Below are 72,089 nucleotides of genomic sequence, written 5' to 3' on the forward strand. Positions count from 1 at the left end.
TAACATGGGTTGGCTCTGGCACCGCCGACTAGCCCATGTTGGGATGAAGAATCTTCACAAGCTTCTAAAGGGAGAACACATTTTAGGATTAACAAATGTTCATTTTGAGAAAGACAGGATTTGTAGCGCATGCCAGGCAGGGAAGCAAGTTGGAGTCCATCATCCACACAAGAACATCATGACGACCGACAGGCCGCTTGAGCTACTCCACATGGATCTATTCGGCCCGATTGCCTACATAAGCATCGGCGGGAGTAAGTATTGTCTTGTAATAGTGGATGATTATTCTCGCTTCACTTGGGTATTCTTTTTGCAGGAAAAATCTCAAACCCAAGAGACCTTAAAGGGATTCTTGAGACGGGCTCAAAATGAGTTCGCCTTAAGGATCAAGAAAATAAGAAGCGACAACGGGACGGAGTTCAAGAATTCTCAAATTGAAGGCTTCCTTGAGAAGGAGGGCATCAAGCATGAGTTTTCTTCTCCCTACACACCTCAACAAAATGGTGTAGTGGAGAGGAAGAATCGAACTCTATTGGACATGGCAAGAACCATGCTTGATGAGTACAAGACACCGGACCGGTTTTGGGCCGAAGCGGTCAACACCGCCTGCTACGCCATCAACCGGTTATATCTTCACCGAATCCTCAAGAAGACATCCTATGAACTCCTAACCGGTAAAAAGCCCAACATTTCATATTTTAGAGTTTTTGGTAGCAAATGCTTTATTCTTGTTAAAAGAGGTAGAAAATCTAAATTTGCTCCTAAAACTGTAGAAGGCTTTTTACTTGGTTATGACTCAAACACAAGGGCATATAGGGTCTTTAACAAGTCCACTGGACTAGTTGAAGTCTCATGTGACGTTGTGTTTGATGAAACTAACGGCTCTCAAATAGAGCAAGTTGATCTTGATGAGATAGGAAATGAAGAGGCTCCATGCATTGCGCTAAGGAACATGTCCATTGGGGATGTGTGCCCTAAGGAATCCGAAGAGCCTCCAAATGCACGAGATCAACCATCCTCCTCCATGCAAGCATCTCCACCAACTCAAAATGAGGATGAGGCTCAAAATGATGAAGAGCAAAATCAAGAAGATGAGCCACCTCAAGATGATAGCAATGATCAAGGGGGAGATGCAAATGATCAAGAAAAGGAGGATGAGGAACAACCAAGACCGCCACACCCAAGAGTCCACCAAGCAATCCAACGAGATCACCCCGTCGACACCATCCTCGGCGACATTCATAAGGGGGTAACTACTCGATCTTGGGTTGCTCATTTTTGTGAACATTACTCTTTTGTTTCCTCTATTGAGCCACACAGGGTAGAGGAAGCTCTCCAAGATTCGGATTGGGTGGTGGCGATGCAAGAGGAGCTCAACAATTTCACAAGGAACGAGGTATGGTACTTAGTTCCACGTCCTAACCAAAATGTTGTAGGAACCAAATGGGTCTTCCGCAACAAGCAAGACGAGCATGGTGTGGTGACAAGGAACAAAGCTCGACTTGTGGCCAAAGGATACTCCCAAGTCGAAGGTTTGGATTTTGGTGAAACCTATGCACCCGTAGCTAGGCTTGAGTCAATTCGCATATTATTGGCCTATGCTACTTACCATGGCTTTAAGCTTTATCAAATGGACGTGAAAAGTGCCTTCCTCAATGGACCGATCAAGGAAGAGGTCTATGTTGAGCAACCTCCCGGCTTTGAAGACAGTGAGTACCCTAACCATGTCTATAGGCTCTCTAAGGCGCTTTATGGGCTCAAGCAAGCCCCAAGAGCATGGTATGAATGCCTAAGAGATTTCCTTATTGCTAATGGCTTCAAAGTCGGCAAGGCCGATCCTACACTCTTTACTAAAACTCTTGAAAATGACTTGTTTGTATGCCAAATTTATGTTGATGATATTATATTTGGGTCTACTAACGAGTCTACATGTGAAGAGTTTAGTAGGATCATGACACAGAAATTCGAGATGTCAATGATGGGGGAGTTGAAGTATTTTCTAGGATTCCAAGTCAAGCAACTCCAAGAGGGCACCTTCATCAGCCAAACGAAGTACACTCAAGACATTCTAACCAAGTTTGGGATGAAGGATGCCAAACCCATCAAGACACCCATGGGAACTAATGGGCATCTCGACCTCGACACGGGAGGTAAGTCCGTGGATCAAAAGGTATACCGGTCGATGATTGGTTCATTGCTTTATTTATGTGCATCTCGACCGGACATTATGCTTTCCGTTTGCATGTGTGCAAGATTCCAATCCGACCCTAAGGAATCCCACCTTACGGCCGTAAAACGAATCTTGAGATATTTGGCTTACACACCTAAGTTTGGGCTTTGGTACCCTCGGGGATCCACATTTGATTTGATTGGTTATTCGGATGCCGATTGGGCGGGGTGCAAAATTAATAGGAAGAGCACATCGGGGACTTGCCAGTTCTTGGGAAGATCCTTGGTGTCTTGGGCTTCAAAGAAGCAAAATTTGGTCGCTCTTTCCACCGCCGAAGCCGAGTATATTGCCGCAGGACATTGTTGCGCGCAATTGCTTTGGATGAGGCAAACCCTGCGGGACTACGGTTACAAATTAACCAAAGTCCCTTTGCTATGTGATAATGAGAGTGCAATTAAAATGGCCGACAATCCCGTCGAGCATAGCCGCACTAAGCACATAGCCATTCGGTATCATTTTCTTAGGGATCACCAACAAAAGGGGGATATCGAGATTTCTTACATTAATACTAAAGATCAATTAGCCGATATCTTTACCAAGCCTCTTGATGAACAATCTTTTACCAGACTTAGGCATGAGCTCAATATTCTTGATTCTAGAAATTTCTTTTGCTAGCTTGCACACATAGCTCATTTGAATACCTTTGATCATATCTCTTTTATATGCTATGACTAATGTGTTTTCAAGTCTATTTCAAACCAAGTCGTAGGTATATTGAAAGGGAATTGGAGTCTTCGGCAAAGACAAAGGCTTCCACTCCGTAACTCATGCTTCGCCATCACTCCGAGCAACTCTCTATTCCTTGGGGAGAAATGAGCATCAAAGAAAAGGACTTCATCCTTGGGGGAGAGAGTAAAAGCTCAAAAGCAAAAGGACCGGATTTCATCTTTGGTATAATCTTAACTCGTTACTTCTGACCAAAGGGGAAGAAATTACTTCGAGGGCTCTAATGATTCCGTTTTTGGCGATTCATGCCAAAAAGGGGGAGGAATGAGCCCAAAGCAAAAGGACCGCACCACCACCACCAAATTCAAAAACTTAGTGCTTTCCAAAAGTATTTATCATTTGGTATCCTATTTTGTTCAAAAGGGGGAGAAAATAGTATTTCAAAAATGATATATCAAAACCCTCTTGAACACTAAGAGGTGGATCTCTTTTAGGGGGAGTTTTTTGTTAAGTCAAAAGAAAAGCATTTGAAACAGGGGGAGAAAATTTCAAATCTTGAAAATGCTTTACAAACTCTTATTCACTTACCTTTGACTATTTGCAAAAGAGCTTTGAAATGGATTTACAAAAAGAATTTGCAAAAACAAAACTTGTGGTGCAAATGTGGTCCAAAATGTTACATAAGAAAGAAACATTCCATGCATATCTTATAAAGTAGTTATATTGGCTCAATTCCAAGCAACCTTTACACTTACATTATGCAAACTAGTTCAATTATGCACTTCTCTATTTGCTTTGGCTTGTGTTGGCATCAATCACCAAAAAGGGGGAGATTGAAAGGGAATTAGGGTTACACCTAGTTCCTAAATAATTTTGGTGGTTGAATTGCCCAACACAAATCTTTGGACTAACTAGTTTGCCCAAGTGTATAGATTATACAGGTGTAAAAGGTTCACACTCAGCCAATAAAAAGACCAAGTTTTGGATTCAATAAAGGAGCAAAGGGGCAACCGAGGGCACCCCTGGTCTGGCGCACCGGACTGTCCGGTGTGCCACCGGACAGTAAACAGTACCTGTCCGGTGCACCAGGGGACTCAGACTCAAACTCTTCGCCTTCGGGAATTCTCGGAAGCCGGCGCGCTATAATTCACCGGACTGTCCGGTGTGCACCGGACATGTCCGGTGCTCCAAGGAAGCGCGGTCTCCAGAACTCGCCAGCCTCGGGTTCGCGTGGCAGCCGCTCCGCTAAAATTCACCGGACTGTCCGGTGTACACCGGACTGTCCGGTGTACCAGCGGAGCAACGGCTCCCTGCGGCGCCAACGGCTCCCTGCGCTGCATTTAATGCGCGCGCAGCGCGCGCAGACGTCAGGAACGCCCATACCGGTGCACCGGACATCAAACAGTACATGTCCGGTGTGCACCGGACACCCAGGCGGGCCCACAAGTCAGAAGCTCCAACGGTCAGAATCCAACGGCAATGATGACGTGGCAGGGGCACCGGACTGTCCGGTGTGCACCGGACTGTCCGGTGCGCCATCGAGCAGAAGCCTCCAGCCAACGGTCAAGTTTGGTGGTTGGGGCTATAAATACCCCAACCACCCCACCATTCATTGCATCCAAGTTTTCCACTTCTCAACTACTACAAGAGCTCTAGCATTCAATTCTAGACACACTAAAGAGATCAAATCCTCTCCAATTCCACACAAAGCCCTAGTGACTAGTGAGAGTGATTTGCCGTGTTCATTTGAGCTCTTGCGCTTGGATTGCTTCTTTTATTTCTCACTTGTTCTTGAGATCACAACTCCATTGTAATCAAGGCAAGAGGCACCAATTGTGTGGTGGCCCTTGCGGGGAAGTTTTGTTCCCGGCTTTGATTAGAGAAGAGAAGCTCACTCGGTCCGAGGGACCGTTTGAGAGAGGGAAGGGTTGAAAGAGACCCGGCCTTTGTGGCCTCCTCAACGGGGAGTAGGTTTGCAAGAACCGAACCTCGGTAAAACAAATCTCCATGTCTCACTTGCTTATTCGCTAAGGATTTGTTTTGCGCCCTCTCTCTCGGACTCGTTTATATTTCTAACGCTAACCCGGCTTGTAGTTGTGTTTATATTTGTAAATTTCAGTTTCGCCCTATTCACCCCCCCTCTAGGCGACTATCAGTACGGAAGTCCGCCAACGGAAAGGCCCCCAGAGCATGCCTGATAGAAGGCTTCAGACCCTGACGAAACTGGCTCGCCTTCTCCATCTCATTATAAGCCACATGAGGGACAAAGCGGACCATCTTGTTGAAGCCCACCTCATACTCTGTGACAGAGACTGCAAGTCAATCTTCATTTTCTCCAGGAAGGTGACTGGGTAGAATCTCCTTTCAAACTGCCTGATGAAAACATCCCAAGACAGGACTCCTGGTGAGGAGGAGTGCGCTGCATGCACGCCTCTCCACCAAATTTGAGCCTCTCCCTTCAGCAGTTGTGTGCCAAAGCGAACCCGATCTCCATATGCAATCTCGAAGACATTCATCTTATCCTCCACATATGTCAACCAAACTGCCGCCTCGACCGGAGTACCACTGCCATCAAAAGAATCCAACTTCATGCCCATCCACTGCATCAGAGAAAGACCACTGACTGGAAGAGGCACCTCGACCCCGCCACCTGGAACAGCACCCGCAGGGACAGTGCCCCGGGCACTTCTCCACCACCAGCACCCTGAGCAGCACCCGCAGGGGCAACAGGAATGGCTTGCCTTAGAAGGGCCAACTCCTGCTGCATGGCCTGCATCTCTGCTAACATTGCCGCCGGACTCATCGAGTCCCCACTAGGAGCTTGCGGACTACCCCGAGCCCTATGAGGCGGCATAGCTACATCCATAGGGATGAGAATAATAAGTAAATAAGATTGGCATAACATCTCTTCAAATAATGTCAAACTAGCACAGACAATAACATAACATATCAATAGCAAGCCAGAAATCACATCCTACATGTGTAGTGTGTCAATTTATTATTACTCCACTTGCTAGGACCTACAGCCTATACCTCTGATACCAACTGTAACACCCCACTGGTCACACACAATGGATATTACCAAAACTCCTCCCACCAAACTTACTCGACACAAGAGATGTAATAAAGAGAGAAAATATTGCAAAATCCGGCAGCACCTCCTTTGAAACTAGTATAACAAGGAGGGGAAACATGTAGTTCATACAGGATATAAAGACAGATAATTCACGTAGTAGAATCTAAATGCAAAAGTGGTAAAACACATTCATGACCCAACAGAAGCAAAATAAATGAGATAAGGAACTCAGCCCACCCCAAAACAAACGCTCAACCAAGAACAAAGTAATTCACTAGAATTGACCCTCTCTAATTAACAACATTATTAAGTGGGGGTTCCTTTATTAAAGGTGTAGTGGTCGTGCTGCTACATCCCTCTTTTCCCAAAGCAGAAATTAGGTGCCTGCATCAAATAATGCAAGATGTGAGATGACACATCTCAGCAAGTAAACATAACAACAACAAATTGGACATTGTAAATCAACTGTGCTTAAACAACCACGTGGTTCAAAACTTCCTTTTTGAACATTAAATTGCAGCAAGTAAACAAGTAACTAAATACTTAACGCCAAAAAGAATCACCATGCACAAGTCCAGATTATCCACATCCACATAATAGATTCCACACCTCTCCCATGAATGCACATGGCTACAGATGCAATAATGACTTCTGCCTTCATATCTCTAAGGATATGAAGCTGCATCATACCCCTTCTCGGGCAACATATGATGCTCAATGTACCGGTATGGTCGGACCATAAGATCGCGACGAAACTTCAATGCAATGGATGATGAGTGCATTATGCATGACAACATCATGAGTTCTTCCCAAATAAAATGTGCTAGACATATACTTCCACCCATTCCACATAATAACCACTTGAGTAACATGATCAAACCTCAAACTCAACATATGAAATCCATGAAACATGAACATTTTCAAATGATGGTACTCAATAAAAAACATATGAATATGAACACAATAGCACAACATAATCAAGTATAAGACTCCTCGTTTGACAGACGGAATAACCATCACAGTTTTACTTGCCTTCACCGGAAGTTTGGGCAAATCCATAAGAACGATCCGGAAGTCCACCACATGTTTTTGACACCCAACTTAGTGCACCAAATTCACATAAAAAGCCTAAAAAACAACGCCGCACCTACGCGCAGTCTCAAACCCCGCCGCGGGTAATAATTTCCCCCCCCCCCACACCAACCAAACTGCAGCGGTGCTGCTTAACAATTCCATAACTTTAAAATTAAGACAGCAGTGGTGATAACCAAAAACTCCAGAGACAACTACATACATTTCCCCACAAGTTTGGTATACAATTTAGGATTAAATTCTAACATCTAATTACCCCTAAACGGTCCACAAGACAACCCCTGCAATCTGTTTTTTTCCTGATTTGGGCAGCGACATATTCGGATTCAAACAGCGATAACTTTTAAAATATAATTCCGAATCGAGCGCATAAGTACTTGTTGGAAAGATAACATAAAGCCCTACATGATTCTCATACTGATTAACACTAATTACTCCCGAAAAATCCCCAGAAACTGCTAATACTGCTGCTGTTCATCCTCCTGAAAATCTGTTTTTTTTTGACAGCCACATACCCGGATTCAAACGGTGATAACTTTTAATTTATAACTCCAAATTGAGCGCATAAATACTCGTTTGGAAAGGTATGCCAAAGTTCTACATGATTCCCAAACTGATTCCCCTTAATTCTCCACGAAAAATGCCCAGAAATCACTAATTCTGCTGCTGTTCGTCCACCCCCTTAAAATTCTGGACAGCCCTTCTACCAAATCGCACACGCAACATCTAAACAATTGGATTGCCGCACAAAATGAACAAGAGATGAACACAAAAATCACCTTGGGTTCTCCCCCTTTTCTTCCTCCCTTCCTCCCTCCACCGGAAACCGTTGAAGATTTGCACCACGCGACGGAGATCCGAGCGGCAACGAATGGCACCTTGGGAGGAGGAGATGGGGGGCGGCTAGGGTTTGATGTGTGGCTGCAAGTGCTTGAGAAAGGAGGAGATGGGAGGGGGGCGGCCAAGAGGGTAGGGGAATGGGGGGCGGCTGCACAAAGAAGGGGGGGTTAGGGGGAGGGCGGCTAGGGTTATGGGGGTTAGTGGGCAGAAACAAGATTCGCGGCCCAACACGCCCACGCGACGGCTCCCGACCACGATGCAAGCGCCTAACCAAAGAAATTCTACTGCCCTACTGGTGAATGTTTTTCCTCAAATTCCAAATTCCCAAAACGCAACCACCGAAAGAGAGAAAAAAACAAAAAGAATACCCTCCAACTTCTCTTCTTTGCAAACCGGGTATTACAATGATGCAACATGTCATGACTTATAAGGTTTTGGCAAAAAGAAATAATTAACCTCCACTAGTTTAGGCTATCTCTAATCAAAAAGGAAAAAGGGAGAATGTATCTAGAGAGAGAGAAAACCTAGAGTGAGAAAAAGAAGAGTAACACATGATTTTGGGTGATAATTAGAAAGAAATTTTATACCCCAAAATCAGGGTGTTACAGACCTATCCCCCTTAAAAGAATCTCGCCCTCGAGATTCAGGGCTGGCTAGAAAAGAGCTCATGGTACTTGACTTTTAAATCATCTTCTCTTTCCCAGATTGTTTCTTCTTCTGAGTGATGGCCCCATTTGACTTTGCACATTCTGATGGTGTTCCTCCGGGTGACCTGATCTGCTGTCTCCAGAATTTGAGTTGACTTCTCAATATAAGTCAAATCTTCTTGAACTTCAAGATCCTCTGCTAGCAACTGCTCTTCTGGAACTCTTAAGCATTTCTTCAATTGAGACACATGGAACACATCGTGCACCGATGACATATTCTCTGGTAAGCTGAGTTGATAAGCCACTTCTCCACGTCTTGCCTGAATCTAATACGGGCCGATATAGCGAGGGGCTAGCTTGCCCTTGACTCTGAACCTCTTGGTTCCTCTGATAGGTGACACCTTCAAATAGACATAATCTCCCACTTCAAAACTGAGTTCTCTTCTTCTAGTGTCAGCATAGCTTCGTTGTCTGGACTGTGCTACCTTCAAATTCTCCCGGACCATTCTGATGTTCTCTTCGGCTTCAAGCAGAATATCTGGTCCGAACACCTGTCTTTCACCAGGTTGGTCCCAATGCAGTGGAGTTCTACAATTCCTTCCATAAAGCGCTTCAAACGGTGACATCTTTAGGCTGGCTTGGTAGCTGTTGTTGTAAGAGAATTCTGCATATGGTAATCTCTTGTCCCAACCTATCTTGTCTTGTAAGGCACAAGCCCTCAACATATCCTCCAAAATCTGATTAGTTCTCTGTTTGACCATCTGTCTGCGGGTGATAAGCTGAGCTGAACTTCAAATGCGTGCCCAAAGCTTCATGTAACTACTGCCAAAAATGAGAGGTGAACTGGGTGCCTCTATCTGATACTATCTTCTTCGGAACGCCATGCAAGCACACAATCTGAGCCATGTATAGTTCGGCCAACACGCACTGTTGTAGGTGGTCTTGACTGGTATGAAATGGGCCATCTTTGTCAAACGGTCCACTACTACCCAGATAGAGTCATAACCAGTACGAGTGCGGGGCAAACCAACTATAAAGTCCATTCCGATCTCATCCCATTTCCACTAAGGAATCTGCAACGGTTGCAACAAACCTGCAGGTCTCTGATGTTCTGCTTTAATCCTCTGACAATTGTCACATACAGCCACATACTCGGCTATCTCCCTTTTCATACCGTACCACCAAAATCTTTTCTTCAGGTCTTGGTACATCTTCTCACTACCAGGGTGTATAGAGTATGCTGTCTCATGAGCTTCCTTGAGAATCAGTTCCCGGATTGGTTTGATATCGGGAACACACAGTCTGTCCTTGAACCATACCACTCCTTTTGCATCTTCACGGAAATCCTTGCCTTTTCCATCTATGATCAGCTGCCGGATCTCGTTAATTTTCTCATCATCCTTCTGACCCTTCCTGATGTCTTGCTCTAGAGTGGGTTCCAACTCAATTGTCACTCCTTGAGTGTTGTTCAGAAATCCGAGACTCAACCTATCGAATTCCTTCGCTAGCTCATATGGCATCGGGTGAGCGGCCAACATATTGACTTGACTCTTCCTGCTAAGAGCATCTGCAACTACATTTGTTTTGCCTAGGTGATAATGAATCTCCAGCTCATAATCTTTGATCAACTCTAGCCATCTTTGTTGCCTCATGTTTAACTCAGACTGAGTGAATATGTACTTGAGGCTCTTGTGGTCCGTGTAGATATCACACTTCTGCCCATAAAGATAATGCCTCCAGGTCTTCAATGCATGAACCACGGCTGCTAACTCTAGATCATGAGTAGGATAGTTCTTCTCATGAATCTTCAACTGTCGGGACGAGTATGCCACTACTCTCCCTTCATCAACACACATCCTAGTCCGGTGTACGAAGCATCGCAATACACTGACAATGGCTTGTGAACATATGGCAGAATCAGTACTGGTGCCGTTGTCAACTTCTCCTTCAATGTCTCAAAGGACTTCTGGCATGCTGGGGTCCACTTGAACTCAACCTTCTTTGCCAGCAAGGTTGTCATTGGCCTGGCGATCTTGGAGAAACCTTCAATGAAACGCCGATAATAACCGGCCATTCCGATGAAACTCTTGATTCCTCGGACATCTTTTGGTGCTTTCCAGTCCAAGATAGTTGTTACCTTCTTTGGATCTACAGCCAATCCCTCTCGGTTTATAATGTGACCCAAGAACAGGACTTCACTGATCCAGAACTCGCACTTGCTAAGCTTGGCATACAACTGACAATCTCGTAGCCTCTGAAGTACTTTCCTCAAATGCTCCTCATGCTCTTGCTCATTCTGGGAATATACAAGAATATCATCAATGAACACCACTACGAACTTGTCAAGGTAGTCCATGAACACAATGTTCATCAGATACATGAAGTAAGCTGGCGCATTCGTTAATCCGAATGACATAACCATGAACTCATATAGTCCATACTTAGTGAGGAATGTTGTCTTCGATATATCTGTAGGTCGGATCCTGAGCTGATGGTAACCCGACCTCAGATCTATCTTTGAGAACACACTGGCTCCTCACAACTGATCAAATAGGTCTTCCATTCGAGGCAGAGGGTACTTGTTCTTGACAGTGACTTCATTCAAAGCTCTGTAATCGATGCACATCCTCTTCGTGCCATCCTTCTTCTCCACAAATAACACTAGGGCTGTCCAAGGTGAGGTACTTGGTCTGATGTAGCCTTTCTCTAACATTTCATCAATCTGCTTCTTGAGTTCCACCAACTCTGGTCTAGACACTCGATAAGCTCTCTTGGAAATAGGGGCGGTGCCTCGGATAAGCTCTATGGCAAATTCAACTTTCCTTTCAGGTGGCATGCCTGGTAACTCTTCAGGGAATACATCAGGGAATTCTGACACAATCCTAATTGCCTCAATTGGATTGGACTCCTTGTCATCTACTGATAAATGGTGATAGGCTCCTTCTAGTTCAGGTAAGTACAGCTTGGTTACTTCTTCCTTTCCGGATGGGGACACCAACTTAACTGTTCTCTTGTCACAACTGACAGTGGCTTGATTTCTGTGTAGCCAATTCATCCCTAGGATGACATCTAACCCTTGAGTTTCCATTACTACTAGGCTAGCGGGGAAGGCTATCCCCCTTATTTCAATCCTTAGATTCGGACAAATCCTATCGGACTGAACTTTTCCCCCAACTGAATTAACTCTCAAAGGTGGAATCATTGGTTCTATGGGGATGTTATGGGATTCTACCCAAGATATAGAAACAAAAGAATGTGTGGCTCCAGTATCAAATAGTACTTTTGCTGGGTAGGATTCGACTGGAAACATACCTACTGCCACGTCCTGAGCATCCTGGATTGCTTTGGCCTCTAGGTGATTCACCTTTCCACGGTTGTAGGCCTGATCACGGACTCCTGGTGCTTGCTGTGGTGCTCCTTGTCGTGCTGGGGCATTGACTGCTGGCGGTTGCTGGGCTGCTTTCTTTGGACAATTCTTCGCTCAGTGATTTTGTTCTCCATAGTAGAAGCATGCATGACCTCCTACTTGTGGCGGGGGCAGGAAGACGAGCTGCCTGGTTGTTCTGACGTTGGTACTGATTTCCTCTTGGCTGAGTGTTCTGACGGTACTGCTGCTGCTGTTGCTGAGGAAACTACCTCTGGTACTGGTGCTGACGCTGATGCTGGTGCTGGTGCTGGTGTTGGGGGCCTTCGTCTTCCAAAGGTCCTAAAAAACATGATTAACAATGTTTCCCAAGTGTAATATATGTACAGGAACCTTCGGACTCGGGATGAAGCTGTTCACAATATGAAAAGCATGGTCGGGACGAAGGTCGAACCAGCTCCGAAGCTACGCACAAGGAAGCTTCGGCTCAGTAGCAGAAAAGGAACTGAGTTAAAGAGGAAAAGGCTATCTAGTCCTCGATAGATTGTCCTAATGTCAATAGTAAACATGAAGGGCATGAATGTAATTTTACACAGGCTGCACCCTGTGCCTACAAATAGATGAACAGTGCCGCCGTACTGTTCACGCTGATTTGTACTCGCTTGTGTGTCACGCTTGTTCTCATACCTTCTGTCAAGCTGAAGGTATAAATGTAACCTTGTGTTATTCTTATTCATTCGTGATTATATAATAAGAAATATGTTACAGTGCCATGTGATTATCCATGTTATTTCTCATGCTTCATATGCTTCATCTTTCATTGATATATGATGTGATGATGAAGGTACGTCCTTCACAACCTTCGTCTGAAGATCGTTATATCCTTAGGGAAATAATGCTTCAAAGGACGAATGGCATTAACCATTAACCTACTTTTGTGTTGTCTTGTTATTAATTCATAGCATTTGAGAACAAGTCCCCAACATTGGCGCCCACCTCTGGTGAACTCATTCGACCACCTTCGGCAAGCACTGACCTTCGTCATGCCGCCGAAGAAGATAGCTGCGCCAGGGGCTGCTGCACTGCAGCCACTGGACACAAACCAGGAGACTCTCTCTCTTCGGGAGGCTCGAAGCCAGAAGAGAAAGGCCACTAGTCCAACACTCCAGAAGGAGGAGTTGGACCAAGAGATCAGGGACATGGAAATCATCCATCAACAAGTGCAAAGGAAGAAGGAGAAGATGGCTCGGCTGGCCGATCTTCAAAGGAAGATCGACGAAGCTACTGAAGAAGTGCATCATCTTGCTCAAGATGAACAAGACCGAAGGCCCCAACACAGGGAGCTTCGTTAGGAAGGCTTATTCAACAAGGATGGATGGTATGATGATTTTAATCATGATACCTTTACTTTTGATGATGCTTCTCCCTTGGCAGCAGAGTTGCAGGCTATCCCATGGCCACAATCCTACAAGCCACCCTAGCTACCCATGTACGATGGGCACTCAGACCCAAAACAATTTTTGATGAGCTATGAGGCAACAATATCCTCATACAGGGGCAATGCAGCTGTCATGGCTAAGTCCTTCGTCATGGCAGTCCGGAACGTGGCCCAGACATGGTATTCTTCCGTTCGGCCAGGGACAATCACGTCATGGCAGAAGCTCAAGGACATGCTGGTGACCAGTTTCTAAGGCTTTCAAACGAAACCAGTCACAATCTTCGGGGCAATAGCAAAGCTCTTTCAGGCCGCCAGCTCCAAGGGGCAGAGGCGCCAGGGGCTTTGGAGGAAGATATGGAGATCTACCTAAGAAGATTTATTGCTTATTCTGTGGTGAGGACAAGAGCCATATTACAAGAATGTGTCAAATCACCATTCTGAAGCAAAAGGAGATCGCAGAAGCCGAAACTCGACAGAATCAGCCGAAGCAGGTCTTGCACACTGCTTCGTGCCATTCTCCCTACATACCAGAATATGTGGGCAATCATCCTGCAGCTTCTGTTGCTTTGACCAGCCATTCACAGGCTTCTTGGCCACAGCTCCCCCCACCACTTCAACCTACTTATTCCCGAAGCCAGCAGCAAGAAGGGCGCCAGAACTCCCAACAGCAACGGGAACTCAGGGAGGACTCCGAAGCTCGCACAGTCAACAGTACTGTGCCAGAATCAAAGCACATCTATTGAGCGATATCCTATCTCTGAAATACTTTTATGTTCTATGTCATTTTGTTTTTCAATAAGGAACAAGTAATGTAAATCTAGTTTTAATTCCTTGTAATAATTTCGCTTCTATTAGAATGAAATATATTTCTTCACAGACTTACGAAGCTCAAAAATTGTCGAAGCTCAAAAGTCGTTCCTAAGGGAATGCAGAGCTAAAAATGGTCGAAGCTACAAAAAAAGTCGTTCCTAAAGGAGCGCAGCGTAAGTTTTGCCGAAGCTACAAAAAAGTCGTTCCTAAGGGAGCGCAGTGTAAGTTTTCTGCTCAAAAGTCGTTCCAAAAAGAATGCAGAGCCAAATACCACCGAAATATAAGGCGAAGAAGTTCAAAAGACGTTCCTAAGGGGATGCAGAAGTTATACCGCCGAAATAGAAGGCGAAGAAGTTCAAAAGACGTTCCTAAGGGGATGTAGAACTTACACCGAAAAATAAACGGTGAAGCCAAAAAATAAACGGCAAAGTGATTTCAATCGTTCCTAAGGGAATACAGAGATTGTGTTCTAGTGTGGAAGTGTGAGTATGTGCCTTCGGCATCAGCATCATTTTGCATCATATCATCACAGCATTCCGCATAGCATCACATCATACATCATATCGCATCAATGACACGAATCGGATACAAAGTTGATCTTCAGAGAATGCTTCGTAAAAATGAAAATGTGCTAAGGCACAAAATAAGATTTGAGAAATACAGCTTCATCAGCCCTATTACAAAAGAAGATATCCCTTGTGTACGAAGCCTGGATATTTTTTACGAAGCATGGATCTTTTTCTTCACGACGCCTAAAAAGAAGGGAAGGTGTTTTTTCGCCGAAGGCTCAAAAACGGTATGTAATAAGTTTCATGCATCATAAAGAAATAGAATATAATAATTTACATATTCGATCTAAAGTTACACACATCAAATGTTACAGCTTCGTTGCAATAAAAGCACAATGTTTATTCTATTGTCTCTTACACCGACCATTTAAAAATGTTTTTACAATAAGTGCTAGTCTTCTTTCAAGATTTTCTCCGCAACTTCATTGAGCAATTTATTGACGACTTCGTCAACGATAGATTCGGCCATATTAATGATCTCCAGTGCTTCCTTCGTTTCTGGATCGGCCAGGGGATCGAACGGTTCCGGCAGCGGAGATAATTCAGCTGAAGAAGGAAAAAGTTAATTAGTCCGAAGCCATAAAAACAAATGCTGAAGCTAAAGGCCACGAAACAATACCTATACGTTTTTCACGCTCTGTAGCTTCCTCATCTTGTTTTGCTTCCACTCGAGTGTCATGAATGTCTTTTTCACTTTTCTTCATAATTTCGTGAGCCATCTCTCGGCCACCATTTACCCAGATGTCATAGTAAAATTTCCCGCCCATTAAACTTGCTTCAGCTGAGGGATCCTTTGTGTCATCCACGGAGAAGGCAGCTTCGGCCTGGGCCAGGGTCTTGACATGGTCGCATCCCGCCTTCTCCAGGATGGCTGAAATTCCCCTTGCACCAGAGAACGCACAGACATCCCCGTGATCACTTAAAATTTCTTTGAAAGCTTCGGCCTCTCCACTTATCCATTTGATAACACCTTCAGGGTCGCCTCGTATGAAGTTATCTTTGTTAGAATAGGCGCCCACGTTGGCGAAGCTAGCCTTTATTTTCTCCACGTAGCCCAAGGATTTTTCAAAGCATCTTTCCTTGGATGCGCGAAGTTTTTCAACTGTTTTCTCTAAATGGTTTTTCCAATATTTACTGATCTCCCGGTTAGATTCTGCGAGAGCGCATTTTTCTTTGGCTTCTGCCAACTGTTTCCGAAGGTCTTCGATTTCATTCTTTTGGATTTCGGCTTGAGCCTTGAAACTAGCTTCATCTTCTTTCACTTTGTTTACCAATGAAATCAAGATTTTGTCTTTTTCAAGACCTTCGTTCCTTAATTCGATTACCTCTGAACGAAGATTGTTCAAAGCCATCGTATATCCTTCATCTTTAATATTTTTCTGTGCCCTGAGGGCATTACTAAGAATCAGGCCCTGCAAGTGGAGGAAAGAATAAGTATGACAAATAAAATACCCCATTTTTAAATTCAAATGTAACTCTTATACCTTTATGCTATTATACGCTAAGCTGTTAGCAAGCTCATCCTTCGATAAGATTGAAAGGCCATCTTCTAGCTTCGGGAATCCGATACTTCTACCTATCTCCCGGCAAACGGATATTTCTTTATTATCCAGGAGACAGTACAAAAAATCTTCTTCCCCACTGCCATTAAACACTAGTGCCCCCTTCGGATATTTCAATCTTTGGGCATAATGTTGCGCTTCTAATATTTCTTCTAGAGATAATACCTTTCTCGAAGCATGACGAATAATGTAATCAATACTTTTCTCCGACGCTTCGGGGCCAGGAGCTTCGATTTTTCCAGTTGCAATCTGTTCTGTTGATTTTTCTTTAGGATCAGCAAGCTCCATTTCGGTGGGCACCGAAGGCCCAACTTCTGTTTCAGCTTGAATTGTTGCAGCTTCGACTCCTGCTTGTTTCGTTTCAGCTTCGGGTTGTGCCTTGGAAGCTTCAGCAATTTTTCTTGTAGGAGCAGGACTCAAGGTTTTTGCTGTTTCTAGCACAACATCTAGCACATTTGCCATCCTTCTCCTCTTGTGCCTTGGAACCTTTTTGTGCCTTCGGCACTGTTGCCTCTGCTGAAGGGCTCAAAATCTCTGACATTTTTGTCATTTCTTTAATTTTTGGCCCTTCAGCCTTTGTTTCAACTAGCTTAACTGTAAGCACCTTCGGCATTACAACTGACATTTCAGTACTCTTGTTTCAGCAGCTGAAGAGGCCCCCTCACCAAACTCAGGTACCACGGTCGGTTCAATGTAACGCGGTCGGTGGGTAAGAACCGTCATCTTTTTGCTCTTCGGTATAGGCTCAACTGGGGCAACCGAAGCAGCAGTTTTCCTCTTTTTCCCCTATTCTCGCAGCGGGTAGCGGTAATCGGGGTAGACGAAGCCAATGGCGTCAAAAACTCTGTTCAGTCTCTTTTTTCCTCGACCGCCGAAGGCTGCAGACAACGCATTATCTTCCGCCTTGGAATATGCTCCAAGCAGTTCATCACTTGTAGCTTCGATACACTTCAGTCAGTCGTCGTTCGGCTCATCAAACTTCTCCCTGAATCAGAAGGTATACTTCAGCCGGAGCAGACCACCTTCGCTAGAGTCGGTGGTGGTCTCCTTCGGCATTTCCCAGCTGTCTATAAGCGGCCATACTCTGAAGGCTATATGTTCTTGAATTAAATCCCTTGTCCCATTAAAGGAGCAAACAGTGATGAAGGCCCTCTGACACGCTTCAACTATCTCATCAATTTCTATCTTCGGCCTTCAAAGGCCGAAGCGGGACCAAATGGGACGCATAATGACTTCCTTAATGTCTTCCCACACTATCAAATCATTCTTTACATAAAACCATTCTTCCATCCAAGCCCCGGGCCACCTTTTCTGAAATGTCGGCACCGGGTGGCTTGCATTGGGGCGAGCGATAAATCCATAACAACCGAAGTTGTTATGGTACTGTTCTTTACCCATGGCCTTCGTCTCATATAGAAGCCTGTGCATACTGCAGAAGCACTTCGCGCTTAGCTCTAGCCCTTGGCTCCTTACTGCCCAGACAAAAATCCCCATCCTTATTATGGCTTCGGGGGTGATCTGATGAAAGAAGATTTGGTAGGTCTTCAGGACTTCAACTACAAACTTACTCAAAGGGAACCGAAGCCCAGCCTTGAAGAAGCTTCGAAAAATCACAACTTCGTTCTCCTCAAGGGCAGGGACATTGTTGTTTTCGTCAGCTCTCACGATAGACATATCCCGAAAGTACCTTCCTCTCATGTTTTCAAGATGACTCTGTTTGATGGTCGATTTTCCGAAGATTGAATGACTCGGCCTCCAGGGCCGATCCTCAGAATCTTTGTCCCCACTTTCCACATCATAGCTATCACTGTCACCAGTATCTTCAGATAAGCCTTCCAGTATCTCTTTAGTAATCTTCTCTGTATTTGTTTTTGCCATCGACTCGACAAATCCAGCAATATAAGGATCCACAGTCGTCTTCTTCTCAAACAGTTTCTCCTCTTCAGTTAGCTTCGTCTCAGCAGCAACCTTCTTGCCTTGAGACATTTTTTCTTCAGAAATGGTGAAAACGCGTCTTTTAAACCGAAGCTCAGAGAGCTTGAAAAACTAGCAAGCGCTAGTGAACAAGAGCTATAAAATTGAGAAAATAATGCAAATGGCACAAACAGCATATCAAATGCAGCTGGTGTGAGTTCTTATTTATACGCTCAGCGCGCTACAAAGTGGAGGGCCCCATCTGTCATTGTTTATTGCTATTCTAGCAAAGGGAAGGTGTTTTTTTGGACCTTCGGCTTAAGGCCTTCGTCCACATCGCAGTTCGAATTCGTTATCTTAACAAATTAATACTGCGAGGGGCTACTGTTAGGGGCCTTCATCTTCCGAAGGTCCTCAAAACCATGATTAACAATGTTTGCCAAGTGTAATATATGTACAGGAACCTTCGTACTCGGGATGAAGTTGTTCACAATATGAAAAGCATGGTCGGGACGAAGGTCGAACCAGCTCCGAAGCTACGCACAAGGAAGCTTCGGCTCAGTAGCAGAAAAGGAACTGAGTTAAAGAGGAAAAGGCTATCTAGTCCTCGATAGATTGTCCCAATGTCAATAGTAAACATGAAGGGCATGAATGTAATTTTACACAGGCTGCGCCCTGTGCCTATAAATAGATGAACAGTGCCCCCGTACTGTTCACGCTGATTTGTACTCGCTTGTGTGTCACGCTTGTTCTCATACCTTCTGTCAAGCCGAAGGTATAAATGTAACCTTGTGTTATTCTTATTCATTCGTGATTATATAATAAGAAATATGTTATAATGCCATGTGATTATCCATGTTATTTCTCATGCTTCATATGCTTCATCTTTCATTGATATATGATGTGATGATGAAGGTACGTCCTTCACAACCTTCGTCTGAAGATCGTTATATCCTTAGGGAAATAATGCTTCGAAGGACGAAGGGCATTAACCATTAACCTACTTTTGTGTTGCCTTGTTCTTAATTCATAGCATTTAAGAACAAGTCCCCAACAGCTGGTGCTAGTGGCCTTGCTTGAATTGTTGTGGCGAGTTGCCTGAGTAGCGGGGACGACTGCTACTCCCGGCCTGAGGTCCACCGATCTTGTGCTTCCTATCCTCCATCTCCCAACGCTTCCTTTCGGTCATGATTGCTCTGTCGATCAAATGCTGGAAGGTGGGGAAACTGTGGTTCATCAACTGATAATGGAGGGGATCAACCAATCCTCTCAGAAAGCGGTACTGCCTCTTGGCATCTTGTTGACGTCTTCTAGGGCGTAACGTGACAGCTGTAAAAACTTATCCATGTACTCACTGACGGACAAGGGACCTTGCTTCAGGACGAGAAACTCCTCCTTCCTCACTATCATCAGTCCCTGGGCACATGGTAGCGACGGAAGTTGTCCCTGAACTCCTCCCAAGTGATGGCTTCAGGGTTGACATGGGTGGCGAGGTAAGACTCCCACCAAGACTGTGTTGCTCCCCTCAGCTGTCGGGGACCATACAACACCTTATCACGATCGTTGCACTGGGCAGTGTGCGACTCACGCTCCACGGTATGCAGCCAATCTTCCGCGTCCATGGGTTCAGCAGAGTGGGCAAAGACAGGGGGGATGGCCCCTCATGAATTCTGCCCGCTTGTCTCTGGGCACTTGTGGCATCTGGACTTGCACTGGAGGCTGAGGTGGTGGTGGCTGCTGCTGAACTTGCTACATCGCTGCTAATGTCTGACTAATTGCCTGAACTGCCTGGGTCTGCATCAAGAACATCTGCTCAATGGTCATCGGGGGTGGCGGTGGCAAATGCTGCTGTGGAGCTGCCTCCTCTTGGGGTGCCTACTGCTCTGGCTGTGCACGCCTCGCACCTCTGCGCCTATTCTCAGACATCTGTAGAAATCACACACATATCAGATCTGACTCTGCAGTCTTTCAGCATAAGAAAAGATATACGGAAATCTTCACAGCACTGAACAATTGATCATCTTCACTGACAACTTCTCAAATAAAGAGGAAAGTGGAAATAAATGGATTACCCAACTAAATAACTTACTTTATTAATAACTACACCAAGTGGCAGGAGATACCCACCCCTTGGTGACAATCATTACAAAGATCCAACTTCATTACATGTTCATCATGACAAACATTCCAACATACGATAAGCAAACTAACTCGAACTAAGACTAACTAGACTAAGGCACTGAATTCATTATTACAGACTCCGACTCCACTGATCTATGGATCTAAATCTATGCGGGTCCTGCAGTCTGGGGTACCATAGTCGAAGCGACCACGGGGCGGTGAACGGTAAGAGTGTTGAATCCCTACAGGGGCGGGAGAACCACCATCAATATAGTGGCGTGTCGCGCATTCAGCACCCAATTCCGCAACCTCCGCCCGAACCTTGCCCAACTCGTCAAGGGCGTGGTCCAACTCTGTGTTGAGCACGACGATCAAGTTGACCATGCTGCTCAGCCTGGGATTGCCCTCACCGACTGGCGAGACAATCACACCTCCAGCACTGCCAGTCGAACGGCGAGGGTAGTACTTTAGGTCAAGGCCATTAGCTACCCCGCTGAACAACGAGCAATACTGAGAAAGTGCATGTCGTGCTGCATCTTGCATGGCTGTCTCGGCAGTATCCCTCTCAGTGATAGAATAGTGCTCTGAGAAGGCCTCTGCACCCCAGAGATCATCGTCCGGACGACGCACCAAGCAAGTAGCCTCCCACTGGTCTGGGTATAGCCTGCGACGATGCTGGTAGACTACACAACGGTACTCGATAGACCAAGTGTGCCGGTCAAAAGCCCGACGCAACAAGGTATCGAGAGCGTCGTGGAAGTGACACCCGCGAGCAGCGTCATGAGTGATGGGTCTCACGATCCATCCCTCTGGCTCCGGCTCCTCTGAACGCTCCGTGTCGTGGCTCGAACTGCCACCGGCGTCGTCGTCGTCCCCGTCTCCGTCGGGGTCTCCTCCAGCAGCCGGGATGCCCTGTGGACTTGAGCTTGTTGAATAGCTCTTCCACGGTGATAGTCTCACAGTTGGCCGACTCAATGATCAGTGAGACTTTCACATCCCAAACCCTCTGATCTAGAGCATGTAACAGCTTCAACACTCTCTCATGATCATCATAGGGAAGTTGCACCTTGTTGGCGCACGTCTTGTTGTCAATCGACTGGAACCGAGAAAACATAGTGTCTATGGTCTCTCCAGCCAACTGTACAAAGTTCTCATACTCTCGCCGGTATGTCTCAAACAGTCTAGTTTTTACATGATCATTGCCCTCATGAAATATCTCAAGGGTGGACCAAATCTGGTGAGTCCTTAGCCAAATGTCCAACTCGCTTAAATTCATCAAGCAAGAGACACATGAACAAAGTGTTTTGTGCCTTGTTGTTCGAATCATGGAACTCCATCTGAATAGGAGTGATCTAAGCACTCTGGGCATCGAACGCAGACAAATCTCCTAGATGTGATACCCAATACTCTGAAGATATGCCGACATGTAGATCTTCCAGTATAGGTAGTTCGTCCCATCGAAGAATGGAGGTTTGCCAACACCTCGTTCCATGTCGCCTTTGTGGATTTTAGACTCACTAGGGTAAGGAAATCCTTAACCAGCTCTGATACTAATTGAAAGACCAGTGAGGCGACCAGAGGGGGGTGAAATGGATCAACTCTTGGAAATTTGATCTGACGGCCACACGCTCCACACAAAGTTGCTTCGCCTCGATGCACCCTACGTGATGATGCCACATGCCGCCTTTGATTCCCTACGGAACCGCCGCCGCCGAGTTTGAGGCTAAACTCGGTCGAAACCCCACCTTCTGTAGCACTATGTGGTTTTTCGAGGATCAACCACCAAACCACTGCTAGTAGCACAAGCACATGTGTGTCCCCCATGTCCTGGACATGTGTCCTGTCAGTCCTCGGCCACGCCAGCAACACGATCCGCTCTGCCACGTCCATGCGTGAGTGTGTGCCCCAGGTGTCATCCACCACAGCTAGTCACCTAGTAACTCTGGTCCCTCGGTCAAGTCACAGCTCGTCCTTCACTGCTCCCGGTCCATCAGCACGAACCCGCATGACCTATACCTTCACTGTCGACCACCATCCTTGTGCTCCACACCAGCACACCACGAGCTGACATACATGGTTTCATACACATAACTCACGCCTTGGTTAGTCCACGACTCAACCCGAGACGCTACCCATGGACAATCACTCATCATCAACTCGAACCACAAGGGATAAATCAACATTGTGTTCGCACCTTGAAACACCACACCATGGGGAACTTGACGAGCACTGTGGTGTCTAAACCTGCCAGCTTGTGCGGCGTGTGTGTGTGTCCAGCATGGCCCCTTGTCTTCCCTTACCATTGTGCAAAATTGAGCACCAAAACCCTAACTTACTATTTGTGCTCGGATCTGATCTAATTGTTCATATGCATGTATTATGCCTACTAACTTCAATTCTTTTGCAAAATCATCGGTTGTACATGCTTACACCCATATCGTTTACTGGATCCGCCCTGGTTTTGTAACAGCTGAAAGATGGCGAGGATATTGTCTTTAAAGAGCCTCAATGCATTTCCACATGCTGATGAACACTTGTTGAAGAAGACTTACTCTAGCACTATTGGTATGATACATGGGGACCCTATTGTTCTGTAATTTTGCAAATAATCACTTAAATATATGGTTTTGAGGTTTGTCTTTATTTAGCAAATCATTGATATCTTGGCAGTGACAATTCTTGGGCTACTTATAATGATTACAATGTTCATGCATGAGCTACAGTTTTATCTCACCACATACACAGGTATGATTGGCTGCAGTTTATATTTTCATGTTTGACTATTATATGCAACTTCTCAATACAATATTCAAAGACTTATGTTCTCCCTTTAAATATCATAGTATTTTTCCCACACACTATGAATATGCCTGTAGAAAATAGGGCCTATCTAGAGTAAATGCTTCCATTTCTTTTTTGAGATAATTCTGGTTGGCATGTGGGAGATGAGTTCAAGCATCATCCAGCAACCTGATCAACAAATTATTTTGATGGTATGCCATTTTTTATATGAAACATGATTATAAATAAATTTTATTTTTCGAGAACCCATGTGTTTTCCGATGTTGTAGTTTCTATTAATTATCATTAATGAGATTATGGTAAAACCATTTTAGTTTCATTGATCTTATTCTTCCCAACTCAGCTAATTCATGTCAACATGTCATTTCCTTCTTTTCCATGTGAAGGTCAATTGTTGATAAGTTCAATAGTTCACCCATAAGTATTTTGTGGCAAGTATTACATTATTTTTGACATATGTCTCTATGTCTTAATTGTTTAGTATTGAATGTGGATGCAATTGACATGTCTGAGAAACATGAAGTTGATTTGCATACAAATATTTCGAAGGTAACATCTTTTTGAAAAAAAGCATCCCTTCCACCATGGATACTATTGTTTTAAATTATCACGGTAGCTAGACTAACAAAGAAACACTGCATCTATAAGTATTTAATATTGTATTGTTGAGTGCATATGCTCACCAGGTAGAAGCTGGCAACCAATAGATTATGATGGCAACCAATAGATTATGATGGCAAGTTGATTTTTATATGTTATTATGTTAATGTTCAAATGCAGAGGATATGTACTTTTACAGACCTTGATTTGTGTCTCGGTGCGGTGTAAATAATGGTATTCATATGTATTTCCACATTTAACTCGAGCACTGATATAGTATAGTTAGTAAGGGTCAGTAGCCTCAATGTTGGTCTGATTGACAGTTTCTCCTGAATATGGTATTTACTATTAAGCATATAAGTAATGCATTACTTGAAATGCTTCTCAAACATTGTCTGTGAACAAAAGAACGTATAATTTATGTGTCGTAGCGACGTACGGACACTTAACTAGTTTTTATTATACAACTGGTTATACATTGTATCTAAATACACTATATACTAAAAACAGTACATCTAAAAAAGGCAAAATAAGTTACAAGAAGGCAGTACAATACATGGCAGAAACCAAGGATCAAGTTATCGACAACTGGGGAACCAAAAATACAACTTTCACATGCTATGCAGGTCGCAGCCCATGTGTCGGTGAACAAATTCCAACCTTAAAGAATGTTAGTATCGTATCATGTGGTAAACATACAAGGGTAGATAATCTATAACATACCACAAATCTACAATGCCCACCCAAAATGAATCGAATTACAAAATTTCTTATCTAGACCAAATGCTAATTACCATCCAAGACTGTTTCTGTAACCGCAATACTAGACCACGCACAACGCCTTGTACAAATGGGGAGGAACTTCTTTTACATGACTATCGAGTCTGAACATGTGGCGACCTACAACTGTGAGAAGAAAGTTTAAACCACAAAATATACTAGGAAAATTGACGGTCTACCATGGCATGCGGGCAGATAATTTGTTTTAGGACTAGTTTGGGAACTCCATTTTTCCAAAGGATTACTATATTCCTAAGGTTAAATGAACTAATTTTCTTTGAAAAAATGAAAACCCTTTGAAAAATAGGGTTCTCAAACTCGCCCTTACACGCCAAACATGAAGAATATTACATACTACTTAGGCCTAGAAAACATTACATACAACATAGATTTATTCAAGGGTATGGGAGCACGGTTCTTTGTCAATTTAATTTTTTCTTGACTTGTGCGTATACATAATGGTACTTACTTTTTTACAATAGGCAACTAATCTGCTGGTGCAGAATGTTGTCGTGATATCTCTACTGCTGGTCAGGAGTAAGCACTGAAAAAGAAAAAGCAAAAAACAAAAAGTAAGAAAGACTGTAATTGGGTTATCCATCCATGTCATAAGAGGTTAATTATTGGGTGTCAAAATAGTTGAGATGAACCACACAATTTAGATCAACAATTCAAATTGCTGAGTCCCAACATAAAAACATCAAAACAATGACATGATTCATTGTTTAAATATTAAGCTTTCTAATGGGGTAATTTTTTGTGCATACAGTCTATGGTTGAACAGTTCCCTTCTACCAGAACTAAGATTTCAATTAAGACAATTGTACAGATAATTGTACAACCTTTTCCTAAGATCCATTATAGAAAGGACCTATATGGGTTAGTTAGATGGTCTGAATAACACTTATCAGGTCTTAAGTTCAACTCTCCATTTAGGTGGGACAGTCTCTTAATACGATGCCCGTGGCTGTCTTAGCCCCACAATGCGAGTTTTTTGTTTTTGTTTTAAGATCCACTAGATAACTAATGCTTGACAGCAAGCCCTGCAGACAAATTAAGTCACGGTCGTAGCCAGTTCTTAACGATGATGTTTATGAAGGTTCATGCATGTAGTATGTCACGTTCGTCTTGTTCCAGAGGATTTCTAACACGTACATGCTGGCATTGTAGTGATACAGGTGAGATCGAGGGATACAAGATACTACTCTGTATAATAGAGACACTTGCGCCCATTCACTGGATAGTTAACCTAAATACTCCCTCCGTTCCAAAAATAAAATTCGTTTTAGACTTTTATTAGATTCATACAATAATTAATGTACTACCTCCGATTTTTTTTATTTGACGCTCCTTAGTTTAGATTTGAACTGTACAGCGTCAGATATTAACGAACGGAGGGAGTATATGTTTTGGATGTGTCTAGATTCATCATCACCTATTTAGATATAGATATGAAAATCAAGTGCTAAAGCGAATGCTAATTTAGGACGGAGGGAGTATATTTTTTGTTGAGCTTGGGATCAAAAGAGATGACTAATGATTGTTGGATTGTACAGTGTACACTTCCACTACTGCATTTATGGTAACGAAAAGTTCCTTTTTTGTTCATACCCCAGTGTTCCTCACCATCATTCCCATTCACAAGGACACCGCCATCTGTTGAATCATCGGGTTCAACTTCAACAACATCATCCATACTTCCCTCGACTCCGTCATCCTCAGTGACCTGTAGAAATTCATTTGGTGTCAGTGTTGAAGTGAATAAATAGATTGTGTACATTCTCCTAAAAGCTTAAACTTTCGGGTTGAATTAGTTAGCACGTCTATATCAGAGCCAGATGTCTCGAATTCAAATCCTATCAGAGGATTTATTTATGCCTCCATACCCTTATTTCCATGTGTGCACTTGTGCACCTTTCTCTCTGGCTACATGTGAGTGGAGGTGTTGAAGTGTATAATTAGATTGTCTACCTTCTCCTAAAAACTTAATCTTTTGGGTTGAATTGGTTAACACGTCCACTCAAACAGTCAGCATCATGCAGTAACTTAAGAAATTAAAGTAGAAGAGCAATAGAAGCGACCGTGGTAAAAATAATATCAATGCACCAGCAAATATAGCATATGTTTCTGAGCTGATCCCAGCTGTTCCTATGAGTTCAAAGGGATGATCAAAAGACGGAAACCAATCCAACACACAAATTGTGCTAGTAACCAACCCAAATTGTAATACCTCATGAACAGGATCTCCATTATCACTTGGTACTTCTTCCACATTCATACTTTTGAAAACTTCCACAAGGCTGTCATTAGACCTCTCCGCATAAGTCATGTACTCCTCAGCAGGTGGGTAGACACCCCTTTTCAGAAGTCAAAACAAGAAATCGTCAGGATGCAAATTAAAATGAAAGGTACGGAGCATGTATTTAAAACTACACGTCCCGCAACGCATTTATCCAAATGGTCCCATAATCTTTGTTATATCAGAGAAATTTGCAGCACAGGTAAATTTGCTAGGTGGGTGTATGCATGCCATAAATATATGCACCTCACACTGGCTGATGATGGCCCTAACTGAGATGCCACATGGATGCGCTCACTGTCTCAGTTTATCACTCTGAAAAATATTCTCTCATTGCTCCTACTGTCTATCTCTCCAGACTCGAGCACTCCAGCGGTAGCCATAGCTTGGTTTGCTGCTGCTGCTGTTAGTGCATCACTTTCGTGAATGCTGCCTAGGCTTGCGAGCGGTGCCCTCGTGCTCACGGATAATGTACTGGAGCTCGACGGTGAAAGTGTCCGGGAGCCACGAGAGGATCACGTTGTCCATCTGAAGCCAAGATGGGGACAGCGGGGCGACGGCGTCGGCGAGGACGAACCGCCAGAGCGTGAGAAGCACCTGAACACGCCAGCGGTAGTGAGGGGACGCCAGGTCCAACACGACGAACACGAGGGACCGGGTGTTGTAAACACCGACGACCTGAACGTGGAGAGCGGTGATGGTGTCGGTGTCAAGTCCGAAGGCGTGGGGAGCCTCAGGGGCCACCAGAGGTGGCGTAGCACCACGACCGAGGAGGAGACGTTGAGCGATGGCCAGCTGAGTGGTCAAGGCGGCGCCTATAGCATGCTCTTGCTCCCAGGCGAGGGACGCAGCTCGCTCGTGATCTTGAGAGGCGGCCACGACAGCCTGGATGGTGGCGAGAGCCGCAACAAACGTGGAGCATGCGAGCGGAGAAGCCGACGAGGACGCGATGAGGTCAGCCCATGCTGGTTCAGCGAGGGGGGTACGGTGGGCGGGGAAGACGGGAGGGGAGCGTCAGGCGGGCTATGCAGCAGCGAGGGCAGCGGGCGGAGCTCTGGGAAGGGGCCTGAGGTCGACGATGAAGGGGGGCCCATCCCCGATGAGCTTGCTGCAAACAAGGGAGAGGAGGCCGGGGAGGAGGACACCGGCAAAGGCGAGAAGACCCGCGGTGGTGCGCGGGCCGGCGGGGAAGGCGTCTCCCGTGGCTGAGGTGCCCACGGCAGTGGCGTACGGGCCTGCGCCCGCGCCCGTGGCGGCAACGGCGTGGGGCACGCTCGCGCCCGCGGTGGTGACGGTTGGGTGCATGGCCGCGCCAGTGACAACGTGCAGGCCCGTGACCGCTGCTGCGTAGGCGAGGTGGATGCTAGGAAGAGAATTGCGTCTGACGATGCCGAGGACCGCGGTGGCGAGAGTGTCCGTGGCCGGGAAGAGGGTGCGACGAGCGGCGACGTCCATGGCATTGATGGCGCTCGTGCCTGCCGTGTCGTGGTCGAGGGTGCCCACGCCTAGGGAAGAGGAGTCCGCCATGGAGGTCTGGGTGGCGGCCAGAGCAGGGCGACGGTCAGTGAAGGGAAGGGGGCGGCGGCTGGAAGCCGGCCTGGCGGTTGGAGGGGGTGGGGATAGAGATGGCAATGGTACCCGCTACCCGAAACCCGATGGGTTTTTGCTCTATTAGGGTATGGGTTTGGGTCAATTTCTCTACCCACGGGTTTGTTAATGGGTTTAAATGGAAACCCAACGGGTACGTGAGCATGGGTTTGTTCTTCCACTACCCATATCCGCAAACCCATGGGTTTTTAAAACCCGCCTTAAAATCAACATTCCTTATAAATATGTCTCATAATATTATTAATTGAATATGTTCTGATTGAAATAAACTTCATGTAACAAATTTTGAGCTAAAATTAGTTATCACTTTTTCCTTTTATCCTAACTTATTAATATATTGGTTGTCATTTACATGATGAATTATTTTTTATGTTGATGTTAGTGGGTATGTGAAACCCGTTGGGTACCCGAAACCCGCATGGGTATGGGTTTTGGTAAAATTTTATACCCGTCATGGGTATGGGTTTTTTAGCAGGCGTATTTTTTTGTTCGCGGGTATGAGTTTGGGCAAGTAATACCCAGCTGGTTTTTACCCATTGCCATCTCTAGGTGGAGAGGTGGGAGAAGAGAGAAAATTGGAAACCTAGCTTTATACCATGTGAGAAATCCTAAACAAGGTTCTAATAGTGAGAACAACCGCGACCGAGACCGGACCTTAGATCTGTGCTTTGGCGTGGGACAGACGAGGAGATTTTTCTTAACCATATTCTGAAATTCGCTCCCACATGGAGTCGAACCCAGAACCTGAGGAGTGCTACTCAGACCACCTAACCAATTCAGCTAGAGGCCCTTTCACCTCTTAAGTTTCTATTGAAAATGCACAAAATTGATGCATTACTTGTTTAAATCATAGAAGGATACTAAAAGCTTGACAAATTTATTTGAGCTATATAATCCATAAGGACTAACACATACCTCTTGGGAGCAACAGTAGCTTCTACATTCAGAGCAATCTGCCAGTCCTCGAACAGGTTTGGGTACTCAGCAGGATCTGCCAGAGATTCTGCAGCTTTGGAATTCACCTTAAAAGTCACAAAAAGGGGTGATGAACCAGCAATTGCCAATAGCTTGAATAACAGAGCACAGTGTACACATCGGCACAATAAATAAACTACGAAAAACATCAATGCTTTGTATGATTGAAGTTGGTACATACAATTCATCAGCCTAAAGAATTCAGTGTTACATGGTGAATCTCAACTTGATACTGATCTATTTGAAGTAGACAAATTAGAATCCTGAATTTTAACTTTCTAAGCATTCCAAAACAATGCAATCCAGCTTCTCCATAATTCCAAATTTGAACCAAAAGCTGATTTTCCTTTGATATCTAAAATACCGGTAATCGGTGAGCGGTGCTACCATGACATCATGATACATATATGAGTATATAAAGACATTGTTTTAAAACCTTAAGCTCAATGCAATAAGTTACCACCATAAATAAGATAAACATTAGTAAGAAATCATCCATTAACAGTTAAAATATTCCACCCATTAGCTTAATTTTCCAATACTCATATTACTGATAGTTCTGCAGTGGATAGACAGAATAAAGGAAGTGACTATAACACCAGTCAGAAGCCCGCAGAACAATACCAAGCTAATGCATAACGATACCATGGATCTAGCACTGAACGTCTTTTTTATAAGCCTAGGAGTGAGTTTGGTGGGTGTTGTAAGGGTTTCTCCAAACCCCTCTTCTTATCTAAGTTATTAAAACCTGACCTTTTTTAGACGCCTGTCCGCGTTCGGCGGTCTACGTGCCAGTTCTCACGTGACGCGTGTGCGTTGGCCACGTGCGCGTGTCTATGCGTCGGACGCGAAACCTCGATTTCAACGGACGTAAAACCTCCAGGCCACAGCCACACCATCCACACTCCTCTCCCCTCGAACTTCTCGCTCGGACTATCCCACATCGTCCCTCTCGGCCTCCCGAGCGCCGCCGCCTCGAGTTGCTCGCCCCTATATCTCCCTCCCCCGTCCAGCCTGATCGTGCCCATCGCAACCCAGGACCCTGACCTCGGTGACGGCGGACCGGCGATGGTGCGCGAGGCGGTGGCCGCGGCGGCAGCGGCTCCCCCTCCTCCGACGTCGCCTCTCCACTCTCCCCATCCTTCGCCGTCGCGGCCGCGTCTGATAGCCGCAGCGAGCTGCTCCCTCTGTCAACCTCTTCCCCTCCAGCCCTGCCTCATCGCGTCCATTGCGACCCAGGAGGCCAGGACCCTAACCTCGGCGGCGGCGAATCGGGGGCCGACGACGGTGCGCGAGGCAGCGGCAACAGCGGCAGCAGCTCCCCTCCTCCGACATCGCCTCTCCACTCTCCCCATCCTTCGCCGTCGCGGTCGCGTCTCAGTCTGATGGCCAACCACTGGCTCCGACCCAAGGCGAGTTTCTCTCTCTCACTCACTCACTAACTCATCTGTGTGATGGTGGTTTGATTGGTGCTGCGCAGGGGTGCTGCAACCAGCCACCTAACCATGAAGCTATCAGTTTATTTGCGCCAATCTCGTGCTACTTGGGGATTTGTTTGTTGGCTCGATATCGGAGCTTTGGTTGTATGAACAGAACATTTTCTTTTAGTTTTATAATCTATGCAGCTGTAGCCTTGTAGCTTTCTTGGGCAATAATGAGGTGAGTATCATTTCCTCAGGTCCTGTTCTGACTGACAAATCTATTGCAATTATGTTCTGTTTTCACGAGATCACATTCTAGGGAACTAGCTAAGTTGTTAGCTATGTTTTTTTAACATTAGCCGAGTCTTTTATTGTCTTAGTAGATTTTGAAAATCATTGAAATTCTTTGTTAGTATTAATTAGTCATGATGTAATGCAGTCAACAGTGATCTGTGTTAGGGGCTTAGGCCTGGTTGCACTTTTATATTTTTTAACCGAGCTTATTGTACTTACCTTTTTTCCAAAAATTATTAATTTCTCTCTGCTATCTTCCAACTTTGCACTTTTCTTGACAAATATGTTTTCCATCTGAGGATATTATAGTCTCCTAAACTAATATTTCTCCTCTGTTGTTTAGAAACTTCCCAGTATAAGTATTTTTCAGTTTATATAAAAAAACACATTAGGTATTAAGAATGTTATTTTAATTGAGAAAAAAGTTCTTATTATTTAAAGTTAAGAGGGTCGGGCATGAGCATGATGTCATTAAGCCTTCAAGTTGATTATCTCTATAACAGATCAGATATATTTTGATATTTTCCAATTGCTACTGCTTTAAAAGCCTCCATGCTATATTAAACTGCCATGCTGATCTTGTTTGTGTTGGAGTTTCAAGAGACCTACTGAACCTTACTACTTTGTACAAACTATTTTAATATCCTGCTCTAACTATGATTTCACCTTTTCCATATTTTACAGTGACTCAAGTGACTCAGATGATGAATATTTGGATACATGCATATGCTCAATCATGTAAATACATCTTGCACAGGTGGATTCTATCATGTGTATAAAGAGCTGTATCTCAGTATTCCTGTCTTCGGCTTGGCCCTAACAGTACAGTGCAATCATGCATGCATGCATAGTTCGTTCCAACAGACTCCGAACTGGTGATAATCAGCGGGTGGATATTTAGCTGGCCTTAACTGGGAGTTACATCAAAGACCTAGAAAATGATCACCGGATTCAGTAGGTACACATGATTAAAGAAGCCGAGAAAGAATGCCTTTCTTTGGTTAAATTTTGGATACCAACAGCATCCTGAGTTTCTGTTCGTGACGATGGGCGTTGTCGTTAGCATCTGTATATTTCAGCTCTTCCGGAACATCACCGGCAACCTTGAAGTCAGGTCCGGATGTATACTCTTAACTCCTTTTGCATGTTCGATTCTTGGAAGAGATGTGCTGCTCAAGCCGGAGCAACGTAGATTTGCTCGGTTTGGGTGCTTTCCTACCATTTCCTCGCACCAGGAGGCTCCGCCGAGGACCCGAAACACTCATCAAATTCAGCTCCGAGCCCCGGCTGCCTCACCCGGTCGCCCCCGACCTGGCGACCAAAGCCGTGCGGTGCCTACTGCCTACCGAGCCCCTCTCCTCGGCGACCGTCTCTCTGTTCCTCGCTCTCGCCGACGGCAGCCCCGTCCTCGCCCTCAACGCGCGCGCCGCTGTAGGCGTCCCACGGTGAGTGGTCGCTCCCTAGCGCGTTTATGTTCTCTTGACTTTGGATTCTTTGCGAGTTTATGTTCTCTTGATGTAAATTCTTATGCTATGTCAGTACACTGATAATTCCTATTTGAAACTATTATGCTACGTCAGTACACTGATAATTCCCAGTCTCAGGTTGTGCACATGTGCTTGTACGAAGATCCAAAATTTCTAACATGAGGCTGGGCTTTCTAGCTTAAGAGAAACGTCGACCAGTTTACATCATGTTCTTTTGCTACTCTGTTCCCGTTTATTATAGAAGGTTTGGATGCATTTGTTTACTTTATTTGAATTGATGGATAGAGAAGTATAGAATGTTTTTTGCATCGTTTATTAAGTGAGCGGGCTATGTGTTAAATGGATGTGCTTAATAGTCTGCAGGATATGGTGGAGACCATTGGCTATAGGACCCACACCTAAAACGACACTTACATTCGAAGGACAAGTTTTGAATGCTAAACAACACTTTCATTTATATTGCCCATGGGTAGAGAAAAATGTCAGCATCTGATGTATATCCTCTGCTATGTCACTATCTGTAGCCAAGTCTTGTTGTTGCAACGTAATGACTTGCATTTATATTGACCATGGTATTGAATCGTGTACTGTTTATCACGACATTTTTGGAAATAATACATCTTTAGTTTGGTATGGCTATTGCTACAGAATATTTGAGTCCAAACCTGATTATGATGTTTAGAATTCAGAGCAATTAAAGGACCACAACCATGCTAATATATCCCTGTGTTCTAAATACATTGCTTTTTTGGTGATAGAAAGAATGTTTTTTTGTTCTTTTGACCTCATCTGCAGCTTGAAAGGCTACTCAATTTAAAGAATTTGATCTTGCATACTATATTAATTTAGTTAGAATTTTTAGTTTTGTGATAAATTTTGAGTAGACGATTGAGAATGAACGGATTATGTATCATGTGTTTCCTCTATACCTCACTATGGCTGTTACTTACATGTTTGCCTTTTGGGGCAATGGGTGTAACTTCCCTGTTAGTTTAGAATATTTAACTTTTGGATCTAAAGCCTTGGTATGAGTCAGTGTTGTACATCTCTTTCTTTTCGTATGAAAGGCTGTCGATCTTTTTTGGTTCAGCAAAATTCTTATTTTGCTTGGTTTAGTACAACCACTGCATAGTATATATAACTTCTTGCTAACAAAATAAAATCTCTCCATGTGAATTCTTTTATAATGCACTAGCTAATGCTATTTTCCTATGCATGATTACATTGGCATTGCTTCTGTTGGTGCCACATCTAAACCTAGGTAGTTCAGTCTATTCAAAGTGCTCACATGCTTCTAGATGGCATGATGCATGTTAGCTGTTAATTGTTCCTAATAGCCTTTGATTGTAGATTGGAAAAGGATGGTGCGTAGCTGCAAAAGAGAGGACATCTTGCTTTTGTGCTCGCAAGAAGGATGCAAAGGATCTGTGATGATCAGCTGCTGTTTTGGGTTCTTGTCATGTAACATCTGCTATTTTTAAAGAGCAAAACTGAAAATGCAGTTCCGGTCTTGTTGGTGAACCGCTAGAGACTTAATGATTTTATATGGTGTTGTCGGTTGTCTGTTGTCTTATATCTTACTGTATATGGTAATCATCTTTGTTTTTTCTAGATCTTCATGTAATTGTTGCTATTCAATCGTTTTTTAAATGGTTGATAGGGCGCGCAACATTAGGTGTGGTATGTGTCTAGGTGTGGTACGCGTTTAGATGTGGTGCTGCAACTTCAATGTGGGTTATATTCAGTCTATCTAGAACTAAAAGGTTTTGTTGGAGATTCAATCATCCTCTACTTAATTTGAATATAGCATGTATACTGGATAGGGCGCCCGAAGGGGCGCCCCATGATCTAGTTAACATAATAATACTTGCGTTTTAAAAAAACGTAACATAATAATACATAGCTCTCCTACATGTTAGAGAAAAAACGAGTAACATGCAGAAATATGTTCTTACAAATTGAGGTGACTATTTATGCTTAAGAGAATTAGAAACAGATTCTTCATTGCATGGGAAAATGTGAAGTGTGATTGGAAGGAAGAACAAGGGCAGAGAAAAAATTCGTTAGGAAGATACCTTTTGGAGGTCCTTTTTCCATATTGAGACAATATCAGAAACTTTGCTTGGAAGGTAAGATCGTGCCATCAGTGCTGCTTCTGGAATACGATTACTGTACAGCAAAGGACCAATTGTCAACATACAATGTCCGATACAAGATGTTACTGAGTAGGGCAAGATGCATTCAATTGCAGAAGCCTACCTATCAACCAACAATTGAAGACATTCTTCCAATTTGCCTAACATAAACAAGCAAAGGAAAGCAACATTGTTCTTTCCTAGTTCTTTAGACATGGATGCCAGTTTTGTTATCCCTTCAGCATCTCCAAGTGATGAATATAGAAGCAATAACCCACTAAAGTCTGTAGCTTGAAGAAGACATTCTTCTGCCATCTCGAGCTGTTTATCTCAAATATGCAAGGGAGCTGCTTACATATCACTTTTTTTCTCGAAAAGAGTAGGAGAGCTACTCCTTTTAATTATATTAGAAGAGAAAACAAGAGGTCTATAGAAGACCCAAAATACAAGACCTTTCCCTTATGGAGGCCAGAAACAGGCATACAAATAACTATCCATCTGGACACTAAAGAAACAGGCATACAAACAACACACCAACACCTCTCCTAAACATTAGAGGGAGGCACCGCCAAGAAGGAAAGCCCTTTGGCACCGGCCAATTGCCATTTTTGCCTTTCCTCCTCAGCAGATCTGAGGAGAAGGGTGAGGTCTGGAGTGGCTCCATCAAACACCACCCTATTCCGATGCTTCCAAACCATCCAGGCACCCAAGATGATGAGGCAATCCAGACCCTTAACTAATCCAGAAACAATGTCTGAATATTTCTTCCACCAGTAGATGTAGCATCCGGCTGAGGGCCTAGACTGCGAAGACCAAATTTTCTTAGCATGGTGTACCAGAAGCCTCTTGTGAAAACATAGGACACCAGCAGGTGGTTGATGGTTTCCAGTTCTTGGTCACAGAGAGGACAGCTAGCAGGATGATTCAAGCCTCTTTTTGTCAGTGTTGCAGTCCAACATCTATTCTAAGCCACCATGCACATAAAGAACCGGCATTTGGAGGGGGCCCAAGATCTCCAAATCCTTTTGTGATGACCAAAGGAGCTTGAGCCTAAGAAGAGGCCATTATAAGCAGATTTTGCTGAGTATTTGCCATCCGATGCCCTGGTAAAAATGTGTCTATCCTCCATGTTCGGCTGCAGACTCAGGCCAGAAAGAGAATCCCAAAGATGTAGATAGTCTATCAGGGCTCCCATAGTCAGAGCACCCTTTATATTTGAAATCCACCTTCTGTTTAGCAAGGCCTCTTGCACAATTCTCCTGTATATTATTCTTTTTGGGATTATGGCAAACAGTCTTAGAGCAATATCTGAGACTCTTTTACCATTTATCCATCTATCTATCTAGAACAAAGTGTTGGATCCATTACCAATCTCAGTGATCAAGACTGCAGAGAAGAAGGATTTGGCTTTACTAGGGACTTGAATTGGGAGCTCTGCTCAATGCCTGGTAGGATCAGTTTTCTCCAGCCATAACCATTGCATGCGAAGAGCCCAGCAGAGGTCTTGTAAGCTAGAAATCCCCAGACCCCCCAAGTGCAAGGGTTTGCACACCTTGTTCCAAGCGACTAGACAATGCCCCCCTTTTGCTTCTTTTCTACCTCTCTACAAGAAACATTTTCTTATTTTATCAATGGCTTCAAATAGCCCAATGGGGAAAGTCGATCGCCATTGCAGCAAAGACTGTCATTCCAGAAAGAACATGTTGCACAAGCACTTTTCTGCTAGCCCTATTCATCAAATCAGCCTTCCAGCTTGGGAGACGATCTGCAATCTTTTCCACCAGAGGAAAGAACTGTTGTTTGGATAATTTGTGCAAGGATAGAGGAAGGCCCAAGTATTTGCAGGGAAAGGAAGCAATTGCACAAGGCAACCTATTTTGGACCTCCACAATGATCTCTTCAGAGCATCTGATAGGATAAACATTTGATTTCTGGGTGTTGTTGTGCAGACCAGAGGCATCCCCAAAAAGGTAGAGAATATCAAGAGTGGTGGAGATATCAGCAACAGAGGGGTGCAGGAATAAGGCCACATCATCGGCATAAATAGAGATTCTGTGTAGCTTCTTTTTCTGGACAACTGCTGCAGAAATCCAGCATCTTCAGTTTTGGAGGAAAGAAGACCCAGAACATCCATTGCAAGAATGAACAATATTGGGGAAAGGGGATCCCCTGTCTAAGCCCTCTTCTGTGTTGTATCCTTTTTCCTGGACATCCATTGAGAAGCACTTGTGTGGTGGAAGAGCCAAGAAGCCCACAAATGATCTCTCCAAAGTTGTCCAAAACCCATTTGTTGCATTACCTCAATCAAGAATGGCCAAGACACAGAATCAAAAGCTTTTGTTATGTCTAATTTAAACAAAAGAGTTGCCAAATTTTGTTGATGTAGCAGTCTTGAAGTCTGCTGCACTAGCATGAAGTTATCCTGTATAAACCTTACTTGAATGAATGTGCTTTGGATTGGAGAGACCATACCATTTAATCTTTTAGCCAGCCTGTTAGCAAGGACCTTGGTGACTAACTTTGCAAAGCTGTGCACTACACTTATTGGTCTGAAATCTGTAACCTGGTTAGCCCCCTCTCTCTTTGGCACCATTGTGATGTATGCTGTATTGAGTCTGTGAAGGTTTGCAAAATTTCTGCTCCAAATTGCAGACATTGCATTTAGCACATCTTCCTTGATAATGTTCCAAGTTCCAACACACTTTATAGAATCTTCCAGTGAACCCATCTGTCCCTGGGGCCTTGCAGGTAGACTCCTGAGTCCTGATGGTTCCCCACACTTCCTGTTCTGTAAAAGGTGAGTCCAAATCAGCAAGGTTATGTGTTGGCAAACCAAGAGCCCCAAGATCAATGGATCTATTTCTGTCTTCAGACCGACCAATGAGATTAGAGAAGAACTGATCCACCAGAGCTGCTTTTTCAGCATGATTGATAAGGATACACTCATCATCCCTTAGCCTGACCACCAGATTCTTTCTTTTTCGATGCCTAGCATGCATGTGAAAGAATTTGGTATTTGCATCCCCCTCCTTCAACCACAAAATTCTCGATCTCAATCTTGCCATTATTCTTTTGAAGGAGGCCAGCGGCAGGGAATGCTTCTTGAGCTTATTCTTGAGCCATAACTCAGCCGGTGAAAATACCCTATGATCTTGAGCTATTTCTAATTTATGCAGTAGCTCTTAGTAGCTCTTTTGCCAGATATAACTGGGAGGTCACGTGTCACACTTTTTTATCACTCTCCTTTAGTTTTCTTTCCAAGGTCAGAAAAGGATATCTGGAAGGTTCCACTAAAATCCAAGCAGCCTGAACAGTATCATGATTCATGAAAGCCTTCTAACTTGGTCCAGAAAGATTCAAAGTCAAACCTCTTTTTTCCACAGGTTATTCTTTGAGGCCAAGGATCAATGGGCAGTGGTCTGAATCATGAGAGGCTGTACTTTGGAGAACCACATTGGGGAAGATGGATTCCCACAAAACTGAGCAAAAGACCCTGTCCAACTTAACCAGCACAGGGTTGTCCTGTTGGTTAGACGGTTAGACCAAGTGAATTTGCAGCCATGGAGCTGAATTTCTTTGAGAGCGAGATCATTGATCACTGTCCTAAAACGACCCATCATGGCCCTATTCAGATTGGAGTTATTTTTATCAGAGCTTCTATAGATCAGGTTGAAGTCTCCTGCCACCACCCAAGGGCCAGAACAAGCAGCCTTAACATCCCTTAATTCTTGGAGGAAAAGAACTTTATCAAAATCCCCCTGAGGGCCATACACACAGGTTAACCACCAAGGTTGACCTTCTTCTCTGCAGAACTGAATAGAAACACAGTGGTTATCCACTCTCTGTAATCCTATGTGCCCAACATGTCTTTTCCAAGCAACAAAGATGCCACCACTAGACCCCACAGAAGACAGATAAATAAATTCAGTAAACTCTGTTCCCAACATAGAGAGTATAATTCCTCTGGAAAATATGTTGCATTTTTGTTTCCTGGCAACAGAGCACATCCACTTGAGTAGAGTTTACAACATCCCTCATCGCATATTGCCTAACCGAGGAGTTAAGACCCCTTACATTCCAGACTAGAATTTTGGAAGGATCCATGAACAAGGATTATCAACAAAAAAAACACACCCGAGGGGGGGGGGCTACTGGGACTCTAAGTCCACTGGAGTAGACCAGCCGAATAGAGCTGCAAGGGCCTCCACCTGGGTTTGCGTCAAGGGGCGTTTGAATAGCATGGCATATTCATTCAGGCTTCCTGACTAACTTCTTCAGCTTCATTGATGATGCGCAAGGCTCTCATGGCTGTTCTGACTGATCGTTTGTTCCAATATTGCATGCTGTATTCCACTCCAATTCCTGCAATACGCCTGCTGGGCATTGACGGACTGTGTGGTCGGGGCCTTCTGGTTAGATTTTGGTGTTGGAAGAAGCTCTGTTGTAACTCTACTGACTTTGCTAATGAAGTTTTTCAGCCCAAGCTCCTTGTGTCCGGTTGGAAAAGCAGAATGGTCCTCCAGAAACGCAGGGCAAATACATGACAAGGAGGAAGCAGAAAGCTCAATCTAATGGAAAATTATGATAGAAGACTCAAGATTTGTAAAATTGAGAAATGTCATTAAGACTGCAAGCTAACCATCCCAATTACTAAGTAAATTGTAACTAGTACAAATGTCAGAGATAGATATACTAGTAATTTAGGGAAAAAACATATCAAGTGAAGCACATCTGTGATTTGTGCATGCATGAAAATTTGACAGTGGGGATGCAGGAGTTGTGTCCCACTCACGAGGATTCCTTCCAGTCGTGGTGAAGGACTAGCAGCTCTCGGACAACTGATCAAATGAGGAAGGGCTTCAATTCCTTAGTAATTCTAGGTGCTTGGACCATATGGAAACATAGGCATAGATGTGTCTTTGATGAATGTAATCCTAGCTTGGTCACAACCCTTAGGGTGTAAGGAAGAGACGGTGCTTTGGTCCTTGGCTGGAGCCAAGGCCCTGTCTTTGCTCAAGGTCGAAGAGCTGCTGGCTTAAAACAGCTCTGTTGATCGTGTTTTTTCCTGTTAGCCGGTGATCACAAGTTAGTTTCTAGTGTGGGTGTGTGTGGTGTATTGGAGTTCTCTCCGCTTTAATTCTCTGCTTAATACAAAGTTGTGCAGTTCTCCTGCGCATTTCAGAAAAAAAAAAATTGACACAAATACCTTTCCAGTGGACATAGCGAGTTCCCCCAACTGCTTCCACTTTGATTCACTATGTGCCTCAATAGCAATTTCCTGCAAAGCAACTAGAATTCAGGGTGCGGCGGTGCGCTTAAGGAGAATTTCTTGGACGATGTGTCCTAAACAGTTGAGAGATAAGTGGTATAGGGCTTGTTTGGTTCAGCTTTTTTCTGACCAGCTTTTTTAAAAATCTAGCTGTGGGGAGAATCTGGATGTGGGGAGAATCTGAGTATCATTACGATTACGTGTGGAGGAAGATAAAATTGTTCATAGGGCTCAGGATTTAGAAAGTGACGGATTCCTACTATTACACCGACTCAACCATTATGTGTTTATGTTGATTTTAGATGATTTTTGCTCCAACGAATTTTATAGAAGCTGACTGAAAAGCTGAACGTTTGGTAGTCCGCAGCAGCTTTTGGTGGCCAGAAGCTGCTAGAAACCGAAACAAACAGGCCCATAATACTATAATTGCACTATGCCTTTGCAACTTCGAGGCTTCCAAGCTGCACAGCCAGATCAAATCTGTAATTAGGGTCAGTGGCTATATCAAGGGCTTCCTCCAACATGCCACGTGATTCAAGGAAATGTGCCACACTGCAAGCCAAAAGTAAATCATATAAACATTGGGGCACATAAAAGTTTAAATTAACAACCACTACAAAATTTTGAACAGACAAACAGGATGGCACCTGTTGTGTTGTTCCTTTGGTATGGATGGTAAAATAATATTCGCATGTTCCAAATCCCCACGCATCACAAGTGTTTTGTACTCAATCAAACTGAGTAGTAAAGTATAACCCACCACACTGTAATAAAAAAATTGTTGTCATAACCCAAAAACACATCATGTAAGAAGATCAGAAGTAGGTATGCTGCATGCTGCTTACTTAAATTCCTTGTCAATAAGATATACACGACTTTGGTTAGCAAGATATCCTAATAAATACATAGGCCGATCCAAGTGAAACATTGTAGTAACCTGTAACACATGAGATGGTAAATAGATAGCACATAAAACCAAACACTCTCAGGAATCAAACAGATATGCATTCAAGATTCTACAGATTATGGTGAAATTAAGTGTTAACCTCTCCTCCAACGCAGTAGTTCAGGCGCCATGAAGAATTATTGTATATAAAACAGTCTCCGACCCATAACCCAGTACGGACACGTTCATTTATCTCATGAAGCAATTCAAAGGCATCTTCAACACCTTCCTCGCCAACTGATGCCCCTCCATCTAGATGAGAAGAAACTAGATCCCTCTAGATGTTATCAAGTTAGAGTTGCGTTAGTAAATAATAGACAAGGCATACCATTGTCAGTTGCAGAATACAATATGTGCTTAACCAGCACAATAAAAAACTGTGATCTACAGTATCTACAATATGTGAAAATTAACTCACATTGTACTTCAAAATGTAGAATGACGAATCGCTTGCTATTGTCACCAAATCACCACTGTCAGCCCAATATACATTCTACACCAGGCACAAGAGTAATCAATTCCAGTGGCGTTAAGGCAAAAAAGAGTAAAAACACATGATGGGTATCCATTGCTGAAGCAAAAGTAACGACTCACTTTTACATTCACGTCAATTCGACGTATCAACCTGCACTCTGCCCAGTCATAAAAACAAATGAAATCATTTGTACATATAGCAAGCAATACTCCCCCATATATACGTTCTCCAGAGAATGCTGGTCTTATACTTTTCCTCTCCTGAAATTACAGCTGCTGTTATCAGAAATGCAAATAATAGTAAAGCATGTTTATGTATATATGACATTAATAAGCACTATAAGATGTTCTTAACTGATAATCAACTTTTCCTACAGTCAATAAAAATGGACGTAGCTGCTTCTTAAGCGCAAAGTTTTCATAAAATAAAACAAGCCACAAACTGATATATCACTATAAAAAGCAACAGCACCTAAATTGTTTCCCTTCAGACATGTAACACATGGCATTTTTTCTCGAAAGCGTAGGAGAGCTATGCATCATATATATTAAGAAGAAGAAATAGGTCTAAAATTGACCAATACAAAGTCTGTGGCCAGCCAACTCATGGCGCTCGAAAACAACAAAACATAAAAAATCCAACATTATAGCTGATGCAGCAAACTACTGCTGGAGGCCAGGAATGGGAGCAGTAAGGAGGGAGAGATCCCTTGCTCTAGCCAAAGCCCACATCTCCGACTCCTGATTGAACTGGGAGATAGCAGCGCCCATATTAGGAGGAAAACTGTCAAAGACACTCCTATTTCTGTGCTTCCACAATGTCCTCCAAGGATTATCATGGAACTGATCCCCTTCTGCGCAATCCCAGAAATCTGCATAGAAACCCACTCCCACCAAGCCATAAACCCCCAATTATGAAGCCGTGGAGACAAGCTTTGAAGATTGACTTTACTGAGCACATGGAACCAAAATTCCCTAGCGAATACACAGTTAAGCAGCAGGTTATCAATTGTTTCCTGTTGTTGATCACAAAGTGGACATCTAATAGGATGAGCCAGCCCCCGTTTCTTAACCGATCAGCTGTCCAACATTTATTAAGAGCAGCTAGCCAAATGAAGAATTTACACTTAGCCGGAGCCCAAGACTTCCAAATTCGTTTAGCAGGCTCAAAGTGGACAGACCCAAGGAAGAGAGCCTCATACACAGCCTTAGAAGAATATTGTCCATTGGTAGCAAGCATAAACACATGCCTACCCTCAATCTGCTCATGCAGTTCCACCTCCAATATTAGGTCCCATACTTCCAGAAACTCCACATGGTGTTGCAGTCTATGATATCTAGTCCCTTGAGTTATAATAAAAATGGAAGCATACAAGGTCCAATAATCCCAAGACACAATGCCAAGAACATTGGGACACTGTTGCTGTATCTAAAGCGAGGTTTAAGTGTTCTAAATTTTGATAGGGGTGAAAATTGACTACATAAAAAGAACGAAAGTAACAACTCACAAATCATGTCATAAAGAGCAAACCTGAAAGTTTTTACTGTAGATCTTTATTTTTGATGTGCTTTCCCTTGCAGCATACTCTCCTTCAGTTGACCAAACAATTTCAAGAGCAGACCCAAAGGATCTATTTCTCCATGCTAGCGCTGTGTAGATAATGTACTCTCCATCTCCACATACAGCAACAAACCTCCCATTTGGATTGTGCCGTAAACTCTGGAAGAACAGAAAGGATTAGTTACTGTTTTTTAAATATCCTAGCATAAGTTAGAACTAACTTTTAAAAAACCGGTGCCTTTTTCCTTCCATAAAAAAAATTGAGTCTACACATACAAATAAAAAATCAGATATTTGTTAGAAGCATAATATAAACAGCTCTTAGCCCCAACAAGCAAAATTTAGAAATTAGCCAATTAACTCTGACTTCAACCATTAACTGTAAATTGAGATAGTTCAGGAAACCAGCAGATACATATACCTTGCTAATGAGAAATGTGTAAGCAACATATAGCAAAAAGAGAAAAGAAGAGCCTAAACACAAAAGATAAAGATACTGAAAACGTTCAATGTCACCAAGGCAGTGACACACTTTATTGTGTTATTAGCAGTTTAGCTCGCATAGTGCAAGGTAAAACCATGCAGAACCATAGGAAGTGCCTTTGTTTGTCTATATATACTGTAACATGAAGCAAAAGAGTGCTATTTAAACAAAGCAACCACTTAATATCAAACATAAACCTACTTGTGGGTAAAGGTCGCAACTTCCTAGCTCCTTCACAGCCAATGGCAGACGTTCTCCATCTGCAATCTGGCATATGAAGAAAATTAAGAGTATTATAAATCAGAATATGGAATTAACCATTATCAACAGGATGGCACAGCTTACAAAGATAACCTCAGCATCCGCACCAACTGCCTTGATATTGACAGTTTGAACTTCGTTATGTTTGGCCCATATGATTTTACCACTGCTATCCATACTAGCAACAGGTGCTTCACGCCCAATCTTAATCATTATTGTTCCTTCGTCATATCCAATCACGACTCTGTATGAATTGATATATTCAAGTAAACACTTACCAATTGGAGAAAACAAGAAACTAAGTTTTTTTAATACCTTCGTGAGCCCTTCATGTAACCTAATGCCCAAACTCGTTCAAGGCCATAGTTAAGTGTATTCTCAAGCCTAAAAGACAAGAGCACCAATCACAATGTTACTACCAAATTTCCATGAAATGAAAAGTTAAACTTGTAACCTAAAAAGAGTAAAAGCTTCAAGGTCTGTCACAAACACAAGGTTATGCTATTAATGAGTAACTTTGTGATAGAATCACAAACAACAACTAATAATTTTGCTAGTATTATGCCGTTTGTCAAATAGCATGAAAAATCACAACAGGAGATCGAAGATCACGTAGCGTCACCAAGAGAACATGACTATTCGTTCCCCATCAAAAGAATCCTTAAAATAAATAGCAAAAACCAAACTCCTCCCTCCCATATCCAACAAAAAAATGTATGGACTGGATGTACTTAGCAAGGTAAGCTGCTTGAGGTATGAAGGGAAAACACATGATCAGAGAAATCTAGGATTCAAACAAAATCAAACAGTTATATGGGCAGTCATCAGCAGATTGATTACTGTCACCTGTGAATATCTTGGAATTTTACAGACCGAAAACTTGAAGACATGTTTGTAACTATAGATCAACTGTTTTTATTTTACATACTAAAGTACACTTCATTTTTTAAATAATCAGTTCCAGCTTTCAATTCAGCTGAGAAATTATAACTGCAACCCATGGTCATTACAGGACAGTTTTTTCCCCTCAGATCACAAGCAGTATCGTGCTGGCTTGTTTTTGGTGATAACACAACCATGGGACTGATCATGAGAGATTTTGGTTGGTATAATCACTTAATCAGTTTAGCAGAACTTCTGATAGAAATACATATACAAGAGCACCACGTCATCAAGATGTAAACACAAAGACAAAACGTCACAAAGCCACAAACTAGAACAGAAATAGCATAAGAACCTGTAAGTAGTGGAGTGCCATAGGCGAACAGTTCCATCCTCTGAACCTGTCATTATTATTGGAAGCTCAGGATGGAAACATACAGCAGAGACATTATGTGCATGTCCTTCAAGTGTTTGAACACAGCTCTTTGTTTGATAATCCCAAACCTAATTCAAGTTAACCAATCAGTCATAATGTCCAAAATGCTCATATGTGCAAATGAACATGTCATACCTTTGCAGTTTGGTCATCAGAGCCTGTAATTAGATATGGCCGGTCACCACCAGTGAAGTAATCAACACAATTGACACCTTTTGAATGACCATCCAATGTGAAATTAGGATCAGGGGAACCAAGACTCCAAATCTAGAAATTTCAAGTAAAGAAAATTGCTCGTTAAGGCTAGCAAAGAGGAAAACGAGAAATTAATACATTATCATTAAAACAAAATAAAACATATGGGTATACCTTTACAGTACGATCAAGAGAAGCACTAGCAAAAGTATTTGTGTCTTTGGGGTTAAATGTGACTTGCATGACATAGTGAGAGTGGCCCTCAAAAATTTGAGTACACATCCAACCCTTATCCCAGTCCCAAAGCTTTATAAGCATGTCATCTGATGATGACAACACATATGGCAGGGTCGGATGAACAGCCACACACCTGATGTAATCAGTATGAGCTTCGAACAACTTGACCTTATCCATGGTATTATAGTTATACACACGGATGAACATGTCATCGGCACCAGCAACAACCCATTGCTTCTGTGCAATAAATTTAGCCGAACGAACTGCAATTAACATGGTTACATGAGCATAATTGCACAAAAACACAAATGCATACAGAAAACTGTAGACAGTAATGGGCTTGTTTGAGTCTTCTTAGACTCATTTTCTTCTTCCTAATATAATGATACACAGTAGCGAAGGGCAAAAGAAAATATAGGTATGGCTGAAAAAATAAAAAAGGTAGGCAACAAGATTCGATCCTACAACCTACAGCTAAAAGTGTGGCAGTCCATCCATTGCACCAAATCTCCATTTGTGATTATAATGGAAGATATAAAGGTTTTATAAATTTAGGTATGGCTAATGTCATACTAAGCCATAATGGGTCCTCCGCCACTGATGATACACACTGTACTGCCTGATTAAGAAAAAAAATGTAAACAGTAGAGTGAGAAAGAAACCTGGTAACTCACTGACTTCAAAAGATTTCACCATTGTCTGGCAACAAAATAACACAAAATTAATCAGATCAAGTTTTACATCAGCTGTACAAAACTGTATAAATCTTTCAGATTGCCAGCTGTAATAAAAGACTGGAATTAGACGGTGCCAGTAGGCAACGGAACCCCATTTACAGTGGACAATGTAACCACAGAAAAACCACGTACAATGTGGCTTGTTTTCCTTGACAAGCCCACCACTGCTCTGGTGGATGGCAGCACCATCACATGAGTACATGACAAAGTATTCTACTTCACAGTCCTTTCCACTCTAATTCATCACATCCCTGTCACTCAGCAGTAGAGATAGTATGTTCACCGCAAAAGGTCAGTGGACATGTCCCAGTCTCTACTGAACTCACAGATGACCCACCTAAAAATTCCCTCAAAACTCATTAGTTGTGGCAGTTGTATCCTATGTTAACACTAGATTAACATATTGGCCCATTCAGCACCCATTAAAACACTATAACGCTCAAACCAAACATCTTCAACTTGATCTGCCTATTCCAGCTGATTTGGTTTTGCCTTATTTTTCCAACCATGATAACTGATAAGCTGCTAAAGCATCGAATATATAATAGATTGTCTCTATTTCTCTCCTTGATTATTAGTTTTTACCTTCTCTTCAGAAGGTCATCACAGTCTCCGTGCATGAAATTAGGTATCATCTTAAGGTGAACAATTACTGCAGTCATTAACTTGACCTGCGGGGTAAGACCGCCCCCACGGCATTATATTAAGAAGAAGACATTTTCATGCAAGTCGAGAAAACCTCCGAACACCTACCTCACCCATAAACAGCGGCACCATAGCCCATGTGAGAACGACCGTGGACAGGACCAGACTTTAGACCTATGCTTTGGCGTAGGACAAACAAGGAGGTTTTTTTAACCACAACCTAAAATTCGCTCTCACAGGGAGTCGAACATAGGATCTGAGAAGTGCTACTCAGACCACCTGCCCTTTCGCTACTACAGTCATTATACCCACAGATAAGGTGCATTCTTATTCATTAGGCAGTGTACAACATGTAAAATAATTCAAAAACTATGATATGCTTGTATTAAGAATTCCCAACCATAACATGGCAATTCGTTATTATCGACACATCACAACAAAATTATTCACTTCCATAATATATGTATGTACTCTGCACATGTGAAGGGAAAGGGCTGAAAATACATTGGTCTTAGGTTGCAGCCATTTAAAAGTCATATATCGTATTTTCCGTAAACAAGCTGTAAATAACAAATATGCACTGTGAGAAGTGTTTTAACTGGGAGCTGGCTGGCGCTAAAGGTATTGCTGCCCTAAGAGCAGTTTCTCAGATTTTCCAAGGGGCCGTGTTGGTCAGTGTTTAATTTGTGTTGTCTGTGTTCTTGGTCATGTTGTGTTGTATGTGTTTGTATGTTGTTTTGTATGGGCTCTTGCCCTTTTTTCCCCTCTCTTAGGAGGTGTTTGAATGCACTAGAACTAATAGTTAGTTGGCTAAAAATTGGTGGTGGAATTAGCTAGCTAACAAATAGGTACATAACTATTAAATAATTTACCAAAAATAGCTAATAGTTGAACTATTAGCTAGAGTGTTTGGATGTTTCAACTAATTTTAGCCACTAACTATTAGTTTTAGTGCATTCAAACACTCCCTTAATATAAAGATATGCACCTCCTGCGTGTTTGATAAAACCGTAACAAATATGAGCTCATGGAAACTAACAAAAAATGTCATGTAAACTAGTTGGTGAAAAGTTTAGAGCGTTATCTAACTAACTCAAAAAAAGATACGGGCTTCCTACCTGAGTCTGGTAGTTCCAGATGCAGACACTGCCAGAATAAAGACTTGACATGATCCTGCACCAAACAGAAGCCCATTATTCTGGAAATCCAACACTCGGGACGCTATGCACAGTAAATTATTGCAGCAATTAGCCAACACAAAAGGCACCAGCAAATGTACCATGGTTCCGTGGGATGCAGGTCCACGGACTTGACCCTCTCCGACCTCTGCGCGAGCTTCCTCTGATCAAGCAAAATACAAGTCACCATTAGAAGAACGACGTCAACAGTGACAACAAAAGACACTGCCAAATTAAGAGCCAGGTATTCTCGAAATAACCTTGATCTCTAACTGGAGCGGCTGCGTCATCATCCACACCAGCAACGATCAATAAAAACAAACACACAGAAGACAACACAAGTCAGCACACGCATAGCATGTAATATGTCCGAACCCCAGATCCACGCACCAAAAAAAGGATTTGAATGGGGATCTCGGCTCGGAAAGCATCAATGCGTCCAGCGGGATATGAAGTGACAAGGTCGCATCGGGATCTAGCGTTTTTCGCGAAGCGGACTGCAGGCCGGGACAGACCGACCAGCAGGCGCGCAGATACTGGTGGCGAGAGGAAGTTACCATTGCGACGTCGTAGGTTCCGGCGCCGGTGGGGTGTATATGGGGGCTGTTAGAATACCCTCTCACCCTCTGTCCGAGAGGCGGAGGGAGCCGAGGGGAGGGCAGGGCGCGAGATCGCGAGTGGAGGGAAGGGGCGAGGGAAGGAGAAGACAGTACCAGTGCCGTAACGAACGAACTTGCGGGTAAACGGGTCTGTTGCTTTTGTTTATTAGCGAAGTAAACGGGTCTCGAGATTCGGGTAAGAGCGTGACGAGGACTTCGCAGTTGATCGTGGGTCTGTGTTTGACTTTGGATGACCTCGTTGCTAAGCTACTGAAATTACATTGGACCCTAAAACTAAAATAATTTAAATAACTTTACTGATCCGACGTGTAATGGAAAGCTCCCAAATCTGTAGACAGAAATAGTTTACATCTCCACAATTACAACAAACTAGTCGGTTACCCGTGCGTTGCGACGGCTCACAACAATATCCACATAAATTATCCACTAAAAATGTCTCAAGATTTTTTATTGATTGTCTCCACTCTTCGCATAATATTTTTTATGAACGCACGGGTACCATAGACAGCAAATCAGAGACACACATCCCTCGTCTTCCTCACTTCCAAGGTTTTGTAGAGCAGGAGGGGAAGGGAAGAGGCGGACATACCTGTTCGTTACCGGAGAAAGACACGACGAAGACCTAGGCATCTGGAGGCGACATAGGTAGTATACCGCTAGATGTATAGGGAGAGAGCACGCAAAGCGGAGAAAAAGCCCAGCCGGAGCAGCTCCAAACCGAGAGGCACCCGCACCAGGCGTCAATCAGAGAAGGGCGAGAGAATGTGAGTGTCTTCCCAGCCCTGGACCCACCGAGGTGACACAACACCACCACCAACTCCGTAGGAATATGCCGACTGCTGCCACAATACGGGCCTTGGTTGTCCAATATCTCAGACCTGAACTCCTCATCGTTGAGATAACCTAAGCGTGGCATGCGCCACCATGTCCTCCTCGACGGCACGCACAGACAAAGGCTAGGAGCATGACCGAACCGCCCCATACCCGCATCGACGAGCGTCGGTCGGCTCGTAGCTGTGACCGTGGCGGGGGCAGCAGGTTGGGGAGGAAGAACAGGGCGAAGACCGGGAAGACGAACTGGACGTCCGACGACGGCGAAAACGATGGTGCGCACATGATGTGAAACTTCCTCGTGGACGTGCAATAGCTACTGCACGAGTCGGTGCCGGGGCTGGTGTCGGACGAATACGGGGAGGAGACGCATGCTCCTACGCCCTCTGCCGAGAATGGGGTGGCGCGGAGGTGGAGGCATGACCGCATGAGGGGAGAGAGAAAATAAATAGAATGACGAACGAGATGGTGGCAACTGAGGCGATGTCCATCATTATCGTGCGGAGGTATAGATGGTCAAATGGGTTGTGTCTCGCGAGTCGGCCCGAGGCACGACCCATTTAATAGTGCCTGGGCCAACCCGGCACGAGCGTCGTGCGGTGCTTGGGCCGTACCTCGGCCCGTAGTGCTGGTCCGGGGCACTGCTTTTTAATATTTTACGCTGAGTTGATTTAGAAAAAATGTAGAGACTTTTTTGTAAAAAGATGATGCGGGACGGCCGTTAAAACTGGTGCTTTAAGTATAGTAGAGACTAGCAAAGTGACCGTAAGCTTACCGTGGTTTCCATCATTTGAATATAAAATATACCAAGAGATCTATGTGTTCTGTTAGTTAGATTAGTTAGGTGAGTATAAATATAAGTTCGAAATCAATAATTATAATCCAAATTACTATTCATGTAGCATAATTTTAGCACAGTAGAAGACACTAGAGCATTGTCAATCATTTTAAATTAATAAGGTAAGATAAAAAAATTATTATGAAAGGTATTCCAAAAAGTTATTGTTTTTATCCGAGGTCGGTGAACGACCACATTTCTTTAGTGTTATGTAGATGAAATTCGGAAAGAGCAAAAAAAATACTTACTTTCGTCTATAAAAATGTGATTCTTTATTTTTAAAATGATTTTAAATTTGATCAAAATTATATTAAAAATATTTATGATATAAAATAAGTATTATTAAATTAATTATAAAATATGTTTGTTGGAGCGAAAACGTAACGTCCTCCTTGATCCAGTAACCGAACCGTTAAAGCAATAGCAGAAGTGAGACGAAGGCCAAGAAATACTGCCGAAGGCACGAGAACATAGCCTCTCCAGATGGTGGTGAAGACAATCGTGCAGGCCCATTTGCGAAGGGGCCAATTTTCAACAAGAGCCCAAAGACTCGGCAAGGCTGGAGGCAACCCACATTGATGATGGGTGCCAGACTTCGTGCCTCGCCAGTCCGTGTAAAGTATCTGCTCTCAACGGGCCCACCTGTAAGAGACTTATAAGGGTACAAAGTCTGATGTAATTAGGGGCCCATACTCGCAATCCTGTAATTACTCCATTGTAAAGTGTATGGCGGGAATATAGTTGGTAGCTGAGGTATTATAATACTTGGTTTACCTAACCCCGGCTACCCTATAAATACCCCGGTCATGTAGCTCTCAGGACATGCTTTGGCAATCTATTGCTCTAGCATCACGTTGTCTCACTGAAAGTCGCCTAGAGGGGGGTGGATAGACGGAAACTGAAATTTATAACTTTAAACACACTTTAAGCCGGAGTTAGCGTTAGAACAAATGTTAAGTCTGGGAGAGAGGGAAAACAAATCAACCAAGAAATAAAGCAGATGACACGGTGATTTGTTTTACCGAGGTTCGGTTCTAAAGAACCTAGTCCCCATTGAGGTGGTCACAAATACCGGGTCTCTTTCAACCTTTCCCTCTCTCAAACGGTCACTTAGACCGATTGAGGCTTCTTCCTTAATCTCACGGGTCACTTAGACCCCGCAAGGATCACCACACAATTGGTGTCTCTTGCCTTGCTTATAAAGCACTTGAGAGTAAGAGGTGAGAAAGAAAAGAAAGCCAAGCCAAGCAAACAAGAGTAACAAGAAACACAAGTGATCCTCTCACAAGTCCTAATGCACTAGAATTGAATTGGGGACTTTGATCGGATCGGTGGCTTTGATTTGTGTCTTGAAGTGTTGCACTTTGCTCTTGTATTGACTGGAGAGTGATGAATGCTTGGATGGTTGAAGTGGAGGTGGTTGGAGGGTATTTATAGCCCTCAACCACCAAAACAACCGTTGGGGGTGGCTGCTATCGATGGGCGCACCACCGGACACTGTCCGGTGTGCCAGCCACGTCACCCAACCGTTAGGGTTCGGGCGCAGACGACCGTTGGATGTCTTCTTGTGGCACTGGACAAGCACTGTTCAATGTCCGGTGCGCCTCTGACGGCTGCTCTGACTTCTGCACGCACTGTAGCGTTCGCAGGTGTCCGTTGCAGTCGACCGTTGCGCTGGTAGCCATTGCTCCGCTTGGTACATCGGACAGTCCGGTGAATTATAGCGGAGTGATGCTGGAGAAACCCGAAGGTGGCTAGTTCAAAGTTGTACGGTCTTGGTGCACCGGACACTGTCCGGTGGCACACCGGACAGTCCGGTGCGCCAGACCAGGGCACACTTCGGTTCTTTTGCTCCTTTGCTTTTGAACCCTAACTTTGATCTTTTATTGGTTTGTGTTGAACCTTTATGCACCTGTGGAATATATAATCTAGAGCAAACTAGTTAGTCCAATATTTGTGTTGGGCATTCAACCACCAAAATTATTTATAGGAAAAGGTTAAACCCTATTTCCCTTTCAATCTCCCCCTCTTTGGCGATTGATGCCAACACAAACCAAAGCAAATATATAAGTGCAGAATTGAACTAGTTTGCATAATGTAAATGCATAGGTTACTTGGAATTAAACCAATTTATACTTTTACTAGATATGCATGGTTTGCTTTCTTTTATTTAACATTTTGGACCACGCTTGCACCACTTGTTTTGTTTTTGCAAATTCTTTTGGAAAATCTTTTCAAAGTCTTTTTGCAAATAGTCAAAGGTATATGAATAAGAATTCGAGAAGCATTTTCAAGATTTGAGATTTTCTCCCCTATTTCAAATGCTTTTCCTTTGACTTAAACAAAACTCCCCCTGAATGAAATTCTCCTCTTAGTTTTCAAGAGGGTTTTAATAGATATCAATTGGAAATATATATTTTAGATGCTAGTTTTGAAAATATATCAATTGAAAATCATACCAATTTGAAATATATCAATTAAAAATGATTACAAGATACCAATTGAAAACTTTATTTCAAAAATTTTGAAATTAGGTGGTGGTGCAGTCCTTTTGCTTTGGGCTAATACTCTCTCCCCCTTTGGCATTAATCGCCAAAACGGAGACTTTGTGAGCCCTTTTTACTTTCTCCCCCATTGGTACAAGTAAATATGAGTGAAGATTATACCAATCAAAGAGTGGTGTGGAGTGACGACAAAGGGTAAATGATACCGATAGAGTGGAGTGGAAGCCTTGTCTTCGCCGAAGACTCTATTTCCCTTTCAATCTATGACTTAGTATAGAAATATACTTGAAAACACATTAGTCGTAGACATAAAAGGGATATGATCAAAGGTATATAAATGAGCTATGTGTGCAATGTTTCAATCAAAATTCTGAGAATCAAGAATGTTTAGCTCATTCCTAAGTTTGCTAAAGGTTTTTTCATCTAATGGTTTGGTAAAGATATCGGCTAATTGTTCTTTGGTGCTAACATAAGCTATCTCGATATCCCCCCTTTATTGGTGATCCCTCAAAAAGTGATACTGAATGTCTATGTGCTTAGTGCGGCTGTGTTCAACGGGATTATCCGCCGTGCGGATTGCACTCTCATTGTCACATAGGAGAGGGACTTTGCTCAATTTGTAGCCATAGTCCCTGAGGGTTTGCCTCATCCAAAGTAATTGCGCACAACAATGGCCTGCGACAATATACTCGGCTTCGGCGGTAGAAAGAGCTACTGAGTTTTGTTTCTTTAAAGCCCAAGACACCAGGGATCTCCCTAGAAACTGACAAGTCCCTGATGTGCTCTTCCTAACAATTTTACACCCTACCCAATCGACATCTGAATATCCTATTAAATCAAAAGTGGATCCCTTGGGGTACCAAAGACCAAACTTAGGAGTGTAAACTAAATATCTCATGATTCTTTTCATGGCCCTAAGGTGAACTTCCTTAGGATCGGCTTGGAACCTTGCACACATGCATACGGAAAGCATAATATCCGGTCGAGATGCACATAAATAGAGTAAAGATCCTATCATCGACCGGTATACCTTTTGATCTACGGATTTACCTCTCGTGTCGAGGTCGAGATGCCCATTTGTCCCCATGGGTGTCTTGATGGGCTTGGCATCCTTCATTCCAAACTTGTTAAGTATGTCTTGAATGTACTTTGTTTGGCTGATGAAGGTGCCCTCTTGGAGTTGCTTGACTTGAAATCCTAGGAAATACTTCAACTCCCCCATCATAGACATCTCGAATTTCTGTATCATGACCCTACTAAACTCTTCACAGGTAGATTTGTTAGTAGACCCAAATATGATATCATCAACATAAATTTGGCATACAAACAAATCCTTTGCAAAAGTTTTAGTAAAGAGAGTATGATCGGCTTTTTCGACTTTGAAGCCATTAGTGATAAGAAAATCTCTCAGGCATTCATACCATGCTCTTGGGGCTTGCTTGAGCCCATAAAGCGCCTTTGAGAGTTTATGCACATGGTTAGGGTACTCACTATCTTCAAAGTCGGGAGGTTGCTCAACATAGACCTCTTCCTTGATTGGTCCCATTGAGGAAGGCACTTTTTACGTCCATTTGATAAAGCTTAAAGCCATGGTAAGTAGCATAGGCAAGTAATATGCGAATTGACTCAAGCCTAGCTACGGGTGCATAGGTTTCACCGAAATCCAAACCTTCGACTTGTGAATATCCTTTAGCAACAAGTCGAGCTTTGTTTCTTGTCACCACACCATGCTCATCTTGTTTGTTACGGAATACCCATTTGGTACCTACAACATTTTGATTAGGACGTGGAACTAAATGACATACCTCATTCCTCGTGAAGTTGTTGAGCTCCTCTTGCATAGCCAACACCCAATCCGAGTCTCTTAGTGCATCCTCCACCCTATATGGCTCAATAGAGGACACAAAAGAATAAAGTTCACAAAAATGAAAGAGGAGCTCAACAACTTGAGGAGTTCATATGATATCTTCTTTTTTGTGAACTTTGGGCTTTTTATCGGTGAGGAGTTCATATGATATCTTCTTGAGGATTCGGTGAAGGTAGAGCCGGTTGATGGAGTAGCAAGCGGTGTTAATCGCCTCAGCCCAAAACCGGTCCGAAGTCTTGTATTCATCAAGCATGGTCCTTGCCATGTCTAGTAGAGTTCTATTCTTCCTCTTCACTACACCATTTTGTTGAGGTTTGTAGGGAGAAGAGAACTCATGCTTGATGCCCTCATCCTCAAGAAAGCCTTCTATTTGAGAGTTCTTGAACTTCGTCCCGTTGTCGCTTCTTATCTTTTTTATCCTTAATCCGAACTCATTTTGAGCCCGTCTCAAGAATCCTTTTAAGGTCTCTTGGGTCTGTGATTTTTCCTACAAAAAGAATACCTAAGTGAAGCAAGAATAGTCATCCACAATTACTAGACAGTACTTACTCCCACCGATGCTTATGTAAGCTATCGGGCCGAATAGATCCATGTGAAGTAGTTTCAGTGGCCTGTCCGTTGTCATTATGTTCTTGTGTGGATGATGTGAGCCAACTTGCTTTCCTGCTTGACATGCGCTACAAACCGTGTCTTTCTCAAAATGAACATTTGTTAGTGATAGTCGCCTAGAGGGGGGGTGAATAGGGCGAAACTGAAATTTACAAATATAAACACAACTACAAGCCGAGTTAGTGTTAGAAATAGAAAACGAGTCCGCGAGGGAGAGGGTGCAAAACAAATCGCAAGCAAATGAAGAATGTGACATGCGGATTTGTTTTACCGAGGTTCGGTTCTCGCAAACCTACTCCCCGTTGAGGAGGCCACAAAGGCCGGGTCTCTTTCAACCCTTCCCTCTCTCAAACGGTCCCTTGGACCGAGTGAGCTTCTCTTCTCAAATCAAAACCGGGAACAAAACTTCCCCGCAAGGGCCACCACACAATTGGTGCCTCTTGCCTTGATTACAATGGAGTTTTGATCACAAGAACAAGTGAGAAAGAAAAGAAGCAATCCAAGCGCAAGAGCTCAAAAGAACACGGCAAATCTCTCTCGCTAATCATTAAAGCCTTGTGTGGAATTGGAGAGGATTTGATCTCTTTGGTGTGTCTAGAATTGAATGCCTAGCTCTTGTAAGTGGTTGAGAAGTGGAAAACTTGGATGCAATGAATGTGGGGGTGGTTGGGGTATTTATAGCCCCAACCACCAAACATGACCGTTGGTGGAGGCTGTCTATCGTATGGTGCACCGGACAATCCGGTGCACACCGGACATGTCCGGTGCGCCAGCCACGTCACCAATGCCGTTGGATTCTGACCGTTGGAGCTTCTGACTTCTGGGCACGCCTAGATGTCCGGTGCGCACCGGACATGTACTGTTCAATGTTCGGTGCGCCAGTATGGGCGTGCCTGACTTCTACGCGCTTCTGGCGCGCATTGAATGCGCCTGCAGGTGACCGTTGGCGCGAAGTAGCCGTTGCTCCGTGGTTGCACCGGATAGTCCGGTGTACACCGGACATGTCCGGTGAATTATAGCGGAGCAGCCGCTACGTTTTCCCGAGGCTGGCGAGTTCCGGAGGCCGCTCTTCGTTGGAGCACCGGACATGTCCGGTGTACACCGGACAGTCCGGTGAATTATAGCGGAGTTGCCTCTGGAATTTCCCGAAGGTGGCGAGTTCGAGTTGGAGTCCTCTGGTGCACCGGACACTGTCCGGTGGTGCACCGGACACTGTCCGGTGTACACCGGACAGTCCGGTACCCCCAGACCAGAGGTGCCTTCGGTTGCCCCTTTGCTCCTTTGTTGAATCCAATACTTGATCTTTTTATTGGCTGAGTGTGAACTTTTGGCACCTGTATAACTTATATACTAGAGCAAACTAGTTAGTCCAATTATTTGTGTTGGGCAATTCAACCACCAAAATTATTTAGGAACTAGGTGTAAGCCTAATTCCCTTTCAATCTCCCCCTTTTTGGTGATTGATGCCAACACAAACCAAAGCAAAATAGAAGTGCATAATTGAACTAGTTTGCATAATGTAAGTGCAAAGGTTGCTTGGAATTGAGCCAATATTAATACTTACAAGATATGCATGGATCGTTTCTTTCATTTTTAACATTTTGGACCACGCTTGCACCACATGTTTTGTTTTTGCAAATTCTTTTGTAAATCCTTTTCAAAGTTCTTTTGCAAATAGTCAAAGGTAAATGAATAAGATTTTGCAAAGCATTTTCAAGATTTGAAATTTTCTCCCCCTGTTTCAAATGCTTCTCCTTTGACTAAACAAAACTCCCCCTAAATGAGATCCTCCTCTTAGTGTTCAAGAGGGTTTTGATATATCATTTTTGAAATACTACTTTCTCCCCCTTTTGAACACAATAGGATACCAATTGATAATATTCTTGGAAACACGAAGTTTTTGAAATTGGTGGTGGTGCGGTCCTTTTGCTTTGGGCTCATACTTTCTCCCCCTTTGGCATGAATCGACAAAAACGGAATCATTAGAGCCCTTTTGAACTACTCTCTCCCCTTTGGTCATAAATAAATGAGTGAAGTTTATACCAAAGATGGAGTCCTTGTGCTTTGTGTTCATGCTTTCTCCCCCAAGAATGGAGAGTGATTTGGAGCGACGGCGAAGGATGAGTTACGGAGTGGAAGCCTTTGTCTCCGCCGAAGACTCCAATTCCCTTTCAATACACCTATGACTTGGTTTGAAATAGACTTGAAAACACATTAGTCATAGCATATGAAAGAGATATGATCAAAGGTATGTAAAATGAGTCTTTGTGTGCAAATCAACAAAAGAAGTTCCTAGAATCAAGAATATTTAGCTCATGCCTAAGTTTGTTCATCAAGAGGCTTGGTAAAGATATCGGCTAATTGATCTTTAGTATTAATGTAAGAAATCTCGATATCTCCCTTTTGTTGGTGATCCCTTAAAAAGTGATACCGAATGGCTATGTGTTTAGTGCGGCTATGCTCGACGGGATTATCCGCCATCTTGATTGCACTCTCATTATCACATAGCAAAGGGACTTTGGTCAATTTGTAACCGTAGTCCCGCAGGGTTTGCCTCATCCAAAGCAATTGCGCGCAACAATGACCTGCGGCAATGTACTCGGTTTCGGCGGTGGAAAGAGCGACCGAATTTTGCTTCTTTGAAGCCCAAGACACCAAAGACCTTCCCAAGAACTGGCAAGTCCCCGATGTGCTCTTCCTATTGATTTTACACCCCGCCCAATCGGCATCCGAATAACCAATCAAATCAAATGTGGATCCCCTAGGATACCAAAGCCCAAACTTAGGTGTATAAGCCAAATATCTCAAGATTCGTTTTACGGCCGTAAGGTGAGCTTCCTTAGGGTCGGCTTGGAATCTTGCACACATGCATACGGAAAGCATAATATCTGGTCGAGATGCACATAAATAGAGTAAGGAACCTATCATCGACCGGTATACCTTTTGATCCACGGACTTACCTCCCGTGTCGAGGTCGAGATGCCCATTAGTTCCCATGGGTGTCTTGATGGGCTTGGCATCCTTCATCCCAAACTTGCTTAGAATATCTTGAGTGTACTTCGTTTGGCTTAGAAAGGTGCCTTCTTGGACTTGCTTCACTTGAAATCCTAAGAAATACTTCAACTCCCCCATCATAGACATCTCGAACTTTTGTGTCATGATCCTACTAAATTCTTCACATGTAGATTCGTTAGTAGACCCAAATATAATATCATCAACATAAATTTGGCATACAAACAAATCATTCTCTAGTGTTTTGGTAAAGAGCGTAGGATCGGCCTTTCCGACTTTGAATCCATTTGTAATAAGAAAATCTCTAAGGCATTCATACCATGCTCTTGGGGCTTGCTTGAGCCCATAAAGCGCCTTAGAGAGTTTATAGACATGGTTAGGGTACTCACTATCTTCAAAGCCGGGAGGTTGCTCAACATAGACCTCTTCCTTGATCGGTCCGTTGAGGAAGGCACTTTTCACGTCCATTTGATAAAGCTTAAAGCCATGGTAAGTAGCATAGGCTAATAATATACGAATTGACTCAAGCCTAGCTACGGGTGCATAGGTTTCACCGAAATCCAATCCTTCGACTTGGGAGTATCCCTTGGCCACAAGTCGAGCTTTGTTCCTTGTCACCACACCATGCTCATCTTGCTTGTTGCGGAAGACCCATTTGGTTCCTACAACATTTTGATTAGGACGTGGAACTAAATGCCATACCTCATTCCTAGTGAAGTTGTTGAACTCTTCTTGCATCGCCACCACCCAATCCGAATCTTGGAGTGCTTCCTCTATCCTGTGTGGCTCAATAGAGGAAATAAAAGAGTAATGCTCACAAAAATGTGCAATACGAGATCTAGTAGTTACCCCCTTATGAATGTCACCGAGGATGGTGTCGACGGGGTGATCTCGTTGGATTGCTTGGTGGACTCTTGGGTGTGGCGGCCTTTGCTCTTCATCCTCCTTTTCTTGATCATTTGCATCTCCCCCTTGATCATTGCCGTCGTCTTGAGGTGGCTCATTTGCTTGATCTTCTACTTCATCAACTTGAGCTTCATCCTCATTTTGAGTTGGTGGAGATGCTTGCGTGGAGGAGGATGGTTGATCTTGTGCATTTGGAGGCTCTTCGGATTCCTTAGGACACACATCCCCAATGGACATGTTCCTTAGCGCGATGCATGGAGCCTCTTCATTACCTATCTCATCAAGATCAACTTGCTCTACTTGAGAGCCGTTAGTCTCATCAAACACAACATCACAAGAAACTTCAACTTGTCCAGAGGACTTGTTAAAGACTCTATATGCCCTTGTGTTTGAATCATATCCTAGTAAAAAGCCTTCTACAGTCTTAGGAGCAAATTTAGATTTTCTACCTCTTTTAACAAGAATAAAGCATTTGCTACCAAAGACTCTAAAATATGAAATGTTGGGCTTTTTACCGGTTAGGAGTTCATAGGATGTCTTCTTGAGGATTCGGTGTAGATATAACCGGTTGATGGCGTAGCAAGCGGTGTTGACCGCCTCGGCCCAAAACCGATCCGAAGTCTTGTACTCATCAAGCATGGTCCTAGCCATGTCCAATAGAGTTCGATTCTTCCTCTCCACTACACCATTTTGTTGTGGCGTGTAGGGAGAAGAGAACTCATGCTTGATGCCCTCCTCCTCAAGGAAGCCTTCGATTTGAGAGTTCTTGAACTCCGTCCCGTTGTCGCTTCTAATTTTCTTGATCCTTAATCCGAACTCGTTTTGAGCTCGTCTCAAGAATCCCTTTAAGGTCTCTTGGGTTTGAGATTTTTCCTGCAAAAAGAACACCCAAGTGAAGCGAGAATAATCATCCACTATCACAAGACAATACTTACTCCCGCCGATGCTTATGTAAGCAATCGGGCCGAATAGATCCATGTGGAGTAGCTCAAGCGGCCTGTCGGTCGTCATGATGTTCTTGTGTGGATGATGGGCTCCAACTTGCTTTCCCGCTTGACATGCGCTACAAATCATGTCTTTCTCAAAATGAACATTGGTTAGTCCCAAAATGTGTTCTCCCTTTAGAAGCTTATGAAGATTCTTCATCCCAACATGGGCTAGTCGGCGGTGCCAGAGCCAACCCATGTTAGTCTTAGCAATTAAGCATGTGTCAAGTTCAGCTCTATCAAAATCTACTAAGTATAGCTGACCCTCTAACACACCCTTAAATGCTATTGAATCATCACTTCTTCTAAAGACAGTGACACCTACATCAGTAAAGAGACAGTTGTAGCCCATTTTGCATAATTGAGATACGAAAGCAAATTGTAATCTAAAGAATCTACAAGAAAAACATTGGAAATGGAATGGTCAGGAGATATAGCAATTTTACCCAATCCTTTGACCAAACCTTGGTTTCCATCCCCGAATGTGATAGCTCGTTGGGGATCTTGGTTTTTCTCATAGGAGGAGAACATTTTCTTCTCCCCTGTCATGTGGTTTGTGCACCCGCTGTCAATTATCCAACTTGAGCCTCCGGATGCATAAACCTACAAAACAAGTTTAGTTCTTGACTTTAGGTACCCAAATGGTTTTGGGTCCTTTGGCATTAGACACAAGAACTTTGGGTACCCAAACACAAGTCTTTGATCCCTTGTGCTTGCCCCCAAAATATTTGGCAACTATCTTGCCGGATTTGTTAGTCAACACATAGGATGCATCAAAAGTTTTAAATGAGAGACTATGTTCATTTGATGCACTAGGAGTTTTCTTCTTAGGCAACTTAGCACGGGTTGGTTGCCTAGAGCTAGATGTCTCACCCTTATACATGAAAGCATGGTTAGGGCCAGAGTGAGACTTCCTAGAATGAATTCTCCTAATTTTGTCCTCGGGATAACCGGCAGGGTATAAAATGTAACCCTCGTTATCCTGAGGCATGGGAGCCTTGCCCTTTACAAAGTTAGACAATCTTTTAGGAGGGGCATTAAGTTTGACATTGTCTCCCCTTTGGAAGCCAATGCCATCCTTGATGCCAGGGCGTCTCCCACTATAGAGCATACTTCTAGCAAATTTAAAATTTTCATTTTCTAAGTTATGCTCGGCAATTTTAGCATCTAATTTAGCTATATGATCATTTTGTTGTTAATTAAAGTCATGTGATCATGTATAGCATCAATGTTAACATCTCTACATCTATTACAAATAGAAGTGTGCTCAACGGTAGATGTAGAGGGTTTGCAAGATTTTAGTTCTACAACCTTAGCATGCAATAATTCATTTTTACTTCTAAGGTCGGAAATAGTAGTATTGCAAACATCAAAATCTTTAGCCTTAGCAAGCAATTTTTCATTTTCATTTCTAAGGCTAGCAAGAGAAATGTTCAATTTTTCAATTCTAGCAAGTAAATCATCATCATTATTTCTAGAATTGGTAATTGAAACATCACAAACATGAGAATCAACCTTAGCTAACAAATTAGCATTTTCATTTCTAAGGTTGTCTATTGTCTCATGGCAAGTGCTTAGCTCACTAGATAACTTTTCACATTTTTCAATTTCTAGAGCATAAGCATTTTTAACCTTAACATGCTTCTTATTTTCTTTAATAAGGAAGTCCTCTTGGGTGTCCAAGAGATCATCCTTTTCATGAATGGCACTAATCAATTCATTAAGTTTCTCCTTTTGTTGCATGTTGAGGTTGGCAAAAAGAGATCGCAAGTTATCTTCCTCATCACTAACATTTTCATCACTAGAGGATTCATATTTAGTGGAGGATTTAAATTTAACCTTCTTCTTTTTGCCGTCCTTTGCCATGAGGCACTTGTGGCCGACGTTGGGGAAGAGGAGTCCCTTGGTAACGGCGATGTTGGCGGCGTCCTCGTCGTCGGAGGAGTCGCTTGAGCTTTCGTCGGAGTCCCACTCCCGACAAACATGGGCATCACCGCCCTTCTTCTTGTAGTACCTCTTCTTCTCCTTTCTTCTCCCCTTCTTGTCGTCGCCCCTGTCACTATCACTTGATAATGGACATTTAGCTATAAAGTGACCGGGCTTACCACACTTGTAGCAAACCTTCTTGGAGCGGGACTTGTAGTCTTTCCCCCTCCTTTGTTTGAGGATTTGGCGGAAGCTCTTGATGACGAGCGCCATTTCCTCATTGTCGAGCTTGGAGGCGTCGATTGGTTGTCGACTTGGTGTAGACTCCTCCTTCTTTTCCTCCGTCGCCTTGAATGCGACGGGTTGAGCTTCGGATGTGGAGGGATCATCAAGCTCGTTGATCTTCCTTGAGCCTTCGATCATGCACTCAAAACTTACAAAATTCCCGATTACTTCCTCGGGGGTCATTAGTGTATATCTTGGGTTGCCACGGATTAATTGAACTTGAGTAGGGTTAAGGAAAATAAGAGATCTTAGAATAACCTTAACCACCTCGTGGTCATCCCACTTTTTGCTCCCGAGGTTGCGCACTTGATTTACCAAGGTCTTGAGCCGGTTGTACATGTTTTGTGGCTCCTCCCCTTTGCGAAGCCGGAACCGACCGAGCTCCCCCTCGATCGTCTCCCGCTTGGTGATCTTTGTGAGCTCATCTCCTTCGTGAGCGGTTTTGAGCACATCCCAAACCTCCTTGGCGCTCTTCAACCCTTGCACTTTGTTATACTCCTCTCTACTTAGAGAGGCGAGGAGTATTGTTGTCGCTTGAGAGTTGAAGTGCTCGATTTGGGCCACCTCATCCTCATCATAGTCTTCATCCCCTACGGATGGTACCTGTGCACCAAACTCAACAACATCCCATATACTTTTGTGGAGTGAGGTTAGATGAAATCGCATTAAATCACTCCACCTAGCATAATCTTCACCATCAAAAGTTGGTGGTTTGCCTAATGGGACGGAAAGTAAAGGTGCATGTTTAGAAATGCGAGGGTAGTGTAGGGGGATCTTACTATACTTCTTGCGCTCTTGGCGCTTAGAAGTGACGGATGCCGCGTCGGAGCCGGAGGTGGATGGCGATGAAGAATCGGCCTCGTAGTAGACCACTTTCCTCATCCTCTTTTTCTTGTCCCCACTCCGACGCGTCTTGTGAGAAGAGGATTTCTCCTTCTTCTCCTTTTGGTGTGAAGAAGACTTCTTCTCCTTCCCTTTGGAGGAGTTCTTCTTCTCCTTTCTCTTGGTGCGGGACTCTTCCGATGAAGTGCTCCCGTGGCTTGTAGTGGGCTTTTCGCCGGTCTCCATCTCCTTCTTGGCGTGATCTCCCGACATCACTTCGAGCGGTTAGGCTCTAATGAAGCACCGGGCTCTGATACCAATTGATAGTCGCCTAGAGGGGGGTGAATAGGGCGAAACTGAAATTTACAAATATAAACACAACTACAAGCCGGGTTAGTGTTAGAAATAGAAAACGAGTCCGCGAGGGAGAGGGTGCAAAACAAATCGCAAGCAAATGAAGAATGTGACACGCGGATTTGTTTTACCGAGGTTCGGTTCTCGCAAACCTACTCCCCGTTGAGGAGGCCACAAAGGCCGGGTCTCTTTCAACCCTTCCCTCTCTCAAACGGTCCCTTGGACCGAGTGAGCTTCTCTTCTCAAATCAAAACCGGGAACAAAACTTCCCCGCAAGGGCCACCACACAATTGGTGCCTCTTGCCTTGATTACAATGGAGTTTTGATCACAAGAACAAGTGAGAAAGAAAAGAAGCAATCCAAGCACAAGAGCTCAAAAGAACACGGCAAATCTCTCTCGCTAATCACTAAAGCCTTGTGTGGAATTGGAGAGGATTTGATCTCTTTGGTGTGTCTAGAATTGAATGCCTAGCTCTTGTAAGTGGTTGAGAAGTGGAAAACTTGGATGCAATGAATGTGGGGGTGGTTGGGGTATGTATAGCCCCAACCACCAAACATGACCGTTGGTGGAGGCTGTCTGTCGTATGGTGCACCGGACAGTCCGGTGCACACCGGACATGTCCGGTGCGCCAGCCACGTCACCAATGCCGTTGGATTCTGACCGTTAGAGCTTCTGACTTCTGGGCCCGCCTAGATGTCCGGTGCGCACCGGACATGTACTGTTCAATGTCCGGTGCGCCAGTATGGGCGTGCCTGACTTCTGCGCGCTTCTGGCGCGCATTGAATGCTCCTGCAGGTGACCGTTGGCGCGAAGTAGCCGTTGCTCCGTGGTCGCACCGGACAGTCCGGTGTACACCGGACATGTCCGGTGAATTATAGCGGAGCAGCCGCTACGTTTTCCCGAGGCTGGCGAGTTCCGGAGGCCGCTCTTCGTTGGAGCACCGGACATGTCCGATGTACACCGGACAGTCCGGTGAATTATAGCGGAGTTGCCTCTGGAATTTCCCGAAGGTGGCGAGTTCGAGTTGGAGTCCTCTGGTGCACCGGACACTGTCCGGTGGTGCACCAGACAGTGTCCGGTGTACACCGGACAGTCCGGTACCCCCAGACCAGAGGTGCCTTCGGTTGCCCCTTTGCTCCTTTGTTGAATCCAATACTTGATCTTTTTATTGGCTGAGTGTGAACTTTTGGCACCTGTATAACTTATATACTAGAGCAAACTAGTTAGTCCAATTATTTGTGTTGGGCAATTTAACCACCAAAATTATTTAGGAACTAGGTGTAAGCCTAATTCCCTTTCAGTTAGTCCTAAAATGTGTTCTCCCTTTAGAAGCTTGTGAAGATTCTTCATTCCAACATGGACTAGTCGGCGATGCCAGAGCCAACCCATATTAGTCTTAGCAATTAAACAAGTGTTGAGTTCAGTTGTGTTTTCATTAAAATCAACTAAATATAGCTGACCCTCTAACACTCCCTTAAATGCTATTGAATCATCACTTCTTCTAAAGACAGTAACACCAATATCACTAAAAAGACAGGTGTAGCCCATTTTGCATAATTAAGATACAGAAAGCAAATTGTAATCTAAAGAATCTACAAGAAAAACATTGGAAATCGAATGGTCAGGTGATATAGCAATTTTACCAAGTCCTTGGACCAAACCTTGATTTCCATCCCCGAATGTAATAGCTCTTTGGGGATCTTCGTTTTTCTTGTAGGAGGAGAACATCCTTTTCTCCCCTGTCAGGGCTTGTTCGGTTCTACCCCAATCCATATGGATTGAGAGGGATTGAGGGGGTTCCAATCCCTAGTAAGTTAAAATCTCCCCCAATCCGTATCAATCCCCTCCAATCCATATGGATTGAAAATAACCGAACAAGCCCTCATGTGGTTTGTGCACCCACTATCTATTATCCAACTTGAGCCTCCGGATGCATAAACCTACAAAACAATTTAGGCCTTGTTCTTAGGTACCCAAACAGTCTTGGGTCCTTTGATGTTAGAAACAAGCACCTTGGGTACCCAAACACAAGTCTTGGAGCCCTTGTGTTTGCCCCCAACATATTTGGCAACTATTTTGCCTGATTTGTTAGTTAAAACATAAGAAGCATCAAAAGTATTAAATGAAATATTAGGTTCATTTGATGCAGTAGGAGTTTTCTTTTTAGGCAATTTAACATGGGTTGATTGCCTAGAGCTAGAAGCCTCATTCTTATACATAAAAGCATGATGGGAAACAGAATGAGATTTCTTAGCATGAATTCTCCTAATTTTATGTTCAGGATAACCAGCAGGATATAAAATATAGCCCTCATTATCCTGAACCATGGGAGCCTTGCCCTTAACAAAATTAGACAATCTTTTAGGGGCATTAAGTTTGACATTGCTTCCCTGTTGGAAACCAATGTCATCCTTGATGCTAGGGCGTCTCCCATTATAGAGCATGCTTCTAGCAAATTTAAAATTTTCATTTTCTATCTCATGCTCATTTAGTTTAGCAGTTAGTTGAGCTATATGATCATTTTGTTGTTTAATTAAAGCAAGGTGATCATGAATAGCATCAACATTAATATCTCTACATCTATTACAAATAGTGACATGATCAACAGTAGATGTAGAAGGGTCGCAAGCATTTATATCTTCTATCTTAGCATGTAATATGGCATTCTCATCTCTAAGACAGAAAATAGAATCATTGCAAACATTTAAATCTCTAGCCTTGGAAATTAAACTAGCATTCTCAGTTTTAAGGCTAGAAATTGATTCATTCAATTTATCAATCTTAGCAATTAAACTAGCATTTTCATTTCTAAGATTGGCAATTGAATCATGGCAAACATTTGATTTTTCAACCTTAGCAATTAAACTAACATTCTCAGTTCTAAGGTTGGAAATAGTGTCATGGCAAATGCTAAGCTCCTTAGTCAAATTTTCACATTTTTCAACTTCCTGAGCATAAGCATTTTTAACTTTAACATGCTTTTTGTTTTCCTTAATAAGGAATTCCTCTTGGCTATACAAGAGTTCATCCTTCTCAAGAATAGCACCTATCAATTCATTCAATTTTTCTTTTTGTTGCATGTTAAGGTTGGCAAAAAGGGTAAGCAAATTATCTTCATCTTCACTAGAGCTACCCTCATCACTAGATGTTGTATATTTGGTAGAGGCTCTAGATTTTACCTTCTTCCTTTTGCTGTCCTTCGCCATGAGGCACTTGTGACCGACGTTGGGGAAGAGAAGACCCTTGTTGATGGCGATGTTTGCGGCGTCCTCGTCAAGGAGGAGTCGGTGGAGCTCTCTTCGGAGTCCCATTCCCGACACGCGTGGGCATCACTGCCCTTCTTCTTGTAGTATTTCTTCTTCTCCTTCTTATTCCCCCTCTTGTCGTTGACCCTGTCACTATCACTAGACATAGGGCATTTAGCGATAAAATGACCGGGCTTACCACATTTGTTGCACACCCTTTTGAAGCGGGGTTTGTAGTCCTTCCCCCTCCTTTGCTTAAGGATTTGATGGAAGCTCTTGATGATGAGCGCCATCTCCTCGTTGTCGAGCTTGGAGGCGTCGATGGGGAGCCTATTTGATGTAGACTCTTCTTTCTTCTCCTCCGTCGCTTTGAATGCGACGGGTTTCACCGCGAGTGTGGAGGTGCCGCCTTGCTCCAAGTTGACGATTTGTTTGGAGCCTTTGATCATCAATTCAAAGCTCACAAACTTTCCTATAACCTCCTCGGGAGACATTAGCTTATATCTAGGATCACCACGTATTAATTGAACTTGCATAGGATTGCGAAAAACGAGTGATCTTAGAATAACCTTGACCATTTCATGGTTATCCCATTTGGTGCTCCCAAGGTTGCGCACTTGATTTACCAAGGTCTTGAGCCGGTTGTACATGGCTTGTGGCTCCTCTCCTTGGTTGAGGACAAAACGACCAAGCTCCCCTTCGATCGTCTCCCGTTTGGTGATCTTGGCCACATCATCTCCCTCGTGCGCGGTCTTGAGCATGTCCCAAATTTCCTTGGTGCTCTTCAACCCTTGCACTTTATTATACTCCTCTCGACATAGAGAGGCGAGGAGTATAGTAGTGGCTTGGGAGTTGAAGTGCCGGATTTAGGCGACCTCGTCCGAGTCGTAGCCTTCGTCCCCCATGGATGGTACATGTGCTCCAAACTCAACAATATCCCATATACTTGCGTGGAGTGAGGTTAGGTGATGCATCATTTTATCACTCTACATACAATAGTCCTCACCATAAAAAATCGGTGGTTTGCCTAATGGGACGGAAAGTAAAGGAGCGCGTTTAGAAATGTGGGGATAGTGTAGGGGGATCTTACTAAACTTCTTGCGCTCATGGCGCTTAGAAGTGACGGACGCGGTGTCGGAGCCGGAGGTGGAGGGCGACAAAGAATTGGTCTCGTAGTAGACCACTTTCTTCATTTTCTTCTTATCGCCACTCCGGTGCGACTTGACGCGAAGAGGTGATTCCTCCCTTCCTTTGGCACTGGACTCCCTTGATGGAGCCTTCCCGTGGCTTGTGGCCGTTTCCATATCCCTCTTGGCGGATCCTCCTGATATCACTTCGAGTGGTTAGACTCTAAATGAAGTACCGGGCTCTGATACCAATTGAAAGTCGCCTAGAGGGGGGTGGATAGGCAGAAACTGAAATTTATAACTTTAAACACACTTCAAGCCAGGGTTAGCGTTAGAACAAATGTTAAGTCCGGGAGAGAGGGAAAACAAATCAACCAAGAAATAAAGCGGATGACATGGTGATTTGTTTTACCGAGGTTCGGTTCTAAAGAACCTAGTCCCCGTTGCGGTGGTCACAAAGACTGGGTCTCTTTCAACCCTTTCCCTCTCTCAAATGGTCACTTAGACCGATTAAGGCTTCTTCCTTAATCTCACGGGTCACTTAGACCCCACAAGGATCACCACACAATTGGTGTCTCTTGCCTTGCTTACAAAGCACTTGAGAGTAAGAGGTGAGAAAGAAAAGAAAGTCAAGCCAAGCAAACAAGAGCAACAAGAAACACAAGTGATCCTCTCACAAGTCCTAATGCACTAGAATTGAATTGGGGACTTTCATCGGATCGGTGGCTTTGATTTGTGTCTTGGAGTGTTGCACTTTGATCTTGTATTGAATGGAGAGTGATGAATGCTTGGATGGTTGGAGTGGAGGTGGTTGGGGGATTTTTATAGCCCTCAACCACCAAAACAACCGTTGGGGTGGCTGCTGTCGATGGGCGCACCGGACAGTCCGATGCGCCAGCCATGTCACCCAACCGTTAGGTTCGGACGCAGATGATCGTTGGAGCTTTGTCTTCTTATGGCACTGGACAGTCCGGTGCCGCACCGGACAGGCACTATTCACTGTTCGGTGCGCCTCTGACGGCTGCTCTGACTTCTGCGCGCACTGTAGCATTCGCAAGTGTCCGTTTTAGTCGACCGTTGCGCTGGTAGCCGTTGCTCCGCTTGGTACACCAGACAGTCCGGTGGCACACCGGACAGTCCGGTGAATTATAGCGGAGTGGCGCTGGAGAAACCCGAAGGTAGCTAGTTCAGAGTTGTACGGTCTTGGTGCACCGGACACTGTCTGGTGGCACACCGGACAGTCCGGTGCGCCAGACCAGGGCACACTTCGGTTCTTTTGCTCCTTTGCTTTTGAACCCTAAATTTGATCTTTTATTGGTTTGTGTTGAACCTTTATGCACCTGTGGAATATATAATCTAGAGCAAACTAGTTAGTCCAATATTTGTGTTGGGCATTCAACCACCAAAAATATTTATAGCAAAAGGTTAAACCCTATTTCCCTTTCACTCACCATGCCACTTGCCTTTCTGCTCCCGAGTGTTTGGTTTACGTGTTTCCATACCAACATTTGGTGGCCACCATTCGTACTCCGAACAGCTCCCACGATGGCTCCTAGAATGTTATCACCAAGGCCACCACCTCTTTAGACGAAGCCTTCAATGTAGACCTTGCAGAAAAGAAAAGCAAAGCAGTCCTCGTGGACAACATCTTGCCCACTGCAGCTGAGACTGACAAGACTGGCCCAGCGAACAACAAGCACCCTCGTGTAGAAGACCCCCCCCCCCCCACACACACACACCCGAGGGTAGCATCCACACATACACCGAAGACCTCCCCCCGAAGACACACAACCCGGGTGTTGGTCACTTGTTCTCAAATGCTACAAATCAAGAACAAGGCAACACAATTGTTAATAATTAAATACCTTCATCCTTCGAAGCATTACCTCCCTTTAGGATATAACGATCTTCCGACGAAGGTCATGAAGGACGTACCTTCGTCATCTCAATGAACAAATGTAAATAAGTATACACGAGACACAAAAGAATACGAATAACCATTATGAATTATTAGATTATTCATATTCTCATTTTATAAATATGGATAAACACCAATGATATAAACATTACATTTAATACCTTCGGCTTGGCAGAAGGTGAAATGCGAGAGTGACGCAAGAGTGATTATAATTCAGCATGAACAGTACGGTGTTATTGTTCATCTATTTATAGGCACGGGACGCAGCTCGGACAAAATTGCATTCATGTCCCTGACATTTACTGTTAATCATAAAGCGAGCTATCAAGGACTAAGTAGTCTTTTCCCCTTTAAGTCGGTTTTATCTTCCACCTTCATCATTATGCTAAGCTGAAGCTCCTTTAGCTACAGCTTCGACGTCCGTTCATCCTGCCTTCGGGTTGTATATCCATATCACACATACCTTCATCTCAAAGCCAAAGCCTCCTGTAGCAGTCTGTTACACTAAAAAACATATGTCACGTTTTTGAGGACCTTCGGAAGAGGAAGGCGCCCCAACAGTAGCCCCTTGCAGTATTAATTTGTTTCTATATTAACAAATTCAGACTGTGATGTGAACGAAGGCCTTTAGCCGAACGTCCAAAAAAACACCTTCCCTTCGCTAGAATAGCGAAAGACACTGACATGTAGGGCCTACCAAGTTGTGGTGCGCTGGGCATATAAATAGGGACTCACATTGATAGTGTTTGATGTGTCATTTCAACTGCTTGTGCTATTTTTGTCATTCTGAATTTTCTTGCTCTGCCAAGTTTTGATTAATTTGTAAGCTTCGGCATTTGCACAACCGTTGACTAAATGACTAAAGAGAAGAAGGTTGTTGACCCTGCATTGGCTGGGTTTTATGAAGCTATGGAGAAGACAAACACAGAGAAAATCACCAATGAAATGCTGGCTGGGTTATCTGAGGATCCCGGCGATAGTGAAAGTTTTGATTTGGAAAGTGGAAACGAAGATGCCGAAGATCGGCCCTGGCGGCCGAGTCATACCATCTTCGGAAAGTCATCCATCAAGCAAAGTTAGATTTGTGCTATGAAGGGGGGATATTTCCACGATATTTCTATTGTGAGGGCTAGAGGAGATAGCACTGCCCCTGCGCCCAAAGTAGACGAAGTTATTGTCTACAGGAGCTTCATGAAGGCAGGGCTTCGGTTTCCCTTGAGTAAATTTTTAGTTGAAGTTATGAAAACTTTTGAGATTTACCTTCATTAGATTACCCCTGAAGCTATCATCAGAATGGGGATTTTCATTTGGGCCGTGAGGAGCCATGATTTAGAGCCGAGTGCAAAATGCTTTTGTAACATGCATGAGTTGTCCTATGAGACGAAGGCTACCGGCAAAGAGCAATATCATAATAATTTTGGTTGTTACGGCTTCGTGCCTCGCTCTGATGGGAGCTATCCAGTCCCGACGTTTCAGAAGAGGTGGCTAGGGGCCTGGATGGAAGAGTGGTTTTATGTAAAGAATAACTTAGTTGAAAGAGAAGATATAAATGGGATCATTCAACGCCCTATTTGGTCTCGCTTCGGCATCAGAAGGCCAGCCACTGTTCTTGGAAATGAAATTGAAGCATGCCAGAAGGCTTTTAACACTGTATGCACTTTTATTGGCACACGAGACTTAGTCCAAGAGCATATTGCCTATAGGGTGTGGCCTCTCGTTAGTGACTGGGAGATGCCGAAGGAAGCTGCTACCGGGTCCAGTCAAGGCGGCTTAGTTTATCTGAAATACACCTTTAGATACATAGATCAATTTGATGAGCCGAACGATGACTGGCTGAATTGTGTTGAGGCAACTAGTGACATATTGCTTGGGGCCTAAACAAGGGCCGAAGATGATGCCATGACACTGGCCTTCGGAGGACGAGGCAAGAGAAGATTAAACAGAGTTTTTGATGTCATTGGCTTTGTATACCCGGACTATTGCTATCCCTCGTGAAAGTAGGGAAAGAAAAGAAAAGCTATTGTTTCAGCCATCTCTGCTATACCAAAGGGTAAAAAATTAAAGTTTTGACACACCGGTCCAGGTACATTGAAACGGCCAGGGTGTCGAAGCTTGCTGAGGGGCCTTCTTCCGCTGCTGAGCCAGAGCTCCCCACTCGTGCTGAAGCCACAGCGGGATCAACCAAAGAACTAATTCTGAAGAC

General features: G+C 43.7%; 1 protein-coding gene across 11 annotated transcripts; it reads right to left on the bottom strand.

Annotated features, from left to right (window-relative positions):
• Positions 1-6,035: 6,035 nt before the first annotated feature.
• Positions 6,036-48,767, bottom strand: LOC100383405 (putative coatomer beta subunit family protein). 11 transcript variants are annotated; one of them, XM_035962351.1, is made up of 26 exons: positions 48,593-48,767; positions 48,296-48,316; positions 48,137-48,198; positions 47,976-48,030; positions 46,138-46,174; positions 45,413-45,738; positions 45,179-45,310; positions 44,963-45,111; positions 44,041-44,109; positions 43,810-43,969; positions 43,666-43,731; positions 42,951-43,139; positions 41,540-41,680; positions 41,364-41,438; positions 41,046-41,222; positions 40,845-40,936; positions 40,647-40,763; positions 40,437-40,551; positions 39,937-40,008; positions 34,855-35,051; positions 34,671-34,764; positions 29,334-29,440; positions 26,742-26,868; positions 26,123-26,237; positions 24,981-25,055; positions 6,036-6,356 (listed from the first exon to the last, which is right to left on the bottom strand). In XM_035962351.1, the coding sequence occupies exons 1-25, from the start codon at positions 48,593-48,595 to the stop codon at positions 25,033-25,035; spliced, it is 2,721 nt and encodes a 906-aa protein (XP_035818244.1). In that variant the 5' UTR covers positions 48,596-48,767; the 3' UTR covers positions 6,036-6,356; positions 24,981-25,032. The 11 variants fall into 11 exon arrangements, with proteins under 11 accessions (XP_035818244.1, XP_008658865.1, XP_008658861.1 ...); XM_008660643.4 differs by lacking the exon at positions 6,036-6,356 and adding an exon at positions 24,146-24,637 and having other exon boundaries at positions 26,138-26,237; XM_008660639.4 differs by lacking the exon at positions 6,036-6,356 and adding an exon at positions 24,146-24,637.
• Between the last annotated feature and the right edge of the window lie 23,322 nt (positions 48,768-72,089).

This window comes from Zea mays, chromosome 9 (genome assembly GCF_902167145.1).
Source record: "Zea mays cultivar B73 chromosome 9, Zm-B73-REFERENCE-NAM-5.0, whole genome shotgun sequence".
Lineage (NCBI taxonomy): Eukaryota > Viridiplantae > Streptophyta > Magnoliopsida > Poales > Poaceae > Zea > Zea mays.

Excerpts from the sequence above, each read along its gene's own strand:
- LOC100383405 (XM_035962351.1), bottom strand. Across the intron at positions 44,110-44,962 it reads TGGCACTCCACTACTTACAG|GCTTGAGAATACACTTAACT; the intron begins GTTCTTATGCTA and ends CTTGTCTTTTAG. Across the intron at positions 29,441-34,670 it reads GGAAAAAGGACCTCCAAAAG|GTGAATTCCAAAGCTGCAGA; the intron begins GTATCTTCCTAA and ends GTGACTTTTAAG.